This window comes from Hyperolius riggenbachi, chromosome 2 (assembly GCF_040937935.1).
Source record: "Hyperolius riggenbachi isolate aHypRig1 chromosome 2, aHypRig1.pri, whole genome shotgun sequence".
In the NCBI taxonomy this organism is placed as follows: Eukaryota; Metazoa; Chordata; class Amphibia; order Anura; family Hyperoliidae; genus Hyperolius; species Hyperolius riggenbachi.
This window is the reverse complement of record NC_090647.1, coordinates 292,997,440-293,058,387: the sequence shown is the minus strand read 5'-3', so window position 1 is coordinate 293,058,387 and position 60,948 is coordinate 292,997,440. Positions and strand designations below refer to the sequence as shown.

At 44.3% G+C, this 60,948-nt stretch overlaps 2 protein-coding genes across 3 annotated transcripts; both read left to right on the top strand.

The window, feature by feature from the left end:
• Nucleotides 1-10,169: 10,169 nt before the first annotated feature.
• Nucleotides 10,170-35,808, top strand: ZMPSTE24 (zinc metallopeptidase STE24). The gene is made up of 10 exons (XM_068268946.1): nucleotides 10,170-10,424; nucleotides 15,953-16,099; nucleotides 19,310-19,396; nucleotides 21,120-21,236; nucleotides 23,517-23,669; nucleotides 23,750-23,891; nucleotides 25,748-25,911; nucleotides 28,958-29,068; nucleotides 30,239-30,382; nucleotides 35,097-35,808. Exons 1-10 carry the CDS (start codon nucleotides 10,323-10,325, stop codon nucleotides 35,319-35,321), a joined length of 1,392 nt encoding a protein of 463 aa, XP_068125047.1. The 5' UTR covers nucleotides 10,170-10,322; the 3' UTR covers nucleotides 35,322-35,808.
• Nucleotides 35,809-48,441: 12,633 nt separating this feature from the next.
• On the top strand, nucleotides 48,442-58,159 carry SMIM12 (small integral membrane protein 12). Of its 2 annotated transcripts, none has more exons than XM_068265412.1 (2): nucleotides 48,442-48,575; nucleotides 57,439-58,159. In XM_068265412.1, exon 2 carries the CDS (start codon nucleotides 57,495-57,497, stop codon nucleotides 57,768-57,770), a length of 276 nt encoding a protein of 91 aa, XP_068121513.1. In that variant the 5' UTR covers nucleotides 48,442-48,575; nucleotides 57,439-57,494; the 3' UTR covers nucleotides 57,771-58,159. The 2 variants fall into 2 exon arrangements, with proteins under 2 accessions (XP_068121513.1, XP_068121512.1); XM_068265411.1 differs by having other exon boundaries at nucleotides 48,444-48,575; nucleotides 57,436-58,159.
• The last annotated feature ends 2,789 nt before the right edge of the window (nucleotides 58,160-60,948 follow it).

Here is a 60,948-nt window from a genome sequence, read left to right as displayed (position 1 = left end):
CTCAGGCGGCCATTTTAGTGGAGGCGGGAGAGTCCGACGCGGCCCTGGGGGACATTGAGCAGCAGGGACCCGGCGGAACGGCACGGAGGGCGCTGATGGCATCCTCCATGCATTCTAATTTCATGCAGGTATTTAACTTTTTTTTTTTTTAGTTTTTTGCCTCGTGAGTCCTTTTAAAGAAAACCTGAACTGAAAGTCAAAATAAACATACACGAGTCATACTTACCTCCCGTGTAGTCTGCTTATCAATCTCTTTCTCCTCTCCTGCGTCCTGTTTGTTCTCTTTGATCAAGGGAATTCTCCATCCTCCTCCATTTTGAAAATGGCCATTACCCCATAACAGCTTCCTGGTCAGCATACTGTTAAACTGTAACATCGCCCACTTGAGCCATAGGGAAACATGGAGATTACCTTGCACATCAGTTGTCCTCTCAGCTATAACTGACAGTAAATGATATATAACTGACAGCAACTGATCTATTTCAGTTCTGACAAAATGTTATCAGAACTGGAAGGGATTCTTGTCAGAAGAAAATGGTGAGCTTCTGAGAGGAACTGAAGGCAAGGTAACTATGTAATGTTCATTTGAAGTTACCTCATGTGTTTAGTTTAAATAATTTTACTCAGTTCAGGTTCCCTTTAGGCCTCTTTCACACCAAGACGTTGCGTTTTAGGGGACGTTAAGATCGCATAACGTGCCCCTAACGCAACGCATGGTGGTGTTGAAGTTAGACGTCAGATTGAGCCGCGTTATGCGGGTCTTGGTGTGCTGTTTTCCTTCTATCTATACTGATAGAACAGCTGGTCCAGGATAGTGATGGAAAGTCCGGATCTTTTCAAGGATTCGGATGATTCGAATCGGATCATTGAAAAGATCCGGATCTTTGAACCGAATCATTTGAATCATTTTATTAGGGAAGCAGACGGGGTGAAATGACTAGCAGGACAGGACTTTCCCTGCACTGTACATTCTGTATGTTATTGTTTCTTCCAGACAGACATACACTGTGAACCGAGTCGTTCATTGTGATGATCCGTATGATTCGACTTACAAAAAAGATCCAGATCAAATGAACGATTCATTCATGATCCAGACAACACTATGAGTCCAGGTTACGGTCACCACAGTGCAGTGAATATTAATTATCCATGTGGCTAGTCACTGAGCATGTGCAAGCAGTCTAACGCAGCTAAAGCCCAGTATAATGCACAGCATGCTGCACTTTCCCAGAACGTGCAGCGTTACAATGTAACGCAACGTGGGCACTGTGAACAGCCCATTGATTTTTCATTACTGTGTGGTGGGCTGCGTTACAGGCTGCTCTAACGTGCGCCTGTAACGTCTCAATCTGCAAGCAGCCTTAATCTTCTTCACCTCTGATCTACAATTAGGCCTCATTCACACCTAAAAATGCAAGCGTTTTGCGTTTTTGTGTGCTGTTTTATTTCCCCCTCCGGGCGCTCCGCTGTGCACTGCGTTTTTGAAAAAGCGCTTTTTAAACTCTCTCCCTGACACAAGTCAGGAAGTGAACTCTTAGACCTGGAAAAGAATAAATACAATGTATTTATTCTTAAAAATGAGAATGCAATCGATGCACAAAGCAATTTTTTTAGCGTTTACAGCTCTTCCTATACTTTCCATTAAACGCCCCAAAAATGGTACAGGCACTGCTTTGCTGAATGCACAGCAGACCAACCGCGCTGATATGAACCTTCTCATAGAGATTCATTGCACAAGTGTTTTGTGGGCGATTTTTAAAAATCGATTGCGCTTGAAAAAAGGCTGTAAATGCCCCTAGTGTGAACGAGCCCTTAGGGCTCGTTCACACTAGAGTGTTTTGCCGGTGATTTTGGCAAAATGTGCTAGTGCTTTTTAAAGCGGTAGTGCAATAAAAACCTATGGGGCCATACTCATTTGAGCGATTTGCGTTTATCACCGATAAATGCAAACGCGTAGCCTGCACCATTTTCAGGCGATTTCCCGGCAATCGTGTTTCAGTGCTATAGAAGCATTAAAACGCGATCGCTGAACAATCGCTGCAGTGTCCAGTGATTTTTTTTTTCCCGCGGAAAAATCACTCCCGCAAAACGCCAGCGATGATCGCCGGTGTTGTGCGCTTTTAAGTGTGAATGGGCCCTTAATGCTTCCTCTGCAAGCCTTTCCAGTGCTTATTCCATCCTTTCATTGCACATCCACCCAGTACTTAAAAACTTATCTGCAGGCTAGTACAAAAAACAAAATCCTAATTTAATCTACTAATACACTCAATAAAAAAATGAAATGCACTTTATATATGGCCAGTAAAAGTAGCTAATTCTATGTTGGCGCTGGCTTTGAAATCCTAGCAAATTATGCACTCACAAACTGGAATGAGAGGCGTGCAGTATCAGCCAGTTAGATTTTGCTCTGTGCAGAATAATAGATCCATTAGGGGAAGTTTTATTACAAGCAGTTAGAGCAGAATAGTAAAGGTGCGTACATACATCCAATCTTGATTGGCCAGTTTTACCAATTCCAAGCATTACAAGGCCCAACAAATTTTGAATACACGAGATTGTGTAGGGTAGGTCTGGTACTACATGGAAGTGGCGCTCCTGGATAGTGCTATAAAGCATGAATAAATACATGTCATTAACCTGCCTGGCGTTCTATTAAGATCGCCAGGCAGGCTGCGGGAGGGTTTTTTTTTAATAAAAAAAAAACTATTTCATGCAGCCAACTGAAAGTTGGCTGCATGAAAGCCCACTAGAGGGCGCTCCGGAGGCGATCTTCCGATCGCCTCCGGCGCCCAGAATAAACAAGGAAGGCCGCAATGAGCGGCCTTCCTTGTTTTGCTTATATCGTCGCCATAGCGACGAGCGGAGTGACGTCATCGACGTCAGCCGACGTCGTGACGTCAGCCGCCTCCGATCCAGCCCTTAGCGCTGGCCGGAACTTTTTGTTCCGGCTGTGCAGGGCTCAGGCGGCTAGGGGGGCCCTCTTTCGCCGCTGCTCGCGGCGAATCGCCGCAGAGCGGCGGCGATCAGGCAGCACACGCGGCTGGCAAAGTGCCGGCTGCGTGTGCTGCTTTTTATTTCAGCCAAATCGGCCCAGCAGGGCCTGAGCGGCAGCCTCCGGCGGTACTGGACGAGCTGTGCTCGTCCAGACCGCCCAGCAGGTTAAGATTATTTTTATTCATTTGTAGTTAGCCAATAAATGGTATCATCCTGGTTTAAAACTTCTTGCTTTTACTGATGGCTAACACGGTACAATACCCTACTGCTTAATTATTCTGGTTTCAGCATCACAAACCCTTCCTAAATATTGGTATATAACTCCACCTTACCAGTAATGCATAGCCCAGGTAAAGTGGATCGGAACTCTTGCACAGGATAGAAGGAAAACAGAGAAATGCACCCTGTATTTATTTAGGGCTTGTTCACACTAAGGGTGCGTTTCCACTTGAGCGGAAACTGCCGTGAATCCGCAGAGTTTCCCCGCAGGCGAATAGTGCGGGGAAACTCTGTCATAGGGTGCAATGGTAAAGCCGGCTTTTCCATCCGAATCGGCGCGGGAGGCTGCGGATCCCATAGCCGTGCATGGCACGGCTGATGATATTCGTCTGCTTTCCCCATAGACCCAGAAGAGCCAGCTCGCGTCTCGCAGACGCGCGGCGCTCAAGTGGAATTGCGCCCTAAGGGTGTTTTGGGCTTTTTTTTACGCCGGCAATTTTCAAAATTGCCCTAAAACCGCTTGTGCAACGATTCTCGATAGAGAGTGTTCACATATGAGCGGTTCGATTCCAGTCCGCTCACCAAAGCGCTGCATGTGCCATTTTTGGGGTGATTTGCCTCACTGGAAGGTATAGAGAAATCGCAAAACGCTTGAAAAAGTGCTTTGTATACTGATTTCTACAGTGCTTTTAAGAATAAATACATTGTATTTATTCTTTTCCGGGTCAAAGAGTTCACTTTCTAACTTGCGTCAGGAAGTGAAAAAACAAATCGCTCTGCAAAAGTGCTTAGAAAAGCGCTTTACAAAAAATTGCAATGTGCAGGTAAGCGCCAGGAGGTGCTAAAAATAATCATTATTTTCTTGCAAATCACACCATACAAACGTGCATACAAGGAACCCACAATACAATGAGAATGCAGTGTGAACAATCACTTTAAAAACAAAATGTGCATACAAGGGAACCACAATACAAATGACAAAAGTCAGTGAGCACAAAAAAAAAACCTAGTGAACCTATTTTCAGGAACTGTCCCCACGGCACGCCTGCAGAGACGGTTCCCGACTGGGGCTTTGACCAGATCGAGAGGGGAAGCAGACTTATTCAAGCTAACACAAGGCTGTCGCCCATCAAAAACACTTCTCACTGCCACCACTAGCTGCTGCTAGACACTCCAACAATTCCCACTCTGCTGTTGAGTGGTCTGCACGCAGTCCAGCGTTTTTGTATTTTAGTCAGCTTTGCGCTTAGGCCAAACTACGGGAATGCCACATACACACAATACAATCACACAGTAGCAAGTCACAATCCCAGCCGTACAATCAGGCACTAAACTTTTAATGCAAATTACACTGCAGTCTCTCTCTAGGACATGAGCTTCGTTAGTACATCAGAAGTCAAGCTTATTAAATAAATATTTAATATTCCAGTGGAACAGTGCAGAAAGGTAGATTTACAAAAAACGAGGTAAAAATTACAAATTTTTAGAGGAGAGATAAGGAGAGCGTATATTCCAATAACATCACCAAAGACCTGTGTTTATCTATTAAAATATCATAATTTTATTGATCACATCATACAAAAGTAAAAAAAATCTTAAAAAGCCAGGTGTAGTGGATCAAGTCACCCTCGAGAAATATGATTCAGTGCTCACCACACCTACACCTTTAAATGTCCAGTCTGCTGCTAGCTGTCCAAAGAGTAAGCAGTTCTCCTTTAACCACCTGAGCGGTCTGGACGAGCTCAGCTTGTCCAACACCGCCGGAGGTCGCCGCTCAGGCCCTGCTGGGCCGATTTTCATCAAATAAAAAGCAGCACACGCAGCCGGCACTTTGCCAGCCGCGTGTGCTGCCTGATCGCCGCCGCTCTGCGGCGATCCGCCGCGAGCAGCGGCGAAAGAGGGTCCCCCCAGCCGCCTGAGCCCAGCGTAGCCGGAACAAAAAGTTCCGGCCAGCGCTAAGGGCTGGATCGGAGGCGGCTGACGTCAGGACGTCGGCTGACGTCGATGACGTCACTCCGCTCGTCGCTATGGCGACGATATAAGCAAAACAAGGAAGGCCGCTCATTGCGGCCTTCCTTGTTTATTCTGGGCGCCGGAGGCGATCGGAAGATCGCCTCCGGAGCGCCCTCTAGTGGGCTTTCATGCAGCCAACTTTCAGTTGGCTGCATGAAATAGTTTTTTTTTTATTTAAAAAAAACCCTCCCGCAGCCACCCTGGCGATTTAATCAGAACGCCAGGGTGGTTAACCAATTTAAGATATTCACAGCAGCGCCACTGGCAAACGATTCCTTAACCTCCTTAGCGGTAACCTCGTGTGTGACACGGGGTAAGCCGCCGGAGGGTGCCGCTCAGGCCCTGCTGGGCCGATTTACATAATTTTTTATTTTTGCTGGACGCAGCTAGCACTTTGCTAGCTGCGCCAGCACACCGATCGCCGCCGCCTCGCGCCCGATCGCCGCTATCCGTTGCGGCGTGTGCCCCCCCCAGACCCCGTGCGCTGCCTGGCCAATCAGTGCCAGGCAGCGCCGAGGGGTGGATCGGGACTCCTAATGACGTACCGACGTCGCTGACGTCGGTGACGTCATCCCGCCCTGTCGCCATGGCGACGGGGGAAGCCCTCCAGGAAATCCCGTTCTTTGAATGGGATTTCCTGATCGGAGATTGCCGAAGGCGATCGAAGCGGGCGGGGGGATGCCGCTGTGCAGCGGCTATCATGTAGCGAGCCCTAGGCTCGCTACATGATTTAAAAAAAAAAAAAAACTGCTGCGCTGCCTCCTGCCGGAATTTTTCATACCGCCAGGAGGGTTAATAGGTCTCACTCCAGGTCCAAAGATATTCTTTCAAACAGGCATATCAAACATAGACTTCACCAGCAGAACTAGGAGAAAACATAGGAAGCCGCCTCTCATGGCATAAAATCTTTTTTAATATGGCTAAAAAAGCCCCACGTTAAAACTGCGTACCAGATAAAAGAAAGGTAATAACATATCTCACACATCCAATAGACGTCCGCCATGTTCCCCGCCGCGGCGCCGGCAACCCTCGTCTCTGGTGTGTTTTCATGGAAGCGTGCGTGTCCAAGGCTCCGCCCTACGCGTTTCATCACTAGAGGGCGTGACTTATCAGGGGCCACAATGGGACACAATGTTGAATTAGATCTAAACTGCTTTATTGCTGACAATTGCGAGTGGATTCTTGTGAATCTGATAAGGAGCAGCATATATGGGGAAGGGTACCTGGTTCTACCTACTGGTTCATGTTCTGGTGGGAGGGAATCTATAAGGGTCAATATTATGCGTTGTGGTAGTATAATACTATATTTGGGTAGGAGGGAATCTACAAAGGTTAATATCGTGTGGTATAATCAAATATGGAAATAGAAATGGCAACATCCAATAGTTGAATTTGTATGTGGGATTGGGCATATAAATATGATGAGGTTAACAATGGGGAAATAAAGATTAATGTAATAATACTAAGGTTCCCATGTATTTATGGATAAGGATGTTCTATGAATTATTAACATGATGGAATATATAGGATTAATTGGTATGAGGATGGATTGTATATAATGATACAGCAACAGGACAGGAATATATTGAAATTTGGCTCTTTATTTTATCTTATTTGTTTTAATGTGTATTATTTTATGTAAACGAGTTCTCCCCCGTGGAAAAGATCTATGCAGCGAATACGGGCTGTAACTAAAGATACGGCATCTAGATTAAAGCAGCGGAGGAGGAGCGGTATGTAGCTCATAATGTGATTGGCCGCTGCTCGATATAGGGAGATGTGGAGGCGTAGTGGTAACTGGGGAAGGGGAGAGCACCGGCCAACCAGAGACCATGCTGGAGGGTCAAAAATCAAAATCAACCAATCAGAGCTCAACATAGATAGCCAATGGGATGAGAGGGATGATGTCACATATCCTTGTGAAGCGTTCAATCCCTATGCTCCTGATGAGTCACGAGGCAGTGACGAAACTAGTCGGGCGGGGATTGGACGCACCAGGAAGTTAGCGGTGGCGGCGGTGTACGCGGACCACAGATTATTTGCGGCATAGTCCAGCTTGGCAACGAGGGAGAGCCGGGAAAAACTCTATGCCTGTACAAACATCGAGTGACATGTGAGTGCATATTTTTAATAAAGCTAAAGATGTTTTTTAACTGTATTACGCTATGAGAGCCTTTTGATTGAGGTGCATGGAAATTTGAATCAAGACATACATATTGATCTAAGGAGAGGGACCAGGACCTGAGAACTGAGGTACCTGGCGATTTGCACTTTCTGACCAGTCTGATAGTGGTCATACTCTATCTGGTGAGTGCGGTTTCCATTTGGTGTTTTCTGGTGGAGAAAAAATGGAAGATTGAAACATCAGAATCAGAGACTTTGGGCTCTATTCATAAAAGGTTACCGCAAGTTTTCCGCTCAAAACAGCAGATTTTCCCGTCCATTTAGCAAAGTGGGCATTCATAAAAGCTGTTCCCGCATGAAAATCTACAATCCCCAGCAGAGCGAGAAATTTCCGCCTTCTCCAGTGTTTTTCTAGATTTATCTAGAAAAAAGTAACAAAATGGCCATTCATAAAGTTTAGAGGAAGTGGTATGTGGACGGGAAATACCGCTTCCTCTGATTTTGCGGATTACATATAAGTGAATGGGACAGACCTCCCAGAGAGAATAGTGCACGGAGGGACTCTGCCGACTGAAGTGTTTCCGCATGCCTTCCGACAGCTTACCGCCAGCTTTCAGCGAGAGATCTCCGCTCTTGCATCGCAGCTGGCAAGATTTTTTTGAATGACCACCCAGAAGTGTAAAATACCGCTGCGGTATTTTACCTCTACGAGTATTTACGCCACAAGTTTTTTATGAATAGAGCCCATTGTGACTTGGAATCTTTTATCATATGTTTGTTTATAGGATGTGTGCTGGACTCAATTTATACATATTTACATACAGTATTTGCCATACTCGGTTTAAAGCGCACCCGGCGGGTTATAAAGTTAAGCCAGTGCGCTTTGAATACTGGATAATCTTAGTGGTCATTAATACAAATTTATTACGAGCAGAATACTGCCTGGGTGGCACCATTAGTTATTTAGTTGCAAAGCGTGATAAATATATAGCCCTATATAAAGGCATGACATAAAATATAGTGATTCTATGTGAATAGATTATTCTATACAGTATTTACTGTGCGATCAATACAAGGCATGCTAAGTGGATGTAGTGGCTTAAAATGAGAGCAACGCTTAATTGCGTTTTCTCAGAGTAAAATGTAGGAGAGATTGAGCCTGATTCACAAAGCGGTGATAACTTTATCACGCCTAAAAGACTTTAGGCGTGATAACCTTTGCACTAGCAGAGTTATCACCGCTTTGTGCTGCTGATCGCGCAAAGCTCCCGAGCGCAAATTTTTGCTTGCGCAAACGCGCAGGTGCACGCGCAAAGTCCCGTATGGCTTAACGGGTGCTGCGCGCGCAGCGTGATTGCGGGTGCAAAACTTTGCGCGAGTTACTAGAGATCACGCCTAAACTAAGTTTAGGCATGATAAAGGGCTTTTCACAGGCGTGCAAAGTGTTTGCACCGCTTTGTGAATCAGGCCCATTAAGTGAGAGGGGGCCAACTGAGCTCAAAATGTTTGTTACGGCAAAACTTTATTTCTTAAAACGGGAATAAATCCACATCAGGAGCCATTCTTCTGTTGTAGTGGAGGTTGGTATAAAGTGGATAGAGGCCCACTTATAAACCGAAGGAACCTAGCTAAAGGCAGAGGGACATGGGTTCGAGAAACGGATATTTAACAAATGTTCACATTTCATCATGGATCTAAGAAGCAGGACAAGTCCGTAGTCCGTATAGTCATTAAGACCTAATGCGCCCATGGCGTCTGCACGTAGTATGAGGAAACTTCTTCTCTTTTAAGTTTCCTTTTCCTGTCCCCACCTCGCACAGGGTGTTAAGTGTTAGGCAACAGAAGAGGGATGTTTTAGGTTTAAGCATCAATAGAGGGAGCTGGCTGTCCCAACTGTCACTTGCTACCCTTGCCTGTCATAGGATGCTACAGGTACCCCTTAGTATTAGGTAGCCAGCAGTACCCTTAATAATAAGTAGATGGATGTGTGCCCAAAGCATTAAGTTCCCCCAAATAAAGGGAGATCTCGTCAGCAGAATGCCAAGAGCTGGGTGAGTAACCTCTCATTTACACTCGCATCAGGACTCTGCGCAGGGAAGGAGGGAACAAGGTACTACAGGTGGGGAGTGAGCCTCCTTTCCATCATCAGGTGCCTGTAGGCACATGCCTACAGTGCCTAATACTAAATCCAGCCCTGCACACTGGTCCTTTCTATACTGGTTCATTTTCCTTCATATTAACAGGAAACTAAGAAATATATAAATCTAAAGGATGGGAATAAAGGTTAGTCACATATTTTTCCATAGAAAAATACATATATCTACACAGATCTGTACAAAGTCCTGACCTGACAGAAGGATAACTGAGGATGAAAGAGGTACAGGGTTCTCAAAGAGGGACTGTCCCTTCAGAAGAGGGACAGTTTGGAGCTATGTACATACATTTTTGCATTAATGCAAAAATATCTGTACCTCTTTCAATAACTAGACACAAAAATGTTATGTCTTTGACTAAACTGTAGTAGGCAGCCAGCTCTGGTTTCAGCTGTATTCCCACAAAGGCAAGGAGAAAGAGTAAAGTAGCAAGGACTCTTCTGTAAATTTGCCCTATTCTTTCGGTTTGCCCAAGTGCTGCATGCATGAGGGTAATAAGTCATCTTGCAATATAGAATGATGTACAATACATCTTGCATGTATGTATAGACCCCATAAACGCACACATCGCTCTTTCGACTTTGCAGATGAAGACAAGACATCAAGTGAGACAGTCAGCGCATGCGCATGCCGACTTGCCGAGAAGGGAAGCCAGAGCAGCCAACCAGAGCTGGCGCGATTTGCTAGGAAAGCCAACGAGAGTTCCGTAAAATGAAAGACTGCAGGAAGCTGAAAGCGGACCAATCATCGCTAGGCTGATTCGCTTTCATTCGGAAGCCGGCTGCGGGTTTTCTTTCTCTCCCCTCCTGAAGCGACAACATGGAGCTGTCAGAGCTGTCTGTGGAGAGCCACATCTTCTGCGCCGTGCTGCTCTTCTCATGGCTGGTGTACGTGTGGGAGGCCTATCTGGCCAGCAGGCAGGTGAGTGGGGCGAGGGGAACAGGGGGATGTGAGGAAGGCCGCGCTTGTATGGAGGGTGGACACAAGCTTGCTGCATCCACATCACTGAGGCATAATTCCACTCCTCTCATCTCCCCATCAACACGCAAGTGTACCAGTGGAGAAACTGAGAGCTCAGGCTGTGCCTGGGGTCTGCTGTGTCATGGGGGAGGAGGGAACTACTAACGAGTAGTCCAGACTAACCAGCAAGCTCATGGTGAACCAGAACTCATTGGAGTGTGTAAGGGGCTACAATTAGCAGTGATGCACTGGGAGACATCTCAAGGTCACTGCAACCTGAATTATCGCAAATTCTTTCTGTTTTAAGAAAGCAAACTGATAACTTTTTGTTTTTCTTAGCATTTTAGTAAGGGAGCTTTTAGGACCATTGTAGCCCCTCACACACTGCAATGAGTTCTGGTTCACCATGAGCTTGCTGGTTAGTCTGTACCTCTCAGTGTTACAAGCCCTACTCCAAATTAATCCATACCATGCACTGATGAGGATCAAACAATCCGAAACAGTCTGTATGCATGTTGGATTATTATGGATCTGTACAAATTAACAAACTGACACACCATTGCATTCCAGCGGTTCTGGAGGTGTGTTTAGCTTCTATGGGTAACAATGGTTAATTTGCATATATTCAGCAGTGATGCACTGGGAGACCTCTCAAGCTCACTCCAACCTGAATTATCACAAATTCTTTCTGTTTTAAGAAAGAAAACTTTTGTTTTTCTTAACGAGTAGTCCAAACACATCTAGTTGTGCCACTAGAACTTCATGTAGTTCTGTAGTGTACAGAAACAATAGACCCAGATCATAAGGTCTGTACGCGGCTGACTTGCAGACTACCACTGTGGCTACCTGCACCAATACAGTGCTTGGATATTTTTTTTTTTTATTTACAGGTGACTCAGATGGTCAGTACAGCAAGATATAAACAGCCACCTCCTATTATATAAGTACTGAGATATAGGTAAGGAGAAGTGACTGGATGTTTCCACTGTGTCTTTTGATTTAGAGATAGCCCAAACTCTTGCAAACAGTCCCCAGGGAATTCCCTCGGGGGTCACTTCCGTGTTCGCAAGCTTCCATAGTACTGTGCAGACACTTTCATTTGATGCTATTATTCCAGTGAGTGCTCTTATGCTGGGCATACAGGGCTCGATATTGCCGATCGATTCCTCGTTCGATGCTGCAGGCGATTCGCTTATCTTCCACTCGTTTTTCTTATCTTTTTGCATTGTCTTCAATGCGGAATGGAACAGCGAAACGATCGGACATGTCGGAAATTATCTATCGAGCCATCTAAATGACTCAGAATCGAGCCATGTATTCCCAGCATTAAAAGACACCTGAACTGAGAAGGATGTGGAGGCTGCCATATTTATTTCCTTTTAGGATCCTTTTGAACTTATCGTGTCATGTCGTGTTGTGGTACTCCGTCAGAGCTTGTCACGGTGGCCATTAACCCTTTCCACTCAGAGTTCTTTCCTAAAGGAAGTCGTTTCTGCTCCATCATTTTTTTTTTTTTTTTTAAGGAAATGCGCTCTCCCTCTTACGCTCTCCCATTTTAACATGGAATGTAACACAGTAACATGGTATATCTTATTTTAAAGAACACCCTGCCACCACCCGGGGTTTTACTGTCCCTACACATAATGCAATTGTTGGTATTTCAATTGGGCAGATTAACAATAAAATACTGGCTACTATTTACACCCTTCCCCAGTCCATCCCATAGGATACAATTCATTCTCTTAACAACTTTGCAGGCAATCTGCAAGAAAAATAAAATTTAATCTGCAATTTTTTTATTTTTTATTTGCAGAATGGAGTCTGCAAAAATGAATCAGAAGCTATTTTTTATTTAAAAAGAAAGAAACGAAAGTGACATTTAAATCTAAATGTCACTTCCTTCTAGGGCTGATGGGGGAGATCAGGTATGGGGCTGGGAGGCACTATGTGCGTGGGCACGTAGTATTACATGCCCACAAACCGGCGCACACAGATCGGCGGTTTGCGGCGGTCCCAATGCGCTGCAAACCGCTGCTGCAGGGATGTCCCGCATATCGGGACATAAGAGTGCAATGTGGAATTCGCGATGTCCCACTATGCGGGACATACGAGTGGAAAGAGCTAAAGTCTGTCATGCAATACTGTTTAAAAATGCAATGGAAGTGCTCCAGACACTGCAGAAGTAGCGCACAAACTGCAATGCGTTACCCTGCCACTCCCGAAATTGCACTGGAAATCGCTTGTTAATTTTTTTTTTTTTTCCAGTCTCATTGCAACTATACCACACGTTGCAACTTTTTGGCTGCATTGCAATCGTTGCAGATTGTACCGTTACTGCAGCTCAGTAGTATACTGTAACAGAACCCTTAAAGAACAACTGAAGTGAGAGGGATATAGTGGCTGCCATATTGAATTCTTTATGCAATACCAGTTACTTGGCTGTCTGGCTGATCCTCTGCCTCTAATACTTTTTGCCATAGACCCTGAACAAGCATATGCAGATCAGGTGTTTCTGACATTGGCTATCATTCATAAAGCATTTCCGCATGCGGAAATGCTAAAAACAGCTGACTTTACCGACCACTCGGCAAAGTCAGCATTCATAAAGGCTCTTTCCGCATGAAAAAATGACATTCCCGTGCAGAGCGATACATTTCCGCCTTGTGCGGAGTTTTTCTTGATTAATCTAGAAAAAGTAACAAACACATCCATTCATAAACATTAGAGCAAGCGGTATCCGGAAGGAAAATACCGATTGCTCAACAGTAGCGATAGGCGGGCAGATTACATGTAAATGAATGGGACGGACCTCCCAAGCAGCATCAGACAGAGGAGCGCACGGAGGGAATCGGGCAGCTTTTATCTTTCCGCATGTCTTCCGCCACGCTACCGCCAGCTTCCTCCAGAAAACCTCCGCACTTCTACCGCAACAGGCAACTTCTTTATGAATGACCACCCAGAAGTCTTAATTACCGGTTGCGGAGAAGAACGGTGTTTTCCCGCACTACCGACAGCCTCTCTATGAATGATACCCAATGTCCGATCTGGGCAAAGATTAGCTGTATGCTTGATTCTGCTGTCATTCATACACTACTGCAGTCAAAGAGATCAGCAGGGCTGCCAGGCAACTGGTAATATTTAAAAGTAAATAAATGTGGCAGCCTCCATGTTCTTCTGACTACAGTTGTCCCCAGGCCTGGATTTACCTTACAGGAGCCTATAGGCGCAGATTTCCTGGCACCCTTGACTTCACCCTCCATGAACCTACAAACCACTGCTGAACTGCACTGCAAGTGTGCTGATTGGCCCAACTGTCACTTCTCTCTTACTTTCCTTGCCCATCATGGGTAGCTACAGGAGTCCCTTAGTATTAGGTAGCCAGAAGTACCCTCAATAATAAGTACCTAGTAGTGCCCCCAAGTATTTATCTAGAGAAACCGCAGTATTAACCTCCTGAGCGATAATCCCGAGCTGAGCTCGGGGGTATATCGCGCAGGAGGATTTCTCAGGCCCTGGTGGGCCGATTTGCATAATTTTTTTTTTTTGTTACACGCAGCTAGCACTTTGCTAGCTGCGTGTAACTTCCGATCGCCGCCGCTCGCTGTGCCGCGCAGCCCCCCCCCGACCCCTTGCGCAGCCTGGCCAATCAGTACCAGGCATCGCTGAGGGGTGGATCGGGACTTCCTCTGACGTCGGTGACGTCATCCCGATCCGTCGCCATGGCGACCGGGGAAGCCCAGCAGGAAATCCCGTTCTGAACGGGATTTCCTGCTTACTCTGATCGCCGAAGGCCCTGGGCTCGCTACATGATTTAAAAACTAAAAAATAAAAAAAAAATAGTGCTGCGCCACCTCCTGGGCGATATAACTGTATCGCCCAGAGGGTTAAGTAGCTAGAGGTGCCTCTGACTGAAGGGTGATCTTGTCAGTGGAATGCAGAGAGCAGGGTGAGTAACATCTCATTTAGTGCTGGTGCACACCAGAAGAGCTTTTATAAGCGCTTTGAGATTTTAAAAGCTCCTGGTAATATTATCCTATGTGTCTGTGCACACTGGAGCGATGTGATTTTGTAAAAATCCCCCATAGCATTGCATTAGCAAGAGCTTTTAAAATCTCTAGCGTTTAAAAAGCTCTTGTGGTGTGCACCAGCCCTTACACTTTCATCAGGACTCTGCATACGGAAGGAGGGAGACAGGCAGGGTGGAGTGAGCTGCCTTTCCATTATCAGGCACCTGAAGGCACATGCCTACAATGCCTTATGGTAAATCTGGCCCTGGTTTTCCTTTAAATAGAACCTGAGATGGGCAGATGGGACACAGGCACATTCTCTGCCTCATGACATACCTCTCTGTCTCCGCACAGCCACTCTCTACCCCCTCCCCCCCACACACACACAGGTGAAAGTGGACCAGTGCGGCCCACAGGAGCATTGTGTTTTTTTGGTTTTTTTTTCGGCTACGTGATCCGCTCAGTGCCCCGTATCAGGTAGCCGACTTAATTTTCTTTTTTGAACCCACCTCTGGCTCTCTTTAAACAATACCAGTTGCCTGACAGTCCTGCTAATCTCTCTGGCTGCAGTAGTGTCTGAATCACACACCTGAAACAAGCATGTGGCTAGTCCAGTCAGACTTCAGACAGAGCACCTGATCTGCATCTGCATGCTTGTTCATAGTCTATAGCTGAAAGTATTAGAAGCACAGGGACAGCAGGGCAGCCAGACAATTTGCATAGTTTAAAAGGAAATAAATGTCAGCCTCCATATTGCTCTTTATGCAGGTGTGCTTTAAGATCCATACACCCGTCAAGATGAAACTTGGCGTGAGGCGGCTGACAACTGCCTCTGCCGTGGACAACAGCTGCTACTTCTCATCCACCTCATGTGGTTGATAATAGATATTAACAAAATTGCACCTCCTCATGTCTGTGAAAGGGGTTGTGGTAGTAAGGCCCAGTGCACACCGGGCGGATCCGTCGGCCGAATCAGCCTGAAAATCCGCATGGCTAATGTGTCTCTATGTGCTGGTGCACACCGGCGGTTTGAGGTTTTTAGCAAGCCGCAAACGTGCCTCTTGAAGCACGTTTGCGGTTTGCTTAAAACCTCAAACCGCCAGTGTGCACCAGCCCTAAGAGATACATTAGCCACGCGGATGCGGCCGGCGGATCGCATACAAAATCCGCTCGGTGTGCACCCGGCAAATATCGGCTCTCTGCTCCAAAAACAGCTAGCGTTTTGTGGATCTGCTAGCGGTTTTGGTGTGCACTGGGCCTAAGAGTTAACTTACCTGGGTGTTGTCTACATTGTGCTCCGTAGCATACTCCCTATTTCACAGTAGAAGTTCTGGATGTGAAACCAGAAGTATCAGAAAGATGGAGTGCCACTTCTGCACAATGTTTTTATCCAGTTATAATTCCGATTGCTATCAGAACTTGCCATGTTTCACTGAGCTTAAAAAGTAAGAAACCGTTCAGATATCTCTTTTCTGTTTGTAGCGCAAGATATATCGGAATACTACACATGTACCTGCGGAACTAGGTAACATCATGGATCCAGAAACATTTGAGAAATCCCGACTTTATCAGCTCGACAAGAGTACTTTCAGTTTTTGGTCTGGACTATACTCTGAAGTAGAAGGCACTGTAAGTAGTGTTCCCCCCCCACCCCCCACTATATTAGGGAAATCTTTATTTATGGCTGTGATAATTATCCTTAAAGAGAATCTGTACTCTAAAATTCTTACAATAAAAAGCATACCATTCTATTCATTATGTTCTCCTGGGCCCCTCTGTGCTGTTTCTGCCACTCCCTGCTGCAATCCTGGCTTGTAATTGCCAGTTTTAGGCAGGGTTTACAAACAAAAGACATGGCTGCTAACCGGTGTGTGATAGGCTGAGAGGAGCTCAGTCTGTGGCTCATACAGAGCCTGGAGGGGGCGTGGAGAGGGTGTGTATAGCTTCTATCCCATCACAAGTAAAGCCGCACATTCCTGCCTGAGTGCCTCAGCCTGACAAAACCGTATGAGGAAAGAAGATTAGATTATATAACAGAGATAATACAGCTACTGTGCAACTAGGAAAGGCTGCAGTAAGACAGACCACATTAGAACCTGTATAGGAACTTATAGGATAGAAGAAATTAGGCTGAATATTTTGTTACAGAGTCTCTTTAAAGGGAACCTTAATGTGGACCTGAACACTTGCACAGGACAGAAGGAAAATAGAAAAATGCACCCTGTATGTATTTGTACATGAAAGCAGGAAGTGGACACACTGCAGATCTATTGCAGGATTGGTATCAGCTGTAAAGAGAAATGTTTTTATTCAAAGGTTATGTTGTTTCTTATCTTTTAGGGTTGGTGCACACCAAAACCCGCTAGCAGATCCGCAAAACGCTAGCAGATTTTTAAACGCTTTTTTTTATTTTTATGAGGCGTTTTGCTAGCGTTTTGCGGATTGCTGCTGCGGTTTTCAGTATAGTAGATTTCATATATTGTTACAGTAAAGCTGTTACTGGACAGCTTCTGTAACAAAAACGCCTGCAAAACCGCTCTGAAGTGCCGTTTTTCAGAGCGGTTTGCGTTTTTCCTATACTTAACATTGAGGCAGAAACGCATCCGCAATCCAAAAAATGCCTCACCCAGGCATTTTTCGTTTCTGCAAAACGCCTGCCGCTCTGGTGTGCACCACCCCATTGAGATACATTGACCAAGCAGATCCGCAGCCGCAAGCGGATCTGAAAACGCCCAAAAAGCCGCTCGGTGTGCACCAGCCCTTAGAGCAGAGAGGAAGTTCTGAGTTCAGATCCACTTTGACATGAGATAGATGTGTATGTACAGTGACATGCAAACCAAATAATATGCTGTGTTCATTTTCTGCTTGAAAGAGTTAATAATCAGCTATGCTACTGACAGGTTGGGACCTAGTTGGACTATAGGGTCCCTCACTGATATGGAATTACAGCCATAAAATATTTTTGTAGCAGATAACTGGACTTCTAAGTGCAGGGAAACCATGGGATTTCTAAAAGCAATTTTTAGGAGTATGAGGATAGATACAATTGTTTATCTCATTAGTCTATATTCACTTATTTTAACTTCTTCTGGATGTTGGTATTTGAAATCTGTGCTTTGTGTGGGACCTGTTATCCCTGCCAGGGCAGAGAGTTCAATTACTGCACCGCAATGTGTGTCCTTGCCCGAGCTCGGGATTACTGCCAGGAGGGTTAAGAGGCCAGAAACTGTTGGTACTCAAAGCGGAACTGTCCTGCGCCGGTCCTCCGCGATCCTCTGTTCTCCTGCTGCCAGCTACTTTCGGTTTCGCCGCTGGGCCACTGCGCGGCTCTGGCCACACGTATCCTTCTTTGCGATCCAGTTCACAATAGCGCTATTGCAAACGGGAATGCATAGAAAGGATATGCTTGGCAGGGCTGCGCAGGCCTCGACTTACAAGTCAAGGAACGGAGAGGCGTCGGGAGAACGGAGGCTCGTGGAGGACCAGCGCAGGACAGGACGGCTGCTGGGGGCTTGCAGAAACAAACAGCTTGTCTTAAAAAAAACTCTTCAATTCTGTTTTTAAGTGGTTAACGCAAATCTGGGTACTTATCCGTTAGCCGGGCGCATCCGGCAGGTGGCGCTGTTGATCTTAATTCCAATCATAATTACTTCACGTAAACCTGTGAATGTAAACGCCGGATGCGCCCGGCTTAAACAGATCAAGCCGCCGGCTTGCTTCGTGTCCCGCTCTTTTCCCCCTCTTGCCCTCTCTCCTATAGAACACTGGGGAGGGGACATGCTTGTCCCCCCCCAGAGTCGTTCGTCGCAATGCCGCGACGAACGACTCTGGGGGGACACGCATGTCCCCTCCCCAAGGCTCATACGAGAGAGGGCAAGAAGGGGAGGAGAGCGAGACACTCACGAAGCAAGCCGGCGGCTTGATCTGTTTAAGCCGGGCGCATCCGGCGTTTACATTCACAGGTTTACGTGAAGTAATTATGATTGGAATTAAGATCAACAGCGCCACCTGCCGGATGCGCCCGGCTAACGGATAAGTACCCAAATCTGTAATGGGGGAGCGTGGTTTAAGTTACATTCTTATGTCAGCAGGGGAAGTCTCTGGATCCTCCACGACAGAGTTCCCCAACCCTGTTCTCAAGGCCCACCAACAGTGCATGTTTTGCAGAAAATCACAAAAATTCACAGGTGAGGTAATTAGGGTCTCAGCAGAGCCAATTAACTACCTCTCTGGATTTCTACAAAACATGCACTGTTGGTGGGCTCTGAGGACAGGGTTGGGGAACACTGCTCCACGACGCCTCCATCGCTGGCATCGGGTTTTTTTTTTGGTTTTTTTTTTTTTTTTTTTCTTCTTCTCCATCTCCGCTGCCGTGCTCCTCACTGTGTACACGCGCAGCTGCCAGTGGGTTTACACCCATGCAGTTGCACGGACCTGCTCATGCACAGAGAAAAAAAAGTATGTACAAGTGGCTCTGTGCTACTGCATAGGCAGGGGCCATGTTTTTGCTAAATCACCAAACTATTACCACATGTGTGAAAATTTCTGGGAATTTGAGAAAAAAGTCTGTTAATTGAGCCCTTTGTATCTATGTATTTTTAATTTTACAATTATTTGCGATAGTGCAATTTTAATGTCAGTGCCAGACTGGTGGACAGTTGCAAGAAATGCCTTTAGGCAATTTCAGCCAAAGGGGATCATACAATGTATGAGATCCTAGAGTGCATGTACCTTTCTAACTCATATCTGACCATTATGTTGAGTAAATGTGGTATACTTTTCTACATGTCTGTTGATACTTAGTATTTCAATTTTCTTACTTTTTTGGCTTTTTTACAGTTTATTCTTGTTCTAGGAGGCATTCCCTTTCTTTGGAATGTATCTGAACAAATGTTAGACCATGCAGGCTTTACTCCGGAATATGAGGTATATATTGTTTGTATGTGTTAAGTGCAGTTATAATATCTTTATATTTGAAAGTCTGATGGCTGTCCCACAATAGCTCTGGATGTGCATCAAAAAAATAAATCCTACCCAAGTTAGATGATCTGAATTCATTAGCCTGTACCATATTCTTGCATTATACGACACGGAAGGAAAACCAGAAAAAATATATATTCTGAAACAAATCCAACATCCCCTAGTGGTCTCCTTCTCGATCCGTGGTGTTTTAGTGCCCCTCCCAACCATACAGTTTCCCAGGTGATCTAGGGAACCCCTACCTCCCCTAATTGCACTCCCTGGTGTTTAGTGCCCCCCCCCCCCCCCATAAAGCTTCCCTGGCTGTCTAATGGTTCTCCTACCTCCCTCATATAGTGTTCTTATGTCTAGTGGCCCCCTTTCCCAAAACCACTTCTCTAGTGGCACTGCTCACACCCCATGTTGCCTAAAAGCAGAGTAGTGGAAATGGGGGTGCTTTAAGAACACTCTTGCCTGTTCCTGGGCTGGACCAGACTGCACTGGGTCTTCAGGCTTCCCATTAGATCTAGCCTCTAGTGGTGGCAGTTTCCTGTCTACAAGCCTCGATCTCAGATGTATGTGATGTGCAGGAAGTAGGGAGCAAGTGGATGAGCGACCCGGTGTGGTGTCGTCCGGCCCTGGATCAGGTGACTGTATTCTTGAAACACATCTGCTGACTCCACTATTGGAGGATGCGGGGAGGGAAGAGTACCCTAGGAGAGAGGGAGGCAGGAAAGAAGTCCGGGCCTCCCTCCCCACATACCCCTATGTAAGCTGCAGAAGACACACAGACCTTTCCTACCGTTTTTGGGAAGAAAGTGTGTCTCTTGGGGCGTAAAACACCATAATTGTTTTTTGTAAAATTTGCTTTGAAAAAACCACATCAGGACTGTGCAAATACATATATAAATGACTTTTGGGAAATTTTACATCATATCAATTTCCTATGAAAATCTCTAAAAGGAGTAAAATATCTATGCTAATCAATGGGAGCTTGCCTAACTGATAAAGCCGGCTATGACATTTTTGACCCCAAACCATTCCTCTTATAATTAGGAACTTCAAAACGCAGAATAAGTTGATAAGTGTGATTTGCTAAAAGGTATCATTTCTCTTCTCTCTCCCCCCCCCCCCCCCCCTCAAAAAAAAAAGAAACCATTTAAAATACAGCCAAATGGCAGCGTTTGTAACACCACACATTTGAGCGCTTGACATGCAATGGCGTTCCTACGTGGGAGAGAACCACCGCATGGGACTCTATTGGTGGCCACCTGCCCAGCATCAGTACCGAGTGCTAACAAGTGCGTGGCCGGTGCACGAGAGCAGCTGACAGGCGATGAATTTACTGCCTTCAACAAAGTTCAAGAAAGCAGGGGGACACTTGTACTATCTAGCAGAGAAATCCCTGTGCTGAAACCTCTGATCAAATAACTGGCCAATTCTAGGACAGTCCACTTGACTTCATGAGGATGAGATGTCTTTGGCCATTCAGGAAGGTTCCAGGTTGATTTATAGCTGCAAAGGATAGCCATTGTAACATGCAGTGTTTATCCCATTGACAAAACGTCTCCTCAGAATATTCTGCCGTATATAGACTAAAAAAACCTGTCCTACTGCCCATGTATAATTTCACTTTGTTGCATACCATTGTCTTTCTAATAATAAAATAAAATGTATCTCTGTGTTTCAGATAACTCACTCATTGATATTTCTGTTACTTGCCACACTGTTCAGTGCTCTGACCGGTCTTCCATGGAGCTTGTATAATACCTTTGTTATTGAAGAAAAACATGGGTTTAATCAGCAGGTAATGTTTACAGCTATCATGATACATGACCATTGTGCTTGATAAATGTCAGTATTCATTAACATACTTAAAGTGTACCAGAGCTGAGTAAAAATAAGTGTTATACATACCTGGGACTTCCTCCAGCCCTATGCGCACGGATCGCTCCCACGCCGGCGACCTCAGTCTTCCCGCAGCTCCGATACCGGGTCCCGTAACTTCCTCCAGTCGCGGCCAAGGGAAGGCAAGGGAAGTGCGCCCTCTACGTATCTCTCTGGCGGCTGCTGGGGAGATATGAAAAGAGCGCACTTCCCTTGCGCCAGACTGGCCGCGACTGGAGGAAGTTACGGGACCCGGTATCGGAGCTGCGGAAAGCCAGGCAACTGGTATTGTTTAGAAGGTTTTAAATGACAACCTCCATATTTCTCTTACTTCGGCTTCCCTTTATGGTGAAAATGGGTATCCTGGATAATTATTGCGCTAATTGAGTTTTGCTATGTGTTTACGGTTCCTCTTTAAGAGGCAACCAATTTGACTCTGGGAGAAAGGTATATGCCAGGGCTAAACGTCTGAGCAGAGTTGCTATCTGAGTTTCTGAGCTTGCTGGATTCTAGATAACATAAAATAGACTGAAAAACACAAATGGAGACACCTTGTGACAATTTTTAAGTTCAGGTATACAATAATTTAGCCAAATAAGCATATATGTGATATGAATTACCTGCCAAAAGATGTGTAATTCTCTTCAAATATTGAGCTTGGTCAAACAGTTCCACAGTCATCAGCACTTTGCTGCCATTCAGTCAAAATCCCCTACAGTCTGTTCTGAAGCAGCACAATGCAGCGTTCTGCTGTCCTCTCCTCCTATAATTAAGCTTACTACTATTTGACTTGTTGCATCATGCAATGCATAATACAGTAGAGTCCCTCTTATCTGGCACTGGCAGGAATTGGCTGATGCGGAATAAATGTGCTTTCTGGTTGCTTGATACTCAATGTTAAAAATAGGGCTAGCTAATACAGTACTATACCCCACTCTATATACATACCATAAAATCTGTATTAAATGTTGTTACAGTAATTGAAAGTACATTAACCTGTGGAACCCAGTCTCTCTAAGCACAGAAGAGCCCATAAATGGCCTAATAAATTGGCCTTCACTACTTAAGTACTGCCGGCAATTTGTGATGGTTGGTTGTGACTGCTGGTTAGATGAGTTCTGGATATCCGGGACTCTGCTGTACTTGGATTGGCAAAATGCACCAGCCTCCCTTCAGTGTGAGTGCACGGGATTACATAAGCAGATAGGTTGACAAGAGCCTGACTGTTAACAGGATTTTTATCTAAATCGAAAACCTTTAATTGTTCGTTCATTAAAAAGAGTGACAGTGTAAGGTATGTACACACCTTCAATGGTTGTCACCCAGACTGTTCCTGACTCAATTCTTTGGGTGACAGTTCAGGGATCCAGTCCTACATAGACATGCCTGTTGCTATGGAGGGGGGGGGTTAGGAGGAACGACGCGCAGTACAGAACGAAGTGTCTTCTGGTGGGGTAGGTAAGAAGGAGAACATGCTTAGAGGACTATGGATTAAAACGGACCCAAACCAAACATTTTTTTTAATTAAAGATATTTAGTTGCACCACTCTGACTCATACAAAGATAAATAAACACTCCTTCAAACCTATGATCATTTCAGTGCATGCTTTTCACCCTTCTCTTTTCATAGCTAGGATTATACTGGGGGCAGCCATTAGCAATTCCTCCATTGCCAGACATCATCTACTCCACCAGTTTGCCGGAAAAATTCCGCCAATTTGAAAGGAAGGGAGGGGTTCCTCCAATAAATGTAAAATATGTTATATTTGTCATCCATGCAGCTGAAAAAAGGCTGCTATTTATTATTATAATTTAGAAAATAGATTTTATTTCTGAAATCTTGCATTTTTAATTTGGGTCCACTTTAAGATCCAGCATACCGGAACTTTTAATTAGTGCAAGGGACGCCTGTACATGATTGCTTTTCGGCTGAGCTGGTGTCTCATTTTCACTTTGGAAGAATTACATGTTGCTTGTGTATGTATCTCGCTCAGGATCTCCCCAGGGCCACATCCGGTATGTCAGCAACTAAGGTTGGTTGACTTTAATAGATGCCTGGGGTTCTTATGTTAACTTTGTATGTTCTTATGTTTGGCTATGACAGCTGTATGGAGTAACTGGCACTTGTACACGTCAACTTTTTTATTTATTTTATTTTTTTATTTTTTTTATTTTAAACCTTTTATTTCATTTTTTTCAGACCCTTGGATTCTTCTTCAAGGATGCTGTTAAAAAATTCTTAGTTACTCAATGCATCCTTCTCCCAGTCACCTCCCTCCTGTTGTATATCATCAAGATTGGTGGTGACTACTTCTTTGTCTACGCCTGGCTTTTTACTCTGTTGGTTTCTCTGGTAAGAGTATGTCTGTTTTTGTTATTAGTGCTTTAGTATTAGAGAGACATTTCTGACTATATATTATTCCTTCATTTTAGGTACTTGTGACAATCTATGCAGATTACATTGCACCATTGTTTGATAAGTTTACCCCCCTTCCTGACGGAGAGCTTAAAGAAGCTATTGAGACAATGGCAAAAAGCATTGAGTTTCCACTGACCAAAGTTTATGTTGTGGAAGGTAAGCACACTTCTTCACAGGTCCTAAATATATTCTACCTGACTTTTGTGCCTGCCATGGGTTGTACAGTTGGCAATACCCATGTCCTGTGCTGTTTAATTATTTCTATGGAAATCATTGGAGGGGGGTCGCATGTCTGCATGCACAGCTCAGTGTAAAGATATATGCTTGAGGCCGCTACACTTAACCCTAACCCTGCTACTGCCCCTACAACTACTACAACTGCGCCTAACTCTACACCCATGCACATGGAAATGATGAAAACTATAAATCTTCCAGAATCTTGGACTGTTATGCTGAGGATGGTCCATGGGATGGAAATAATTGAGTTGTTACAAGCTGTATGCCAATTTTTGTATGCATAATAATTTAGCTTAAAGAGAACCCGAGGTGGGATTTACTTATGTTAGTGGGGCACAGAGGCTGGTTGTGCACACTAACACCAGTCTCTGTTCCCCCATGGTGTGCCTCCAGGACCCCCCTGCGCGCTGCTATACCCTCCGCAGTGCTAGCGACACAGCGTGTCGCCAGCACAATGTTTACCTATGTGGTGTCAGTCAGCGCCGCTCCCCCGCCTCCTCTGTATCAGCGCTACCCGCCCGCGTCCCTTCCCTCCAATCAGCGGGAGGGAAGGGACGCCGGCGGGTAGCGCCGATACAGAGGAGGCGGGGGAGCGGCGCTAACAGACGCGCATAGGTAAACATTGTGCTGGCGACACGCTGTGTCGCTAGCACTGCAGGGGGGTCCTGGCGGCACACCATGGGGCAACATAGGCTGGTGTTAGTGTGCACAACCAGCCTCTTTGCCCCACTAACATAAGTAAATCCCACCTCGGGTTCTCTTTAAAACCAAACCAAATGATGGAGCAACAGTATTTGGTCCATTTTTTTAAGCTCCAGAAATTTGCATAGAATTGATATAAAGGTTCATCAGTGCATCAGCCCATAATTATTTTAATTTCATTGTCCATCCTAATTGAGGATATTGAGTTGCCATGGAGTCTACATTGCTATTAAAGTGAACCTAAACTGAAAACGATGTGGATTTTTCCTTTTTAAATAATACCACTTGCCCGACTCTCCTGCTGGTCCTGTCTCTCTAATACTTTAAGCCACAGCCCCTGAACAAGCATGCAGATCAAATGCTCTGACTGAAGTCACTGGATTAGCTGCATGCTTGTTTCAGGTGTGTTTCAGCCACTACTGCAGGCAAAGAGATCAGCAGGACTGACAGGCAACTGGTATTGTTTAAAAGGAAACATCTATATCCCTCTCAGTTAAGGTTCCTTTTAAAGTGGATCCGAGATGAATTGTTGTTCATTGCATAATTGTGTTCCTTACATATAGTTTATAGGGCATTCCTCAAGCCAAATACTTTTTTTTTTTCTTTTTAATACTCTAATTCCCTATAAACTAAACAGGCCTCTCCCACAGCTTCTCCAAAACGCCAAGGCACTCAGACCCATGTAGCAAAGGGCTTATGGGAGCTCAGTCTGGGCAGGAGGAGGTTACTAGCCAGAGATTTCATAGGCAGAGGGGAGGGCGGGGGTGGTTTCTTTTTTTTTTTTTTTTTTTTTTTTTTTTTTTTTTTTCTTCTTCCTCTACAGGCTGAGGGGTGGAGATGCAGTTGCAGATTACCTGTGTAATGATGACAAATAGAACATGGCTGCTTTCATTGTATCACAGGAATAAATCATCATAAATTGTTGAAGCTGTATGCAGCCAGTTTTGCTGTGTAAACTATCTAAACTTTAGATATATAGACAAGTTACTTTTTATAGTTAGTTTTTCATCTCGGATCCTCTGTTTACGCTTGTGTGGTTCTGAGGCACTCATGATTTTTTTTCTATTATGTAGGATCAAAACGTTCCTCCCACAGCAACGCATATTTTTATGGATTCTTTAAGAATAAGCGGATTGTTTTATTTGATACTCTTCTGGAGGACTACTCCCCTCTAAATAAAGATGCTGCAGAGGAGACCATAGAAAATGAAACTGCTGAACAGAAATGTAAAGCCAAAGTGAGTATACAGCATAGTTGGCACCTGCATAGTATACAGATTGGTATTTTAACTGCAGGAGCCTGGTGTTGACACATTATACATCAAGCTATCAGATGGCCTCCATACACTATTGTGTTTGTAATAGCTTAGATGAATCTAACAGAAATGTACTAGAAACTAGGACTTTTTGTAAAAAAAAAAAAAAATTTTTCTATACTGAATACTGATAGGGAAAATACAGAGCAGAGAGTACTACACTTGTGCATTACTTCCTACAGCATTGTACCACTAAGCTAGCAGCAGTCAGGTTTAAATTCAACCAGGTCTCTGATGGAATATGAAGGAGTGCATGGCAGTAACCAGGAAATCAATCTTCATCAGATGGGTTTAAATCAGGTAAGATATTAATGTCTAATAGTGTGCAGTATGTGGGACTTATAAACCAGGGCATGCAACTAAGCTTTAAAAAAATATATTTGAAAATGAAATGGTCTAAACTACTACATGGACTTAGAGCTTGGGCAAATACCTTCCAATTCAAATGTAGTGTGTGCTCCAGTACACTTACTTCTGTATTTGAGCTGCCTGATCATTCATTGACTAATTTGGATTACATATCCCAAAAACATAGAGATAAGTTAATTGGCTTTTCCCTAAAGAAATTGGCCCTAGACTATGGTGGACATATGACTATCATAGGGATTAGATTGTGAGCCCTTCTGACTGACCGTTAGCAACATAACTACAGTCTGTATACTCTGTGGAAGGTGTTGGCACTATATAAATACAAAATAATTCATATCATGGAGGTGCTCCTTGTGAAGGCTGGGACTGGCTTTGTCTACACTTGATAATGGCTGGACGCAAGGGTTCAATAAGGACTTGTTCCATTGAGAGTCAAGACAGTGGAACAGCCCCCGTGCTTTCTTAATGGCATTAAAATTAGATTTTGTTGAACATTTTTTTAATTTGGTCAAGTAGATGTAGCAGGGCATGTACATACCTCATGTTCACTGTTAAAGCCTGTCTGGGGTCTGAATTGTATTTACTGGCTGTTCTTCTCTCCTGTCTACAAAGCCTCATTAATGGTCAATATGAGTGGCTATGACAGTGATAGACCAATATTAAGGTATTGTCTTGTGTCAGTTTTGTTCTTATTTAGTGCTCAATACGATAATTAACTAGTTCTGGATCCCTGCCATGCACATCTACACCCCTGAAATTTTTTATAGTGGATTAGGGGCATAGATATGCATCGCTGGCTGTTTACCTCGCCACTGCTGGTCGCACACTTGCCATCCCACTGGTCCATGATCGGTGAATGGGAACATGGGTTATGGATGATCACTGGCATCGGCAAGATGTCTGTGGTCATTCAGAAAATGAAAGTTAAAACACATATGCATAAAACTTTGTGTACTGTTCACAGAACACAGGAATTAAGTGTTGGAACATCGAGTTAAAGCGGAATATAACCCTGCATTTCAACTTTGCTCTAAAACATTATTTACAGCATATTATATGCAAAAAGCATTTTTTTTTTTACTAGACCAGCATTGGAAGGGTTAAACACAGAGGTTTTAAGTTCCGAGCAGACGTTCAGATAGTTACATTCTATTTAGTTATATGTATATATTTAGAAATGTTACACACTCTTTGGCTGTCCTCCAACTCCTTCTCAGTGAGAGAGATGAGTCACAATAAACACTTAGATACATTTGTGTAAACAAAATATCTAACTCAAGTTCGGATGCGTCTGCAAAAATCTCCAGGGACTTTAAAGCCCTGTGTAACCCTTCCAAAGCTGGTCTAGTAAAAAAAAAAAAAAAATGCTGGTTGCATATAATATACTGTAAATAATGTTTTAGAGCAAAGTTGAAATGCAGGGTTATATTCCGCTTTAACAAAGTAAAAATCCACTTACACTAAAATACAATACTTCGGGGAAGCCAGCGCTGGATTGCCTGCAGCTACAGGGATGGGGGAAGCCTCATTGGGACCCTGAGACTTCCCCCTCCTGAGGAAAGTATCCCCCAGGGGACTTTCTTTGTTGTACACACACACACACACACACACACACACACACACACACACACACACACACACACACACACACACACACACACACACACACACACACACACACACACACACACACACACACACACACACACACACACACACACACACACACACACACACACACACACAATAAAACTCATGTAGTGAAAAGAAAGTTACAGCATAAAATATACAGAACTACAGTAGTTAGGGATTTTTTTTTTTTTAACCTACTGAGGGTGCCTGACACTGTCGGGCAAGAAATTTTTGCTGAAAGCGGAATGCCCGCACAGTATCTGGCATGCTGCTCAGAAGGTTTTGTGATGCATAAGTCACCAGGATAGATTAGATAGGTGGGGGAGGTTCAGGTCTATGTAGGCATTAATAGGTCTGCTAATGTAAGTGTTCCCCGATTACCAGCATTACATACCAAGCCTTGTTCCTGCGATGGCTGCAGCTTCTACGGAGTCCACACAGCTCAGCTATTCTCTGCTATGGGGAGGATCGGGTCTGACGTTATGACGTCAGACCCTATACTCCTCATAGTGAAGAATACCGGAGCAGTGCGGACTGCGGAGAGGCTGCAGCCATCGCTGGAACAAGGCTTGGTATGTAATTCGGCTGGATTGGGGGTGATCGGGGCATGGGGGGCACTTACATTAACAGGCCTATTTACGCGTACATAGACCTGATCTAGTATAAAGAAATGCAAAATGGAAAAAAGTATAGCTTTATTTCCAAATAAAATATTGTCACTGTACATTGTACTAGCGACATGATTTTAAATGTTGTAATAACTGGGGCAAATTGGCAAATACAATTTGTGGGTTTTATGAACAGTATCAACTGTAGCACTTTTTATATTTTTAAACTATAATGGCTGAAATCTGAGAAATGTCTTTTTTTGAGTTTTGACCCTATCAAGTCTGGCTGTGTATAGGAAGCTTTACACTTGCTATGCTGGCTTGTATGATACCTGCTATTTTTGAATTTTTACATTTAGAACGTGAATAAGAAGCAGGGCTGCAACAATCAAGAAGTTCTAGCTGTTCTGGGACATGAGCTGGGACACTGGAAGCTGGGCCACACTGTCAAGAATATAGTCATTAGTCAGGTGAGTATTTTACTTTTTTGTCCGTTATACGTGCATTTTCAGTTTTAATAAGTCACAGCCAATTACTTTCACAATGTTTCTTCTTTGGAGTTTCATATTTTTATGTTTGTCAAACTCTGTTCTGGTTTGTTTTTTTTTAGCTCTAGTAATTTAGCAGAAAAAGGCATTTCCAGCTTTGATATATGTCCACTTAGAAAATAAATTCTGCCTTACCACCTCAGCAGTGCGCCCCAGTGGGTTCCTGAAATCTGACCCTAGACAGAGTTTTTAACAGGATGTCGAGATAAAATTGGACCTCAAACTGAAGAAAAACATCTGTGTACACTCAGAAGAACTGAGCACCTTCAAACTGTAGTTTGCATGTTAGAGTGGACCCAGCCTAAAAGCTAACACAACATATGTGTAAACATTGCAGCAACCGCTGGCACTCACATCGCCACCTATCCACTCACCCATCTGCTTGTACTTGCGCCGCTTCTATCATCCGCGCTATCCCTGCTTGTCCACTGCTCGCATAGACCAAGAAGCATGGGACTTCCTGTTGCTTTGTGGGGGAGAAAGTGAATCCTACCAAGCAACAGGGAGGATTCTCATTGGTCCACATGAACCAATGAGAATTTCCTTGTTCAGGAGGATTCCCATTGGCTCTTTTGGAAACCAGTAAGGTTTCCCATGCTTCTGCTGGGCTCTGATCCCATGCAGTGGTCCGAATAGTGTTGGTGAAACCAAAAATCCAGGGGACAGGTGAGAATTTTGCTTGCGGCAGAAAGCCTAGTGGGAATGGATCATAGGCTTCCTTTGCGTCCGGTTTGCAATGTTTGCAGTGCGCTCGTGGTCTGACTGTAAAAATCCAGCAGTTTGGGACTATAAATTTGCTGTCCAGTCGTGCATGTTGTGTTTGTGTTCCGTTTGGTAGTGTAAACCAATCCTAGTAACAGGATGCATTTGCATTCCCTTTTTACGTTTAACTGTATACCAGTAAACACAGGGTTTGTGTCTTTAGTATGAACGTGTGTGTGTGCTCCCCTTAGTTGATATGCATTGAAATGAATGTTAAAATGATAGCTGAACTGAAGTCAATGGTCTGTGCACACTAACCCTTAGGGCTGTGACGTTGGTGTTTGTTTATCTGCTTTTAACTTTCTCCAATCTTATGTTTCTTTCCATTAGATGAATTCGTTCCTCTGTTTTTTCTTATTTGCTGTCCTTATTGGTCGTAAAGAACTCTTTGCAGCATTTGGATTCCATGAAGCGCAACCCACTCTGATAGGCCTCATGATCATTTTTCAGTTCATCTTCTCTCCATACAATGAGGTAATCATAAAAATAATAATAATAATAATAATAATGAATTTTGCATTTGTCATTTTTAATTAGACTTGAATTTCTGTTTTGCTAGAACGTGTACTGCAAGTCAAATTTTTTTTTTTTTTTTTTTAAGTAATGTTCTTACCAGGAGATTATTAATGTAGTCTTTATTATTTATTCTGTATGTGCTAGTTTGAACTTAGCCGAGGCAGCTAATAAAGACCACTCGGGAGAGAAATCAGCTTATGTATGGGAGCCCCCTGCCATCTCCTAAAGATCCAACATGGATCTCTAGCAATGCCCAAACACATTGCTCTGTCACTTTCCTCAACCACAAGCCACGGCGTTGTATACCATCTCCTTCCTCCATAGTAACAGAGAGGCTGACATTGCATCTATACAGCCTTTGGGACCGGGCTGTCACCTGAGGGATTTAGTCCCAATCCCTGGAAGGTGACAGTCCTCAAACTTGTGTAACACAGACTATTAATAATAAATTGGCAGTGGGATAATATCACCTTATTAGGAGATAGTCAATGAAAGTATAATTACTCAGTTGATGCATATTCAAATTATAATGTAGCTTTATACCTTAACTCTGAACTATTACCATCTGTACTACTTACTAGCTCATGTCTGTGCTGCATGCATAGTTTCCCTTGTGCCAGCAGATTTTCCAGGAGTGTAGGGCTGGGTGTGTGCAGGACCCTTGTGCTGCAATGCAAGAGTGCTTGCCACTTGGCCCCTGAGTTGCCCAAACTTAGCCACACTGCTGACCACAGAAGTTAGGTGCAAGGGAGTTGATGTGGGTACTTTTTTATAGATTATATATCTTAGAGGGTCTTATAGATAATGGAGTAAAATGTTTGATATTCTTCCATCCCTGTGGTGCTTTATCTGTTGGCAACAGAAAAAAATCCACAATCTTGTTTTTGGGTAGTGTAGTGGATAAAAGAGAATCCCAACCTGCAATACCAGGGTCCCAGGTCCAAATGGAGGTCAGGACACTATGCTGGGCTCCTCCAACCCCGGAAATATACAGATGAGTTAATTGGTTCCCTCCAAAAATTGGCTTAAAGCAACAATAGTGAAATGTGACTATGGTAAGGACCGTTCCTGACAGCACTGTGTAACATGTCAGCATGTGTAAGATGTCATGGCGCATTGCACAATTATTCTGTATGTGAACACGCTGTCCATACAATTTTCTCTGCGATGTAATGGATTGCTTTGTTTATGCATGCAGTATTATGTTATGCATATGTATGCATTGAGTTGCTGGATAATGTGTGTAAACATGTATACAATGTATAGACCTAGACTAAAGCTACGTACACACATGCGACAACGATCGTTCGTTATGAACGACGAACAAACTTTTAATTGAAGAAAGAACGACCTAAGTAAAGTTAGTTTTAAAAGGTGTGTAACGATCTGATCGTTAAAACGAACGTTACATCACATAAAGCAAGTATTGCGCTTGCGCATAAAAATGAAAAGTTCCATGTACAAATAGTGAAATGCGCATGTCAAGCCTAGTACGAACGACCGTTTCCAACGATGTGCTACTTTTGCAAACTATCGCCGCTGGGAAAAATCCGCCAAGCTAGATCGTTCGTTTTGAACGATCTAGCTCGTCCGTCAATAGACTTAATAGTCGTTGGCTGCTTTTTTTCAAACGATCGTCGTTTGAAATGATTGGGGAATGATTGTTTCAAACGACTATAGTCGCATGTGTGTACGCACCTTTAGGGCCCTTTTACACTTAATCAGTTGATCTCAGTTAAAACGGAAAAAAAACTGATTTTCAAAGTAATGCCCATGGTTTCCTATGGCACCTTTCACACTTAACGCATTTTAACTGAAATCTTCTTCCCAATGCACTGCTATGGAAAAAACGCATACTAACACATACCAACTGATTAAGTGTAAATGGGCCCTAAGCTTTAAAATAACATGTGAGATATGTGCACAACATGCATTTCAGTACACACACACTATATATTGCGTATGTTATAAAATTCTAAGGCCTGGAACCCACTAGGAGCGCTTTTCTGAGCTATGGGTGTGATCCCACTAGAGCAATGGGATTTTTATATAAATCCCCCATAGCATTGCATTAATAAGAGCTTTTTCAAATCGCCAGCGCATAGAAAAGGCTGCTAGTGGGTTTGAGCCCGAAGGCTTTGTGTGCACTGGACACCATTTTTGATTTTTGAAATTGTTGAGAAATTCCATACAAAAATGGTGTGCCGTAACTCACAAATCCTATTGAGAATTGTGGTCTGTTGCTATATCCATCAAGCTTTTGCTTTGTTTCTTTGCAGTCACCTTAAAGAGAACCCGAGGTGGGATTTACTTATGTTAGTGGGGCACAGAGGCTGGTTGTGCACACTAACACCAGCCTCTGTTGCCCCATGGTGTGCCTCCATGTCCCCCCATCGCGCTGCTATCCCCTCCGCAGTGCTAGTGACACACAGCGTGTCGCCAGCACAATGTTTACCTATGCGGTGTCAGCGCCGCTCCCCCGCCTCCTCTGTATCGGCGCTACCCGCCCGCGTCCCTTCCCTCCAATCAGCGGGAGGGAAGGGACGCGGGCGGGGAGCGCCGATACAGAGGAGGTGGGGGAGCGGCGCTAACAGACACGGCATAGGTAAACATTGTGCTGGTAACACGCTGTGTCGCTAGCACTGCGGAGGGGATAGCGGCGCGCAGGGGGCTCCTGGAGGCACACTATGGGGCAACATAGGCTGGTGTTAGTGTGCACAACCAGCCTCTGTGCCCCACTAACATAAATAAATCCCACCTCGGGTTCTCTTTAAAGCGGATTCGAGATGAAAAAACTATAACAAGTAACTTGTCTATATATCTTATCTAAAGTTTAGATAGTTTACACAGCAAATCTAGCTGCCAACAGCTTCAACAGTTTATGATTATTTATTTCTGTGATATGACAGCAGCCATGTTTTGTTTCACATTACACACAGGCAAGCTGATAGCATCTCTAGCCCTCAGACCGTGACAAATTCACTCCTCCCTCCCCTCTGCCTCTGAAATCTCTGGCTTGTAACCTCCTCCTGCCCTCCTGCCCAGACTGTAGCCCTTGCTACAGTGCCAAGGCACTCTGAAAAAGCTGTGGGCGAGGCTTATTTAGTTTATAGGGAATTAGAGTATTAGCCACCCTGGCGTTCTAGAGCCCCAGGATTTCCGTGCAAAAAGTGGTTCAATTAATTTCCAATAATTTTCAACCAATTATTATTATTATTTTTTTTTTTTTAATATTGAATTCAATACAGGTTATTGTATTGAATTCAATTAAAAAAGTGTTTGCTGCGAGATTTTGATGATGCTGTGTGACATTGGTGCCATCAACGCCGATCGTCGGGGGACATGTGATCGCCAAGGGAGAAGCAAAATCCGCCAAGGGACATGGAAGAAGGCACTGGGGAAGCTATCAGAGGTACGTGACGAGGGATCAGCATGCCAATGGTGAGTATAAGACCCAGATGTGCAGCCAGGTGTAGTTAGCCAGATGTGCAGCCAGGTGTAGTTAGCCAGATGTGCAGCCAGGTGTAGTTAGCCAGATATGCAGCCAGGTATAGTTAGTCAGATGTATTAGCCAGGTATAGTTAGCCAGATGTTTTGCCAGGTATATAGGGAGCAAGATGTTTGCTGGTGTATAGGAGACAGATGTGCAGCCAGGTCTAGGGAGTCATATGTATAGGGAGCTAGGTTTGCGGGTGCCTCTGCCCCCCCCAACCCCATTACCCCCTGACTGTAGCCGGGTGTCCCTTCTGTGAGGGGGGGGGTCTCCCCTTCTGTGCTGGCTGGTAGTGGCCGGCGGGGATCCCCTCTGTGGGGGGGGGGGGTCCCCATACTGTGCGTGCATGGGGGGGGGGGCAGGTATCCCCTTCTATGGGGGCTAGTCGTGGTCAGTCGGCGACACCCCCTTCTGTGGTGTGGGGGGAGGTGGGTGTCCCCATATATGCGGGCTGTGGGTGGCCTCTCCTTCCTCTTCCCCATCCCTCCCTCTCTGTCCCCCGTGCCCCCCCCCCCCGATCCCGTGTCTCCCCCCCTGTCAGGAGCCCTGATCTACTCACCTGAGGGCTTTCTCCTGCGGCGGAAGCGGCACACTTCCTCCTCCATCGCGAATTCTCGTGTTCTCTGTAATTACTGTACGCAGCTTGGAGACGTCACCAAGCTGCATACTGTAATTACACAGACCGGGACTTTGGCGATGGAGGAGGATGGTGTCCATCGCGGCCGGTGCAGGAGAAAGCCCTCAGGTGAGTAAAGCAGGGCTTCTGACAGGGGGGAGACACGGGATCGGGGGGGGGGGGAGACACAGGATCAGGGGTGAGGGGGTCACGGGGGACAGAGAGGGAGGGATGGGGGAAGAGGAGGGAGAGGCCACCCACAGCCCGCATAGATGGGGACACCCCCCCCCCCCACACCACCACAGGGGGGGTGTCCCCGACTAACCACGACTAGCCCCCTTAGAAGGATGATACCCCCCCTCACACACAGAAGGGCCACCCGCACGCACAGTACGGGGATTCCCCCCTCACAGAGGGGATCCCCGCTTGCCACTACCAGCCAGCACAGAAGGGGACCCCCCCCCCACAGAGGGGATCCTCTTTAATATATCACCCATCCAGTGTTTGATCATCTGCACAATCACAATTCTATTACAAATGACCTCTTTTTCTTTTCTCTCTAGGTTCTCTCATTTTGTCTCACTATGCTAAGCCGGAGGTTTGAGTTTCAAGCTGATGCATTTGCTAGAAATCTTGGAAAAGCCAAAGATCTGTACTCTGCCCTGATAAAGCTAAACAAGGACAATTTAGGGTTCCCAGTTTCTGACTGGATGTTTTCAATGTGGCACTATTCCCACCCACCCCTTCTGGAGAGACTGCAAGCTCTAAAAAGCGATAAGCAGGACTGACTGTTTATACCACCTCCTCAATACAGTATAAACAGAGAACATGTAATAAAGTATCATTAGGTTGCTTTAGTCCCCTTTTGTCATTTGGCATTCTGTAAAAACAATCTACCAAATTGACTTTAAATGTATCTGTGATACATTGAATAGGGGACATTTTTATGGACCTGCAAAGACATGTACAAACTGTAAATTACATGGTTTTCTTAAATGAAAATAATGCTTTTAATTGAATGTGTGTTTTTCATGAGACTTTATTTGTTTGCCTTTTTATGACTCTAAATGGACTTTCTTTGCTTTGAACAGCTCCCAGTGAAGTATTGTAGGTACCTGTGGGGTTGAACAGGAATTATTTTCTGCATCCTGAAACATTCATGTTTTGTTTAATGTGAATTGAAACATTTTTTTTTCTTTTTTTCCCTCACAGCACTTCATTAGGATTAAAATGCTGTATGTAAAATTAAGATTAAAACGATGGTCTTTGTATGAATTCGGTGTGTCTACCATGCTTTTTAATATCTTCTGGGACCCAGGTGAGGGTTACAGTCTGTTTTTACATTTTTAATGAATCTAGGCCAGTTTTGCAAGATTGCCTATGCTCTCTAGCAAACTCTAGTCTTGGACAACCTTAGTAAACCAAGCCCTATAGTTTATTAAAAGGAACCTAAACTGAGAGGGATATGGATGTTTCCTTTTAAACAATACCAGTTGCCTGGCAGTCCTGCTGATCTCTTTGGCTGCAGTTGTGGCTGAATCACACACCTGAAACAAGCATGCAGGTAATCCAGTCTGACTTCAGTCAGAGCACCTGATCTGCATGCTTATTCAGGGGCTGTGGCTAAAGTTTATTAGAGACGCAGGATCAGCAGGGGAGTCAGGCAACTCGTATTTTAAAAGGAAAAATCCATATCCTTCTCAGTTTAGATTCCCTTTAAAGGGAACCCGAGGTGAGTGGGATATGGAGGCTGCCATATTTATTTCCTTTTAAACAATACCAGTTGCCTAGGAGTCCTCCTGATCCTGCGTCTCTAATACTTTTAGCCATAGACCCTGAACAAGCAAATGCAAATCAGTTACTCTGACTCGACTGACTCAGGTTTTATTGGCTTACCCATAGGCTTGTTCCAGGGTTTTGACTCAAGACTCTACTTATGCCAGATGATCAACAGAACTGCAAGGCAACTGGTATTGTTTACGCAATATATTCTATGTATCTCTCTCTATCAGCCTCCTTATCCCCTCTCACCTAGAGTTCCTGTTTTTAAGTATGTAGAGAATCACCTAGGCAAGCAGTGGCACCCTCCATAATTGCATTGCAGACTGTGCTACAAATAGTCACCATTTTATTTTACTGTATATTGTATTCGTAGGGTGCTGAATATCAGAATTGGATGCAATTTACCTGGAGTATCACATTTTATTGGATAATCTTACAAAATACGGTAAACTGAACTTTACTCTTGGTTTTATTTGTGATTTAGAAGTGTACATGGGCCATACCACCAAGAAACGCTCGCAGGGGTTAGACCTGTAACTTAAGGGGTGTGTGTGTGTGTGTGTGTGTGTGTGTGTGTGTGTGTGTGTGTGTGTGTGTGTGTGTGTGTGTGTGTGTGTGTGTGTGTGTGTGTGTGTGTGTGTGTGTGTGTGTGTGTGTGTGTGTGTGTGTGTGTGTGTGTGTGTGTGTGTGTGTGTGTGTGTGTGTGTGTGTGTGTGTGTGTGTGTGTAATAATAAAACCTACCAAAAAAGAAAAATCAATAAACAAGGAGTATTATATCAGAGTAGCAAGAGTAGTCACTCAGGAACCTAAAATATAAAACATTTGCATTTTTTAAAGGTAACCTGGCATACCAATCAAAAATTATGCAGCGTTTGAGACAGGCCGCAGCTCCCAAACCATGCTATCCAGGGGGACCAAGTATTCTAAAATCCTGTCATGCTGTTATCAGTAGGGATGATCAATGATATAAATACTTCAGAGTTTGCAACTTTATGTACATATTTTTTTTTTAATGCAAATATATGCAGCTTGAAAATGGACCAATGAAGTTGCACCCAGGTTTAAACTGATTGGTCCAATTTAAAGCTGCATATATTTGCATAAAAAATATAAACTTGCATAAGGTTGGAATTATTTGCATATCATTGATCATCCTTAAGGCTCATACACACATAAGACTATAGTCTTTGGAAAATGAAAGATCACAGACCAATCTTACCACCCTTTATGTAGTATAAGAGCCATACTCTACACAGTCTTTTCTATGGAGCTGAACTCCACATCAGAAAAAACTCTTTGCAAGATGCTGCACACACAGATGCTGTACAGACACAAAAGATCTGTAGCTGCAAAAGATCTGTTCCTGCCAAAAATCCATTCCTGCAAATTGCAATGATAGTCTATGAGATCTGCAGATCATCATACACAATTCCGGGGAAATAATTACTTTTTTTGCAGTAGAAGCCACATTTTGGAGAAACTTAAGCTTGGTAAGGTTAGGCTATTTGCCACCTAATACTCTATAATAAAGTCCCTGCGTCACGCTGTCTCTGTGTAGCTGGGTCTGTGCTTTTTGCTACTGCGCATGTGCGCAGCATGGACCCAGCCTCACAGAGACAGGACGACTGGGCCAGGGAGCCCGGCGGCGTGTGAGCAGCGGGTGTGCGCGTGGCAGTTGGCGGGCGTGTGTGGCGAAAAACACAGACCTAGAGCCCGGTTTTAAACTGGCTTAGGTCTGCTAGTAAGAATATAATAGGGCTAAAAGGAATCTGGCAAGAGAGAATTGAACATGTTTTACTCCACATGTCAGGTCAAAAGGCCTAGGAAATGACCAACAAATGTGCCAATGCAGCTACATCCTCTGAAACATTTAGAAGATCTTGTATGGTTAAGCTTGTGAAGCCTATCCAGAGTGTAATGTACACAGTGTAGGAGTTTAATTGGAGACTATTGTGGAGTAAAACATGCTATTCCTTGATAGCATATGACAGCAATACACGCACATCTTATCTGATAAAGATTTCCACAGATCCGATCTCAAAATAAATGGGGATCAGGCTCATAATTCAAAGCAGAGCATAAGTAAAGGTGCGTACACACCTTTTTTTTGAAGGATGTCACCCATCAGAAATCGGGACTGATCCCCCTTGGATGACATCACTGGGTCGGGCTGCACAGGCGCAAGTCAGCTGTGTGGGTAACGCATTCTGTTGCTATGTGGAGGGAAGATAGAGTGACGTGTGCGTGACATCATGCATTGTGCACAAAAGAATTGGCTGTTGCTCAACATAAGCTGATCCTCTGGGCAGGGGCCACTGTACATACAACTGATTATCGGCTGAGGTGGTCTTTATCGGCTGCCTCCGCTGACTTAAAGGACAACTGTAGGGAGGTTGCCATGTTTTTTTTTCCTTTTGTGCAATACCAGTTGCCTGGCTGTCCTGCTGATCCTCTCTCTAATACTTTTAGCCATAGACCCTGAACAAGCATAGAGCAGATCAGATGTTTCCGACTTTAATGTGGGAACTGACAAGATTAGCTGCATGCTGGTTTCCAGTGTCATGCAGACATTACTGCATCCAAATAGGGCTGCCAGGCAACTAGTATTGCACAAGAGGAAAAAACCATGGCAGCCTCCCTACAGTTGTCCTTTAAATCAAGTGTGTGTATGAGGCTTGAAGGACCGCAATCGCAAAAAAAATTAAAATTACATGTAAACATTCTCCTATGTTGCTGTTACTTGCAGTAGGTAGTAGAAATTTGGCAGAACCGACAGGTTTTGAACTAGTCCATCTCTTACTGGGGGATTCTCAGCAAGGCTTTTATTCTTCATAGAGACACTCCCTGAAAAGGATTTATACAATGATGCTAGCCAGCCTCCCTGCTTGTTCCACACTTTTTTGGCAGTTGGACAGGGCAACTGACTGCAATTCACTAATGCTGCGTACACACTGGCGACTATGGTCGTTTGAAACAGCTAATTAACGATCGTTCCGCCGACAATCGGGGAAAAAACTTTACCCAACGATCATTAACACAAACGACAAAAGAACGACATCGGGAAGATGGAAATATCCAACCTGACAGATCGTATCTACCGACAATCGTTACAAAACTATAGTGTGTACAGACATTGGCCGAGAAAGATCGTTACAAGGGCCAATGCGCCTGCGTTGAATTCTGCCCAGCTTCCCTACTTCCTTTGTAGTGCGGCCGTAAAGATTGTTACATTGCTCATTTCAATTAAACTTTGTTTTCAAGTTAACAATCATATATTTGTATCTATTGTAACTCCATGTTAGTGGGTTTTTTATTTTATATAAATATGTACGCACCATTTCCTTCTGATTGTTCTTTTCTGCGAGAACGATAGTTAAAATGTGTATGATGATCGCTGCATCCCATCGTTGCATTCCTATTGTTGCCGTATCGTTCGTCTTTCAATTATCGTTCCTAGCGAACGATCGTTATCGCAAGTGTGTACGTAGCATAAGGGTGCATACACACATCATAGTCTTTGGAAAAAGGAAAGATCACAGGCCAATTTTACCCCCTTCCATGTAGTATGAGAGCCATACCTACAGTCTATTCTATTGAGCTGAACTCCCCATCAGATAGAAATCTTTGCAAGATGCTGTACACTAATCTTTTGAATGTGTACAGTATCTTTGTGTTCAGCATCTTGCAAAGATTTCTATCTGATGGGGAGTTCAGCTCAATAGAAAAGACTGTGAAGGTATGGCTCTCATACTACATGAAGAGTGGTAAAATTGGTCTGTGATCTTTCATTTTCCAAAGACTATAGTCTATGTGTATGCACCTTAAGTGCTTTTTGAAACTAAACAAAACCCTGACAATCCACCAGGAGGAGATGGGCTAATCCAAAACCTGTTGTTTCTGTCAGATTTTTACTACTTACTGCAAGTGACAGCAACATAGGAAAAAAGTAATTTATGGCTCATTTTACTTTGGAAGAAATGTACTTCTTAATTGTATGTGTTTACATGGATTTTAAATTTGATGATTCTTGCGATAGTGGTCCTCTTAAGAAATCATGCCTGTCTCAAGGCTCTTCTCTACAGATTACTTCAAAGGGCGTTTTTGCAAGGTTATCAGCTACTTGCTGAAGCCTGAAAGATTCTAGTGGAGGATAAAAATGTTGAATAAAGTATTGAGGGGAAGTTATTTTGAAAACTGTGACAAATTTACCTACTGAAGTGAACTTATGGTTAGACCACCATCTAAAAGCACATAATTGCCTTGATTCATAAAGCATTACCCCATTTGGTAAAGCACAAAACAGCTGACTTTACTGAACACTTTGGAAAATGTCAACTCATAAAGGCTGTTGCTGCAGGAAGTGAACTCTTTAATCCAGAAAATAATAAATACAATATATGTATTCTTGCGAATGCAATCGCTCTACAACGCGGTTTTGTGAGTTTTGCGTTTTTCCTATACCTTCTATCGAGGTGGAATCGCCTAAAAAATAAATAATGGCTCAAGCACCGCTTCTCTAAACGGAAACAAACCGCTTAGATATGAACTATCTCATATTTTAAAAAATCGCCTGCGCTTAAAAAAAAAAATAAAGCCTGCATTATGAACAAGCCCTAAAGGCCTGACATTTTACTGGCACCTCTGGTGTGGCAAAATCAGAGCAGAGACTGTGGGAAGCCAGCGTGACTCAGACAAGCAGAGAGGGATAAGCTATGACTGACAGGAGCAACTAGTGGGGAAATCACCTAAGCATGGCATGTGTAATGTCTCCTGGAAGTTCTTCTATGCTGTGGCAATTAAATAGAATGTTAAGAAAGACTTAGGGCCCGGTCTCACCTGAGCGGGAATCGCGCGACTCCCGCCCACGGCAAACCACTAGCGGTTTTACAAAAACGCTACACAATGTAGCGAGTGGCAGTGTTCTCACTGCCGTGGTTGCGTTTAGCGATAACCGCAACCGTGCTGCATGCAGCGGTTTGCCGGTGATGAGCGTTCCGCGATTAGCGTACATAGCACACTAATCGCAATCGCTCCAAAACCGACAGTGTCCAGTGATTTTTCCGCCCTAATCGCGGGAAAATCACTCCTGCAAAATGCCGGCGGTAATCGCCGTCGTTCTGCGATTATAAGTGTGAACGGGCCCTAGGGGCCCGTTTCCACTAGAGCGAATCTACATGCGTTTTCTGCATGCAGATTCGCATAGCCAGTAATAGTCAATGGGCCTGTTTCCATTTGCCAGGAAATCTGTGCGGTGGACACTGCAGAAAAAAATCTGCACAGCAGAGCCATCAGAATTCACATACCGCAAGGCTAGTGTGTGATTCGCATGTAATGTTTGTTCCAGGCCAGTTCAGGTTCACTTTAAAATGTGTGTCCAAAAAACAAATCCTTGTCTGCTTCTCCAGGAAGGTTGCGCAACATCTGCATTAATACACAAAGCTGTTAATAAGTTTTTAGCAGTGGAATAATACCGCAACATAACAATTGGTTCTCAGCACTAAGGCCTAGTGCACACCAGAGCGGTTCGGCTGCAGTTTGCGATCCGCTTGCGGGTGCGGATCTGCTAGGGTAATGTATTTCAATGGGCTGGTGCACACCAGAGCGGGAGGCGTTTTGCAGAAACGCATACTCCCGGGCTGCTGCAGATTTTGGATTGCGGATGCGTTTCTGCCTCAATGTTAAGTATAGGAAAAACGCAAACCGCTCTGAAAAAACGGCACTTCAGAGCGGTTTGCCAGGCATTTTTTGTTACAGTAGCTGTTCAGTAACAGCTTTACTGTAACAATACATGAAATCTACTATACCAAAACCGCTACACAAAACCGCAAAACGCTAGCTGAAACGCTGCAGAAAAAGAAGAAAAAGCGTTTCAAAATCTGCTAGCATTTTGCGGATCTGCTAGCGGTTTTTGGTGTGCACTAGGCCTAAGGCATAGCTCCCAACTGTCCCTCTTTTCTCCTCATTTGTCCCTCTTTCAGGACTTTGTCCCTCTTTCTATGTAAATAAATATTTCACTACTAAAAAATGTTTGATTGACTCTTAACGCTATTCCCATCCTTTAAATTGATATATTACTTTTTAAATTGTTAATATGAAGGAAAATGAACCCAGGATAGAAAGGACCAGTGTGGTTTGAATTATAAACTACATATTTTTCTTATGAAATCTTTATGGCATGTGTGACTAGGGGTGTACTGGGGGCGAGATCAGGGGTGTGGCAGGGGCGTGGCTTAAGTGTCCCTCTTTCTCATCTCAAAAAGTTGGGAGGTATGACTAAGGAGTGACAAGCTCTCAGTGACAGTCAGGGGTTAAATGTGACCAGAAATATCCATCACCTACATGTTGTCCTCTGGGCTCTAAGCGTTTGCAGTGGTGGTGATATCATTTCTGGTATTTGCGTATGACTTATCACCAAGGTGAATTCACTAAGCTGTTTGTTGTTCTTTTACCACCAGTGGTGCTAAGATAAAGACCATTCTTAAAGGGACCCTGAACAGGTTATAAAATCAGAATTTTCCCTTACCTGGCGCTTTCCCCAGCCCACCGCAGCCCGCGATTTCCCTCTGCGTACTCCTGGCTCCTTCCCTCATCACGGCAACTTCGGCCTGAAGTTGTCAGGGCTGCTTCGGTTGGCATGATCATGCGTATCGTCCTCGGTGGGAAGCAGCCCTGATGACTTCAGGCCGAAATCGCTGTATACCGGAGCTGGGACCAGGGAAGAAGCCAGGAGGACGCCGTGGGATCTTGTGGGCTACGGTGGGCTGGAGGAAGCCCCGGGTAAATGCAAATTCTGATTTTATAACCTGTTCAGGGTCCCTTTTAAAATACAGATAAAATTCATAAACTACACGAAATTCATAAAGCTTGCGTGTCAATTGACTATTGCTCTGTCGTGTGGTAATAAAGTCCAAGCCTGTTCTTATTTATCATCACTCTCAACTGGTTTTATTTGATTACCGCTCACATCCACCCCTGCTAGTCTGCAGGAGTGGATGAACGCAAGGATAGTTTTTGCCATTGACTCATGCAAACCTTCACTCTCCTCTTCCTTAAAGAGACACTGAAGCGGAAAAAAATATGATATAGTGAATTGGTTGTGTACTATGAATAATTACTAGAAGATTAGCAGCAAAGAAAATATTCTCATACTTTTATTTTCAGGTATATAGTGTTTTTTCTAACATTGCATCATTCTATAATATGTGCAGATTACACAACCCTCAGCATTCAAAACGAGTCTTTCAGAGCAGTCTGTGAAGTAATGACCTCTCCTCTAGCAGAGGAAAAGTAAATAGTTCAGGAACAGTTGAGATAATAAAAGTCAGACAACAGCCCTCTCCACGACTACTTAGTCGGAGAGCTTAATGGCTTGTTTGCATAGAGATAACTGGAGTTTCTCAACTCTTCCTGTACTGGAAACAATTACACTGATGTATCTGATCTAAAGGTAGCCATACACTGGTCGATTTGCCATTAGATCGACCAGCTGACAGATCCCTATCTGATCGAATCTGATCAGAGAGGGATCGTATGGCTGCCTTTACTGCAAACAGATTGTGAATCGATTTCAGCCTGAAACCGATCACAATCTGTTGAGCTGCTCCTGCCGCCTGTGCCCCCCCCCCCCCCCCGTATACATTACCTGACGCTGGCTCCCGGGCGTCTTCTCCGCGCTGCACCGCTCTGTTCTTACTCCATCCTGGCGCTTCCTGTGTCACTCCGTGACCAGGAAGTTCAAATAGAGCGCCCTGTATTTGAACTTCCTGGTCACTGCAGTGACACAGGAAGCGCCGGGATGGAGCCGGAACAGAGCGTTGCAGCGCGGAGAAGACGCCCGGGAGCCAGCGTCAGGTAATGTATACCTGATCGGATCGGCCGCCGCTAGCGACGCGCACCCTACCCGCGGGCGATTGAGGGTAATTTCCCGCACGGCGCGATCGACGGACCGATCCGATTTCGGGAGGAAATCGGATCGGCGGGTGCGTTTAGCGCGAACGATTGGCAGCAGATTCGATCCCAGGATCGAATCTGCTGTCGAAACGGCCGCGAATCGGGCCTGTGTATGGCCACCTTTAATGTTTTATTTCTTAGCTGTGCTACACATACAAATCATATCATCATTTTTTTTTTCGCTTCAGTGTCTCTTTAAAGGAGAACTGAAGAGAGAGGTACCGTATATGGAGGCTGTCATGTTTATTTCCTTTTAATCAATACCAGTTGCCTGGCAGCCCTGCTGGTCTATTTCTCTGCAGTAGTATCTGAATAGAACCAGAAACAAGCATGCAGCTAGTCTGGTCAGATCTGACTTTAAAGTCTGAACCACTGAAACACCTGATCTGCTGCATGCTTGTTCAGGGGCTATGGCTAATAGTATTTGAGGCAGTGGATCAGCAGGGCTGCCAGGCAACTGGTATTGCTTAAAAGGAAATAAACATGACAGCCTCCATATACCTCTCTCTTCAGTTCCCCTTTAAAGAGGAACTCTAGTGAATATAACGTAATGAACAAAAGTGCTTATTTTTTTAAAGTAATGATGTATAAATGATTTGGTCAGTGTTTGCTCATTGTAAAATCTTTCCTCTTCCCGATTTACATTCTGACATTTATCACATTTATCACATGGTGACATTTTTACTGCTGGCCGGTGATGTCAGTGGAATTAGCTGCTGCTTGCTTTTTCGGCAGTTGGAAACAGCTGTTATTTCCCACAATGCAACAAGCCTCCCACAGTGGGGTGTCAGTACCTAGGTCCTGACCTCACACTGTGGGAGGGGTTTCACCACAATATCAGCCATACAGAGCCCCCTAATGATCTATTTGAGAAAAGGTAAAGATTTCTCATGGGAAAGGGGGTATCAGCTACTGATTGGGATAAAGTTCAATCCTTGGTTATGGTTTCTCTTTAAGGTGGCTATTAACAATACGATTCTTCGGACAATCGATTCTCTGATTCAATCCTAATATCATATCGTAATCTCAACAGTTTGGGCCTAACAGAACACGAACAGAAGTTAAGCTGCTAACCAATTCGATCAGGTTAATGGAAAACTGTATTGATTCAATCAATATTATGATCAAATTGGAGAATTAATCATCTGAAGAACAGCATTGTTAATGACCACCTTAAAAGTGTGCATTAATGGTACAATTTTTTAATCAGATGTGATCTTTCAACGTGTGCCGTTAATGATCAAATTGCACAGAAAACTGTGTGGCAAAAATCGATGTTAAACGATTCTATGGTCTATTGTAGCAGAAAATGTAATTGATCCGAATGTTGGATTTTATGATCGAATTTGGGGAGAGAAAATGTCCTAATCAACACGTTTATGGGAACAATCGATAATGACCTTCTGATTACTTTAGTAATCGTAAAAATCACAATGAAAGATCGTATCTGATGGAAAAATTGTACCATTAATGGCAACTTTTAGGCTATGTTCACAGTGGCCATTGTGTTCCCTGCCCCAGCATTAACACAACGGATCTGGAAAGTGGTGCTGCACATTATGTCATATACAGTGAAGCATACAGACGATGAAATGTATGCTTCACTGTTAACGAGCGCTTTCTAGGGTATCACACTGCTTGCAGTGCATTACACTGAAATGCACCTGCCACACAGTGAATGATGCATTGATGGTGCATTGCAGTTCGGCAAGCTGCATTACGAAGCGGCCATTATACCGCATCACAACACCGAGAACATAGCCTATAGGTGCATACACTATGCAATTTTCCCTCAGTTGGCTCTGGGAAGGTGAAAGGTAAGAGGACACCCAATAGTTTCAGGGACGGTCATAAGAAAAAGGGCCACCTTATGCTGCTTGCTAAGAGCCCCACTATGTTTTGAACATGTGTTTGATGGGTGTGCTAGAATGTTGGACCCCCCCCGGCCTACTATTTGTGGCAAGGCCCCATAGGCTGGTGCCTAGGGCAATAGTACTGGCCAGGCACAGAAAGCTCCCGGTGATGGGAGCGCAGCAGGGTGGGCGTACGCATGTGCAGTAAGCTCCAACTGGCCTAGATACTGGGAGCCCTTATGAAGGATACAAAGGTGGAGGGAGTAATCAGGCCGGGAGAGGCTGGATGAAGCCCCACGTATGTATGAATTTTTGTTTTTTATTCATCTCAAGTTCCCTTTAACAAGCCAAATGCCAGCACACACCCGACCAGTACGTAGCCGCCCTGCTATCTGTGAACATCGCAAGTGGCTACGGACTCGATACATGGGGCTTGATTCACAAAGCGGTGATAACTCAGTTATCACGCCTAAAAGACTTTAGGCGTGATAACCTTTGCACCACTGAGTTATCACCGATTTGTGCTGCTCTTCGCGCGAAGCTACCGCGCGTACGCCCCATAGGGCTTAATGGGAGCTTCGCGCGAAGCGCCGGGTGCTGCGCGCGCGCGCGCGGAAAACTTTGCGCGAGTTTCTTCTTATCACGCCTAAACTGAGTTTAGGTGTGATAAAGGGCTTTTCACAGGCGTGCAAACACTTTGCACCGCTTTGTGAATCAAGCCCATGGTCTTGAAACAGCCCTAATTGAGAGGTGAGACGATTGTCGACCAAACCAGCCTCCGCACCCCTTGTACAACTCTGCACTTTATGCTGCTCAACTATCTGTGGGATCTGATAAGTATTGCTTGTCTTTTACTACATGCCATTTTTTTCTGAAGATGTGAATTAAAAGTTTGAAGTTTTACTATATAAGTGAGTTGCTCCTGGAATCTGCTCTCTATTGTTGGCTACGGACTCGGTGCCGGCATTGCAGAGTCATGCAAGCGGAGCTGAGCAACAGCCTGTCTCTTGCCTCTCTGGGCACCAGCGCCAAAACTTCAGCATCTCCTTCGCCAGCTACTGGACATTTCTCACTCTCCAGCCGGCATCAGCATGTGACTCACCTGTAATGTAACGTGCTGATGTGTCACATGATGATGCTGGGAGGTAAAAGAGAGATGCACAGTGGCTGGAGGGGAAAAGCACGTTTCTGCGCTTGAGCCCAGGCAGGCTACTTGCCAGGGCAGGGGGTTTGTGAGGAAAACCGCTATCTTAAAGGGGAACTGAAGTAAGAGGTATACGGAGGCTGCCATATTTATTTCCTTTTAATCAATACCAGTTGCCTGGTAGCCCTGCCGGTTTATTTTTCTGCAGTAGTATCTGAATAACACCAGAAACAAGCATGCAGCTAGTCTTGTCAGATCTGACTTTAAAGTCTGAAACACCTGATCTGCTGCATGCTTGTTCAGGGGCTATGGCTAATAGTATTAGAGGCAGAGGATCAGCAGGAGGGCCTGGCAACTGGCATTGCTTAGATGGAAATACATATGGCAGCCTCCACATCTCTATCACTTCAGTTGTTCTTTAACTATACTGAAGGGGGAGACGGCTACTATACTGAAGGGGAGGTCCTGCTGCATCCATTTCCACTGCCCAAAACAAAAAACATCAGTGGCATGCTGCTTGGGGCTCCTCTACTGTCAAATCTTCCGGCTCCACCTTGCCTATTCTGCCTTCCCCATTAAAGGACAACTGAAGTGAGAGGGATATGGAGGCTGCCATATCTATTTTCTTTTAAACAATACCAGTTCCCTGCCAGCCCTGTTGATCTATTTGGCTGCAGAAGTGTCTGAATCACAGCAGAAACAAGCACACAGCTAATCTTACTAGATCTGTCAATTATGTCAGAAACACCTGATCTGCTGCATGCTTGTTCGGGGTCTATTGCTAAAAGTATAGGAGTCAGAGGATCAGCAGGACTGCCAGGCAACTGGTATTGTTTAAAAGAAAAATATTGCAGCCTCCATATCCCTCTCATTGCAGTTGTCCTTTAACAGCTGTGGTCAGATTATCCAGTGTTCCCGCACTCATTTCCCACCACGGATAGCACAGAAGTTCAGTCACAAGCATATATGTATCTCTTTTCTTCTTACAGCTACAATGAAATTCTCTGCTGGGTCTGATGATCAGAGAAGTAGGAAGACCAAGCCGAACAATTGCAGAGCAGCTGTAGAAGAGGAAACATGTCTTTGTCCTAACAGCTTGTGGTAACAAAACACCACCACATGGGGGCAGTACGTCTATAGAAAAATGGATTGTAATGCCACATGACCTCCTCGGCAGGAAGGACAGAGGGACCAACCAATCAAAAAGTTAATGTAAGCAATATCAGCCAATGACGGCTTCACTTCCGATGAGGAAGTACATACGGAAGACATGAGGCACTGGAGAGCATAGACTGAGCTCAAAGTCACTTAGGTAAGGCAAGGCTGAGAGAATATCTGCGTGGCGTATACACTGTGTCGCTATTACAGAATTACTTCATCTAATAAACGCTCAGAGCTGTGCATAGTGATTACGTAGTACAGGTTAATGGCGTTGTGCTGCTGTTTTGCATAGGAGCTTGTTGACGTGAGATCCACAGGCTCCTATGTGAAACATGTTTCTTTTCAAATAGCACTATATGTGTCTATAAAGTATGACAATAAAGTTGTCAGAGTGGATGGGGGTAGCAATCGTGTGATAAATTACCTTATATATTATTAAGGTAATACAGTACTACAGACTTTACTCACTGTTCTATGTTTCCTTTTGGTGCACTACATCATAGGTTCTCAAAGTGTGATACACGTACCCCAGGGGGTACTTCTGATGGTTCCAAGGGGTACTCGGGCTTGATATACTTATCCAAGAATAACAAATTTTAGAGTTTTAGAAAATTATAAATCTTATTTAAGCAACACCAGATTAGTAGTTTAGCTAATTAAAAGCAATAGTAAATGCTTGGGAATTGTTTAGAACCAATTATAATGTACTATGATTAAATATATATTTTGTCAAGGGGTACTTGTGATAATGTTTACTATGCTAGGGGGTACTTGGTGAGTACATGGTTTTAAAAGGGGTACACACTGATAAAATGTTGAAAAACACTGCACTACATGACATGAAATTATGAAAGTCAAGTTATGTTTGCACAGCTCAGTATGGGTAACTCATAGTTGCTTAGATCCAGTCTTTGCTGCTGAAGCTTGAATTTATCCTGGATTTTTGCATTTTTAATCCTAATAGAAACTCTCTCCTTGATTAGTGATTATAAACAGTCTCTGGTCAAAAATATTTAACTATTGACACAGATAAGAAAGGGGTTTATATTTTTTTTTTTCACACCAAGCCTGGAAATTGTAAGCTCACAAGGACAGGGACCTCCCCCCTTAGTTGTTGTTTTGTAAATTGTTTTTGTGCAATGTGTCAAATAAACATCGATCAGTATTGATGATGTTATTCAAACTACACTTCAATTGTATGTATCGGTTCTTGTGTCACTGGCTGTCCTGACTGTACAGTATGTTGAACTGCTCATCTATCTAAAAGACAAACACTTACATATTTTCTCCTGGTTGACTCAAAGCGCCAGAGCTGCAGCCACTAGGACGCGCTCTATAAGCAGTAGCAGTGTTAGGGAGACTTGCCTAAGGACTCCTACTGAATAGATGCTGGCTTAACCACCTTAGCGGTAAGGACGAGCTCAGCTCGTCCATTACCGCCAGAGGGTGCCGCTCAGGCCCTGCTGGGCCGATTTTCATCAAATAAAAAGCAGCACACGCAGCCGGCACTTTGCCAGCCGCGTGTGCTGCCTGATCGCTGCCGCTCTGCGGCGAAAGAGGGTCCCCCCAGCCGCCCGAGCCCTGCGCAGCCGGAACAAACAGTTCTGGCCAGCGCTAAGGGCTGGATCGGAGGCGGCTGACGTCAGGACGTCACTCCGCTCGTCACCATGGTGACGAGGAAAGCCAAACAAGGAAGGCTGCTCATTGCAGCCTTCCTTGTTACTTATGCTTGCCGGAGGCGATTAGAAGAACGCCTCCGGAGCGCCCTCTAGTGGGCTTTCATGCAGCCAACTTTCAGTTAGCTGCATGAAATAGGTTTTTTTTTTATTAAAAAAAAACCCTCCCGCAGCCGTCCTGGCAATCTCAATAGAACGCCAGGGTGGTTAATGAACAGGCAGAGCTGAGATTCTAACCCAGGTCTCCTGTGTCAGAGGCAGAGCCCTTAACCACTTGAGGACCTAGGGCTTTCTACCCCTTAAGGACCGGCCACTTTTTTTCCATTCAGACCACTGCAGCTTTCACGGTTTATTGCTCGCTCATACAACCTACCACCTAAATGAATTTTGGCTCCTTTTCTTGTCACTAATAAAGCTTTCTTTTGGTGCTATTTGATTGCTCCTGCGATTTTTACTTTTTATTATATTCAGCAAAAAAGACATGAATTTTGGCAAAAAAATGATTTTTTTAACTTTCTGTGCTGACAGTTTTCAAATAAAGTAAAATTTCTGTATACATGCAGCGCGAAAAATGTGGACAAACATGTTTTTGATAAAAAAAAACCATTCAGTGTATATTTATTGGTTTGGGTAAAAGTTATAGCGTTTACAAACTATGGTGCAAAAAGTGAATTTTCCCATTTTCAAGCATCTCTGACTTTTCTGACCCCCTGTCATGTTTCATGAGGGGCTAGAATTCCAGGATAGTATAAATACCCCCCAAATGACCCCATTTTGGAAAGAAGACATCCCAAAGTATTCACTGAGAGGCATAGTGAGTTCATAGAAGATATTATTTTTTGTCACAAGTAAGCGGAAAATGACACTTTGTGAGAAAAAAAAAGAAAAAAAAAAGTTTCCATTTCTTCTAACTTGCGACAAAAAAAAAATGAAATCTGCCACGGACTCACCATGCCCCTCTCTGAATACCTTGAAGGGTCTACTTTCCAAAATGGGATCATTTGTGGGGTGTGTTTACTGTCCTGACATTTTGGGGGGTGCTAAATTGTAAGCACCCCTGTAAAGCCTAAAGGTGCTCATTGGACTTTGGACCCCTTAGCGCAGTTAGGCTGCAAAAAAGTGCCACACATGTGGTATTGCCGTACTCAGGAGAAGTAGTATAATGTGTTTTGGGGTGTATTTTTACACATACCCATGCTGGGTGGGAGAAATATCTCTGTAAATGACAATTTGTTAATTTTTTTTACACACAATTGTCCATTTACAGAGATATTTCTCCCACTCAGCATGGGTATGTGTAAAAATACACCACAAAACACATTATACTACTTCTCCTGAGTACGGCGATACCACATGTGTGGCCCTTTTTTGCACCCTAACTGCGCTAAAGGGCCCAAAGTCCAATGAGTACCTTTAGGATTTCACAGGTCATTTTGAGAAATTTCGTTTCAAGACTACTCCTCACGGTTTAGGGCCCCTAAAATGCCAGGGCAGTATAGGAACCCCACAAATGACCCCATTTTAGAAAGAAGACACCCCAAGGTATTCCGTTAGGAGTATGGCGAGTTCATAGAAGATTTTATTTTTTGTCACAAGTTAGCGGAAAATGACACTTTGTGAAAAAACACAATTAAAATCAATTTCCGCTAACTTTTGACAAAAAATAAAATCTTCTATGAACTCACCATACTCCTAACGGAATACCTTGGGGTGTCTTCTTTCTAAAATGGGGTCATTTGTGGGGTTCCTATACTGCCCTGGCATTTTAGGGGCCCTAAACCGTGAGGAGTAGTCTTGAAACCAAATGTCGCAAAATGACCTGTGAAATCCTAAAGGTACTCATTGGACTTTGGGCCCTTTAGCGCAGTTAGGGTGCAAAAAAGTGCCACACATGTGGTATCGCCATACTCGGGAGAAGTAGTACAATGTGTTTTGGGGTGTATTTTTACACATACCCATGCTGGGTGGGAGAAATACCTCTGTAAATGGACAATTGTGTGTAAAAAAATCAAAAGATTGTCATTTACAGAGGTATTTCTCCCACCCAGCATGGGTATGTGTAAAAATACACCCCAAAACACATTGTACTACTTCTCCCGAGTACGGCGATACCACATGTGTGGCACTTTTTTGCACCCTAACTGCACTAAGGGGCCCAAAGTCCAATGAGTACCTTTAGGATTTCACAGGTCATTTTTGTTTCAAGACTACTCCTCACGGTTTAGGGCCCCTAAAATGCCAGGGCAGTATAGGAACCCCACTAATGACCCCATTTTAGAAAGAAGACACCCCAAGGTATTCCGTTAGGAGTATGGTGAGTTCATAGAAGTTTTTATTTTTTTGTCACAAGTTAGCGGAAATTGATTTTAATAGTTTTTTTTCACAAAGTGTCATTTTCCGCTAACTTGTGACAAAAAATAAAATCTTCTATGAACTCACCATACTCCGTACGGAATACCTTTGGGTGTCTTCTTTCTAGAATGGGGTCATTTGTGGGGTTCCTATACTGCCCTGGCATTTTAGGGGCCCTAAACCGTGAGGATTAGTCTTGAAACCAAATGTCGCAAAATGACCTGTGAAATCCTAAAGGTACTCATTGGACTTTGGGCCCCTTAGCGTACTTAGGGTGTAAAAAAGTGCCACACATGTGGTACCGCTGTACTCAGGAGAAGTAGTATAATGCGTTTTGGGGTGTATTTTTACACATACCCATGCTAAGTGGGAGAAATATCTCTGTAAATGACAATTGTTTGATTTTTTTACACACAATTGTCCATTTACATAGAAATTTCTCCCACCCAGCATGGGTATGTGTAAAAATACACCCCAAAACACATTATACTACTTTTCCTGAGTACGGCGGTACCACATGTGTGACACTTTTTTGCAGCCTAGGTGCGCTAAGGGGCCCAACGTCCTATTCACAGGTCATTTTGAAGCATTTGTTTTCTAGACTACTCCTCGCGGTTTAGGGCCCCTAAAATGCCAGGGCAGTATAGGAACCCCACAAGTGACCCCATTTTAGAAAGAAGACACCCCAAGGTATTCCGTTAGGTGTATGGCGAGTTCATAGAAGATTTTATTTTTTGTCACAAGTTAGTGAAACATGACACTTTGTGAAAAAAAACCAATAAAAATTAATTTCCGCTAACTTTTGACAAAAAATAAAATCTTCTATGAACTCGTCATACACCTAACATAATACCTTGGGGTGTCTTTTTTTTCTAAAATGGGGTCACTTGTGGGGTTCCTATACCGCCCTGGCATTTTACAGGCCCAAAACCGTGAGTAGTCTGGAAACCAAATGTCTCAAAATGACTGTTCAGGGGTATAAGCATCTGTAAATTTTGATGACAGGTGGTCTATGAGGGGGCGAATTTTGTGGAACCGGTCATAAGCAGGGTGGCCTTTTAGATGACAGGTTGTATTGGGCCTGATCTGATGGATAGGAGTGCTAGGGGGGTGACAGGAGGTGATTGATGGGTGTCTCAGGGGGTGGTTAGAGGGGAAAATAGATGCAATCCATGCACTGGGGAGGTGATCGGAAGGGGGTCTGAGGGTTTGGCCGAGTGATCAGGAGCCCACACGGGGCAAATTGGGGCCTGATCTGATGGGTAGGTGTGCTAGGGGGTGACAGGAGGTGATTGATGGGTGTCTCAAGGTGTGATTAGAGGGGGGAATAGATGCAAGCAATGCACTGGCGAGGTGATCAGGGCTGGGGTCTGAGGGCATTCTGAGGGTGTGGGCGGGTGATTGAGTGCCCTAGGGGCAGATAGGGGTCTAATCTGATAGGTAGCAGTGACAGGGGGTGATTGACGGGTAATTAGTGGGTGTTTAGGGTAGAGAATAGATGGAAACACTGCGCTTGGGTGGTGATCTGATGTCGGATCTGCGGGCGATCTATTGGTGTGGGTGGGTGATCAGTTTGCCCGCAAGGGGCAGGTTAGGGGCTGATTGATGGGTGGCAGTGACAGCGGGTGATTGATGGGTGGCAGTGACAGGGGGTGATTGATGGGTGGCAGTGACAGGGGGTGATTGATGGGTGATTGATAGGTGATTGACAGGTAATCAGTGGGTTATTACAGGGGAGAACAGATGTAAATATTGCACTGGCGAATTGATAAGGGGGGGTCTGAGGGCAATCTGAGCGTGTAGGCGGGCGATTGGGTGCCCGCAAGGGGCAGATTAGGGTCTGATCTGATAGGTAACAGTGACAGGTGGTGATAGGGAGTGATTGATGGGTGATTGATGGGTAATTAGTGGGTGTTTAGAGGAGAGAATAGATGGAAACACTGCGCTTGGGTGGTGATCTGATGTCGGATCTGCGGGCGATCTATTGGTGTGGGTGGGTGATCAGATTGCCCGCAAGGGGCAGGTTAGGGGCTGATTGATGGGTGGCAGTGACAGGGGGTGACAGGGGGTGATTGATGGGTGATAGGTGATTGGCAGGTGATTGACAGGTGATCAGTGGGTTATTACAGGGAAGGACAGATGTAATTAATGCACTGGCGAATTGATAAGGGGGGGGGGGGGGGTCTGAGGGCAATCTGAGCGTGTGGGCGGGTGATTGGGTGCCCGCAAGGGGCAGATTAGGGTCTGATCTGATAGGTAACAGTGACAGGTGGTGATAGGGGGTGATTGATGGGTGATTGATGGGTAATTAGTGGGTGTTTAGAGAAGATAACAGATGTAAACGATACATTTGGGAGGTAATCTGACGGCGGGTTTGCGGGCGATCTAATGGTGTGGGTGGGTGATCAGATTGCCCGCAAGGGGCAGGTTAGGGGCTGATTGATGGGTGGCAGTGACAGGGGGTGATTGATGGGTGATAGGTGATTGGCAGGTGATTGACAGGTGATCAGTGGGTTATTACAGGGAAGAACAGATGTAATTAATGCACTGGTGAATTGATAAGGGGGGGGTCAGAGGGCAATCTGAGCGTGTGGGCGGGTGATTGGGTGCCCGCAAGGGGCAGATTAGGGTCTGATCTGATAGGTAAAAGTGACAGGTGGTGATAGGGGGTGATTGATGGGTGATTGATGGGTAATTAGTGGGTGTTTAGAGGAGAGAATAGATGTAAACAATGGATTTGGGAGGTGATCTGATGTCGGATCTGTGGGCGATCTATTGGTGTGGGGGGGTGATCAGATTGCCCGCAAGGGGCAGGTTAGGGGCTGATTGATGGGTGGCAGTGACAGGGGGTGATTGACGGGTGATTGACGGGTGATTGACGGGTGATTGACGGGTGATTGACGGGTGATCAGGGGGATAGATGCATACAGTAAACAGGGGGGGGTGGTCTGGGGGGGGGTCTGGGGAGAATCTGAGGGGTGGGGGGTGATCAGGAGGGGGCAGGGAGCAGGGGGGGGGATAAAAAAAAAAATAGCGTTGACAGATAGTGACAGGGAGTGATTGATGGGTGATTAGGGGGGTGATTGGGTGCAAACAGGGGTCTGGGGGGTGGGCAGGGGGGGTCTGATGGGTGCTGTGGGCGATCTGGGGCAGGGGGGGAGAAATCAGTGTGCTTGGGTGCAGACTAGGGTGGCTGCAGCCTGCCCTGGTGGTCCCTCGGACACTGGGACCACCAGGGCAGGAGGCAGCCTGTATAATACACTTTGTAAACATTACAAAGTGTATTATACACTTTGTATGCGGCGATCGCGGGGTTAACATCCCGCCGGCGCTTCCGTATAGCCGGCGGGATGTTGCGGCGAGCGATCGGTGACAGGCGCTGGCGGAGGATCGCGTCACGGATGACGCGATCGCTCCGCCCATGCCCTTAAATGGACCGCCGCCTCTGTGGGTGAGGCCGTCCTGAAGGGCTCCACTTCCCCGCCGCCCCTGTGTAGTGGGCGGTCGGGAAGTGGTTAAAGTGGACCTGAACTCTTGCAAAGGACAGATGTAAAACATATAGAAATGCACCCTGTATGTATTTAGAGAGTTTAGCCTGTGTAATTCCCCCTCATTTGTGTATAATCACAAGTTGTAATTTGATGAATCAGGAAGTAGAAACAAAACATTTATTTTAGGATTTGTATCAGCTGTAACAAAGAAATGTTTTTTTCATTTAAAGGTTATTATGCTGTTGCTTATCTTTTAGAGCAGAGAGGACGTTCTGAGTTCAGGTCCGCTTTAACCATTACACTATCCATCCAGCTATGCTCCCCATTGTATTTTTTTGCATGTTGTACAGTGCTACAGAATATGTTGGTACTCTGTAAATAAAATCATGATAGGTAATATAATATGTAAAAGTAGGTACAAGGGCAAAATAAAAGCTTAGTGAATGAATGTATCCCTTAGGTCTGTGCAAAGTACAAGCAGACATGAACTGTATAGGGGGAGACCAGTTTGCCACAACAGAAGTGGTTAAAGCGGACTAGAACTCAGAACTTCCTCTCTGCTCTAAAAGTTAAGCAACCGCATAATAACCTTTAAAGATAAACATTTCTATGTTACAGCAGATACAAATCCTGCTATAAATCTGCAGTGTGTCTACTTCCTGCTTTCATGGAAGCAGACATATTGTTAACATCCTGAGTTTACATATGATATCTCTGCTGTGGCAGTCAGGTGACACAGTTGAGGGATCAAATTACAACTTGTAATTAGTCACAGATAAAGAGGGATTAGACAGACTAAACTCTCTAAATATATACAGGGTGCATTTCTCTGTTTTCCTTCTGTCCTGTGACAGCCTCACGCCAGTGGGCAGTTGCAGAGTGGCTCTCCCAGGACCGCCTAATGCCGATTGGCGTCAAGTCCTGAGGGCGGAGATTAGCAGGGAACGCATGCGCGATCATTCCCTGCTGAGACACTAAGTGGAGCTGCGTGGTCAGCCTGCCAGCCCGTGATTGCGGCTGGCATTTATATTGTACAGCACTGCGATCTAGTGCCCTACTGGGGACAGCCCTGTCACTTGGCTGTCCCCTGGAGTGGCAGGAAAACAGGTCCTTCTCATAGGCTGATGCCTATGATAGGCGATCTTAGCGATTGGGTCTTGTGGGAAGAGGAAAAAAAAATAGCATCTTTTTTTTTTCAAAAAAGAACAGTAATATTAATAAAAAAAAATCATAGCAGCAATCAGATCCCACCAGCAGAAATCTCTGTTGGTGGGCAGAAAAAGGAGGCAAGATTTATTTGGCTGCTAAGTTGTATGGCCATGTAATAAACTGCTGGTATTCCTGAAACTGACTGTATATATATATATATATTCTTCATATGACTACTATGAACAAGCCATGTTTTGGATATGTTTGATGTGTTAATCAGAATAGTGATGTAAATAATATAGTTTTTCTGGTTGTAATAAATCCTTTTTGTTTCTGATTTTAGTAGACTGTTGCAAGGAGCTGCCTTCCTGTAACAACAGTTTTGTACACATCTGAGACAGAATGTGGCCTGTTATATGGACAATGGCAAGGACATATGCTCCATATGTCACCTTCCCAATAGCAGTGGTGGTGGGTGCTGTAGGATATCAGCTTGAATGGTTTATTCGTGGAACCCCAAAACAGACTGTGGAAGAACTGAGCATTCTGGAGAAAAGAGAAGAAAGAGCCCTGCAGGAGGCAGCGGGACGTGATCTCACCGAGGTTCTGAGTCTAAAGGAAAAACTGGAATTTACACCTAAAGCCGTCCTAAACCGCAACAGACAGGAGAAAAGTTAAGAGTACCTCACACCTTCTAATATAGATTTTATTCTAAATAGACCATACATCTTATGGAAGAACACTGAATCAGCTCAGAGGAATGAGCGATGGAATATAAGGATAGATTATAAGGATAGATTCACATGAAAGACCGTTCTGTTGAATCAGACTTTTATTTTAAATCTCTGCACAAAGCTTCATGTGTGTCCACCTTTGCAACAATTTATTACAATTTGTTACTTTGTATTGTTGTCTGCTACAATGATTTCAGCTCCACTGATTTCAAAATGACATTCAAGTGTAACAGTATTTGCTGGGGTGATCAGCTGTTGCATGGCACATGATGCAATGTATTTTCTTCTAAATAAAGTTATGGGGTGATATTTGTTGCCTCATCACAGATTTTAGGTGCATGAAAAGAAAAATGCTGATTATTTTGGAATTTGCTCAGTGATCCAATAGCACCTCAGAAGATATGTGCTGCTCTCCCTTCTTTTTATGTGGTCTTTCAGCATAAACTCTGTTGTTAAAATGAATCTTATGTTAGCTACACATATAGTCTATTATGGCCCAGTATGCCAAGCTGATCGATCATTGTCCTTCATTCTTTCAGATAGTGAACAATTCCTACTAATACATGGCATGCTTAGTCACAATAGAGAAAAGTAGTGTGGATCGCTGCAACCACCAATGCAGCCAACGGGAGCCTAGGACTCAGAGCATCCAGCAGCAGCAACAAAGAAAGGGATGTCCCGCTACACCGTTGTAGGGTAAAAGGATCTCTCCGACTTTATTGAACACATCAGCAAAAACACAGACAAAGGCTCACGCGTATCGGAGCTCTACATGGCTCCTTAATCATAGCTAACGTTAGCTATGATTAAGGAGCCATGTAGAGCTCCGATACGCGTGAGCCTTTGTCTGTGTTTTTGCTGATGTGTTCAATAAAGTCGGAGAGATCCTTTTACCCTACAACGGTGTAGCGGGACATCCCTTTCTTTGTAGTCACAATAGACTTCAGCAGGACTCTAACTAGCATGGAGACGGGCATGTTATTGCTCCATGCAGCACAACACTATGCTGCCATCGATCCCCCACCAACTCGCTCATTCACTAACATGTCTCATCAGACTTTTGACCACTCAATGCATTGCATAGAATTGATCAAAAGGGAGCTGATTGGATATGTTGGCACAATAGATGAGCAGCTGATTTTATCATGTGAGCAACTGGCAAATAAACAGGAAAAAAAAATGTGCATGGCAGACGTCCTGTGCCCGCGCAGCCAGTCACTGATGCTCCGGTCCCTGCCTCTGGTTAACTTCTGGAATTTGCGACTTTACAGTTGCAAACCTACTGCTTCTGCGTGGCCGCGTCCTTTCTCCCGCTGACATCACCAGGAGTGTACTATGCAGGTGTATATTCCAGAAAAGAACCGGGGGCAGGAACCGGAGCATCGGCAAGTGGCTGAGCGTGCACAGGACATCTGTGGGGTACCATTAGAAGCCCCAGGTAAGTCCAACCTCTTTCCCCACCCCCTCTTACAGCAATTTTTTAAGTCAAACATCTGATCTGCATGCTTGTTCAAGGTCTATGGTTAAAAATTTTAGAAGCAGAGGATCAGCAGGACGGCCAGGCAATTTGCATAGTTTAAATGGAAATAAATATGGTAGTCTCCATATCCCTCTTACTTAAATTATCCTTTTAGAGTATGGCTGCATTGTTTACTGCTTTGCTATTCTCCCTGTAGTGCTCATTTGAAAATACAACAATAGATGGGCAGAATAACTGGAATCTGTCTTTGGTTTCTGTTACACGTTTCCAAGCCTATTTACATTTTTGGGTTTGACGTTCAGATTTTTGCATTAAAGCTTATGGTGCTTACTATCCAAGTTAACTGTATACCCCACCCACTTGTGGACCATGTAGGTTGGTATTGCTCAGTAGGTGAAGCCCCATGTTTGTGTGCGTGGGGGACAGAGAAGTAAAACAACTTGGGAGGAAGACCCTACACTTTTTTTTTTCTAAATAAAATCCACTGTAAACATTTAAAAAAAAAATTGTGTTGAGATCCTACCTCCCAAGCTTTTTAACCCCCCTTGTCCTCTATGTAGGCTGGTATTCCCTTGTGATTTCATGGCAAGAAAAACAAAACCGAACCCAAAATTTTTACCACTTTTTCTGGCTTTTCGTATCCCGGGCAGAACAGTCTGGCCCAGATTTGCTCATCTCTAGTCCCAAATTCATTATGCAGCAGAAAAATGACTTCAAACTTACAGCCAAACTAATAAAAAAAACTATTTTCAGTGGACAAGGAGTTCTGGAAGAGATGGCAGGGCCCCCACAGAGCCTTGATGCCATCATGAAGTCTTTCTGGGAATACATAAAGAGACAAATGCCACTGAGAGAGCTTAGATCAACACCAGAACTGTGCTTCGGTTTTAGATATTTGGCAGAATCCACTGATTATGATTGGATTATAGTTAACAAGGTAGCCTTGATAGACCATACACTCATTTTTGTTTACCATATTTTTTGGACTATAAAACGCAGTTTCTATCCCCCAAAAGTGTATGTGTGTGGGGGGAAGTTAGTGCGTCTTATAGTTCAAATGTACAGACCAGCACCTATGTGTGCTTCTAACTGTAATATTAAATACTTTTTTTTTTTTTAAGAGACTTTTTATTGATTTTGAATTTTATAGATTAACAAACATTAACACCATAAAAAAAATAACAAGAACATTACGGTGTTCTCCCACAGTTTCCATGACATTATTTCTTCAATATCGTACATTGTTACCAGAGGTATGTCAAAAAATATACAATACAAGCAATAATAACATTACAGAGGTAGTGCTCAGCCCCATTCCACTCCACATATGGCTCTTTTAGATATATTTTGAATTGTACCCAATAGAGCAGTGTTTTTATTGGTGAAGATCTTGTATCATCACAGAAATGTCAAGGTGAGGTATTACAGTATCTAGAGCGTCAACCCAGGTGCTCCATATTTTTCCAAATTTCTTAAACTGTGTGATCTAGACTGGTAAGTGAGCTTATATAATGGCAGAATATTATTCACCGTCTCTATCCACTGTTGTATGGAAGGTAGTTTTTGTTTCCATTTAGAGGTAAGAGATTTTCTAGCGTAAAATAATAGTATACGTATTAAGGTTTTCTTGTGTACACCACAA

Coding starts and splice junctions, on each gene's coding strand:
- ZMPSTE24 (XM_068268946.1), top strand. CDS start 10,323: ATGGAGCTGTCAGAGCTGTCTGTGGAGAGCCACATCTTCTGCGCCGTG. Junction 16,100..19,309: donor ACTCTGAAGTAGAAGGCACT/GTAAGTAGTGTT, acceptor GCTTTTTTACAG/TTTATTCTTGTTCTAGGAGG. Junction 23,892..25,747: donor CAAAGTTTATGTTGTGGAAG/GTAAGCACACTT, acceptor TCTATTATGTAG/GATCAAAACGTTCCTCCCAC.
- SMIM12 (XM_068265412.1), top strand. CDS start 57,495: ATGTGGCCTGTTATATGGACAATGGCAAGGACATATGCTCCATATGTC.